Source organism: Trachemys scripta, chromosome 6 (genome assembly GCF_013100865.1).
Source record: "Trachemys scripta elegans isolate TJP31775 chromosome 6, CAS_Tse_1.0, whole genome shotgun sequence".
Classification (NCBI taxonomy): Eukaryota; Metazoa; Chordata; order Testudines; family Emydidae; genus Trachemys; species Trachemys scripta.
Window position 1 is genome coordinate 89,984,696 of NC_048303.1, and position 66,488 is coordinate 90,051,183.

Genomic DNA, 66,488 nt, shown 5'->3' on the forward strand with positions numbered 1-66,488 from the left:
AGAACAGAAACTCTCTCAGCGATACATCAGAGCCATTCTGGAATAGCAGAATGCATCTGGAAACCCAGAGGCACCATATACTGGCCAAACATGAGCAAGGATATCCAAGATCTGTTGAGAAGATATGACACGTGGGAAAATGCAGGCCAAACAACTAAAAGAGACCATGAAAATTCACAGCATCCCTAACAGCAAAGTAGGAATGGACCTTTTCACCACAAATCATATGAGCTACTTCATTGTTGTAGATTACTATTCAAACTTCTGAGAACAAGATGAACACTGCCAAAGTGACCCTTACAGACAAAGCAATGAAGCATTTCAGTAGGCCTGGTGTCCCAAACGGTAAGTTAGGACATTGGATCCTAGTTCACTTGCACTGAGTTTCGACAATTTACCCAGGAACAGGAATTCAGTCACATCCTGTCATCACTACCCCACAGCCAGTCGAATGGCAAAGTTGAAGTGGCAGTTAAAATTTCTAAGACCCAATAAAGAAAGCTTCAAAAAGCAAAGAAAATGTATAGCAAGCCATTCTTGAATGGAGAAACAAATACTTCCACAGAAGGCCTTCATATCAGTCAAGTAAGATGCTTGATGTTAAGACACATGCCTATTACCCTGGTGACTATAGCCCCAGCATTACTACAACCAGAACTGAGAGTAGGAGTAACCAAAAAAAGGAAAAAAGACATGCAAAGGCCAAAGCCTACTATAAAGAAGATATAGACCTCCCAAGACTGTAAATTGGGAGACCCTGTTAAGGTCATATTGTTTCCTCAGAACAAATCCTGGACTTGGAAGCAAGCTATATGTAGTGAACAGATAAATACCCTCCTTCATATAACATGGTGGTGAATGGGCATGTATTTCACCAAAACTGCAAATACAGTCACCCACTACAAACATATGACGTAAACATGGACATGTAGGACAGTGAAATACACAGTCCTTTGAGTCTTGATCAGCAGTACCTGGAAGGAACACAGGCATGTAAGCAGTCGATAGACGTCGGAATAGACTCTCAAAACACCATACCATCAGAAAAACCAAATATAAGGCAGTGTCCTGACATCACAAGAAAGACCCACACTCATACCAACATCAAACAGCCTGCAAAGTATAAGACATTGTACAACACTAAGGCACAAAAGAACAACATTCCCAAACTCAGAGGAAAATACCTTCATTCCTAAGCAAGTTAAGAGTTACTCAAAAAAAAAAAAAGACTTGGTGTTGTATTAAGTTTTATATAAGGGGGTATAATAGAATGTTAAAGACACCGGCGGGTTATGGGATTTGTGTTTAATTTGTCTATCCCCAATAAATGTGACAAAAGGAATGGTATGACAGATAGCTTCCCAACAGGAACTGTTATAGTGTGATGATATGTTTATGTACAGGGTTATGTCTAGGAACTTAGAAAACTCTATGTTCAGGAAGTACTTCATGAGAAAGGACAGTATATGTGGAGAAAGGAAGGAAATCTGAATGTTGCACTGTTGGCTCTCTCTCTCCTTTTATGGTTGAACACTGAACATACTGTTACCACTGGGGACTCTAGAGCCCCAGAGGTTTCTCCGGGTATTATGCTGGAGAACATACTCTAAATTTAAACTCAAGCAAATTTAAACTTTAATCTCATATTGAAAAATATACTTGGACCCAACAGAGACTTTAGGGCTTACCTGCGAGCGGCTAATTAAAGTTCTACTCAGCACAGTTCATAAAACAATTCCCAGTTTGGTCTTAACAAACTTCCTTAGCTGTGGTTTTTGCTAGCTATCTTCTACCTCTGCAAGAATGAAACACAGCTTTTGGAGTCCTCCTGCTTGTCAGCATTAGCTGAAAGGAAAAGCTTTTGTTAACCAATTTGAGTTGTTTAAGTGTGATGAAATAGTTTTGATTAGTGTTTTATGTTACTTTCCAGAGTTTAGTTTTCCTTTTAGATGTAACATGAGCCCACAGGTTAGATTTAGTAAAGTAGGTTTGTCCAGAGGCAATAGATATTTTGGTGAAGTAAAAGCTATCTGTCTTCACATGTATTATGCTCCTTGTTTGTCTTTTTCATAATGTGAAATGCATTTTATCCACTGTGCTTCTAGCAACGTCAGTAGTCATGACTTGCCACTGACCCTTTTAAGACAACTACCTGCTCCTAATGTGAGCTTTGTAATTTCCTACGAAGAAATACACCTGAGCTACCATTTAGGCTTTATTCTAAAGAGATTTACAATACCACACAGACAGCAAGTACAAATTTTCACATATTTGAAATGGTGAAAGAAACACTTTGTGAATTGTGCACATGCAGGGCAATATAATGCTGATTCTACCTGTAGCATGAAACAAGTGATGGATGAAACAGAAGAAACTAAACAAGCAATTGGAATTTTGCATTAAGTATTTTAATAGCTAAACCACCTCTAGGCTAGTGAGTTTTGTCACCTTAAGCTACATTAATTCTGGGAATTACTATTACCCCCAATATAAGCTGGTGTTCAGCATATCCACTGGGCACGTCAGGTATTAGGAAGTACCTGCAGACAATGGTGTGAGTAGGGTGTTTGAATCAAGATACATCTCTAGATACAACATAGATATCTATTCTCCTCCTGATTTTCCACCATACATCTATATATATATATATAGACAGAGAGAGAGAGAGAGATGTCTCAAATATTTATTTCCTGCCCATCCTATTTCTTCTGTCCTCCCCCTGCCAAAAAAAGAGTGGTTGTGCTTGTTTTTTACATTAGCAATATCAAGGCCTCAGTTCCTTCTCCCTGCTGAAGGTCCTTCTTCAAGGTTTTTAATGGACCTGAATTGTGATTGAAAGCTCCAAATTGAGCTGCTACTCTTCCTCCCTGCATCTGACAGGGGAGAGGGTGCTGATCCTTAAGCAGTACTCACCATATTGTTCCAGAATAAATAGGATCCTTAAAAATCAACATCCCCTTCCTCCTTAGTGGGGAGAGCTGCATGTTAGGTTATACCTTTGAGTGGCATCACTGTTCAGGGCCTCCAAAGAGAGGAAGAGCAGATATTCTTGACATTTCAACTATAAAAGCCACGCCACCTGTCCCCACTCCTGTTTTAAAAGAAAATAACTTTGAGTCTTTTCTTTCTCAGCAAAAAGGAGAGGTAAAGGGCAAAACCACCACCACCACCACCATCACAACAAAAGGGTTTGATTCACAATTCAGTTTTAAACACAAAATCTCAGTCCTACAAAAAACCCGGGTGTTTTTCAGCCACTTTAATATTCATGGCTGAAAAATCAAACTGAAACTGATTTTGCCAGCATCAGTGGGGCAATATGTACATAAGGATGAACTGTACTTGAACAGTTTCTTCAACACATCAGGCACAAACATGCTTTCCTTTAGTCTCAAGTACAACTGTGCTTTTTAATTCAACAAAAATGTTTACTGTGGAAAGTTCTACGCTCTCTCTAAACTCTGAGTTTTCTCCAATCTCTTCTCTAGGAGCCCAGGGTATTGATGGAATGCAGAATACGTCTGCAGCTACTTTGTCTTTTTTTGTTAGATTTTCTGTCAAGCCTCTACTGCCATTGATCAGTTGATTTAGTGCCTTTCTGCACCAGTAGTTCTGTCTTTCATGTATTGAAATTGATTATTTTCCCTCTTGAAATGTAAAATTCCAGTCTGTTCCCTTGCCTTGTCTCCTGGGATTGTGCAGTGACAACAATTTTAAAGCGATGAAGGTAGCTAGTATCTCTTTAGGTACTAGATCTTGCTGAATTTTGAGCATTAACATGAGCAGACTTTATTATGAACCAGCTATTTACAATGCCCTCTGTATTAATAGTCCATAATAATGCCAAGATACTCTAACAATACTGCTTCTTTGTTGCTAAACAGTAAATAAAGCATTTAATTGGCACCATTATTTTACAGTTTCCTTACATAGTACCCCTACACACAAAAAGAGCTCCTTCTGCCCATATTTTAATGCCACAGCCAAGTGCACACTTATCTGTTCCTTTCTAGGGAAGTCAGCTATTTCTTATTACTTATTGCTCACTTTTTACAAAGAAAATGAAGCTTATTTTAAGCCAGGGTATAAGGAAGATCCAGTACAGAGTGATGAGATGAAGGGAGGGCTTGTGTTATGGCACTGGACTGAGACTCAGGAGATGTAATTCCTTTTTCCTCTGCCACAAACTTTCTATATAATCTTGGGAAAGTCACCTAACCTTTGTGTCTCAAATCCTGCTCTGTGAAATGGGAATAAAATATCTTTTCTCTGTCTCCTCCACTTAGATGTGAGCTCTTCAGGGCAGGGACTGTCTCTTACTATATGTTGGCACAGTGCCTCGCACATGGGGGCCTCTAGGAGCTACCCTAATAAAAATAAAGTGATCTCTGTGATCTTTTTGGAAGGCTCAGCAAACCAAAAGGAAGAGGAGAAAGTTACTCACAGTGCTTTGTTAGTATCATTTTTAATCTGGAGTTTTTCTTTTTTCAAGATCTTTTCATCTGAATGAGGAAAACAACAAGGGAGTGTGAGCAGGGCCAGTGTACATTAAAAAGCCCTGGGTCATTCTTGATATCCATGTTCCTACTGCTATCTAAGATAAGTCTCACTTACTGGAATGGAGACACAAGTCCTAACCTTGGGTGATACTAGGTGCTCCTGTCATATATTCACTACCCAGGAGCTGGTAATCTGAGTGTTGCTGGCACTTGCCTCCCCCTCCCGACTCCAGTCCCCCGTCTTAGGGTATCAGACTCTGGCTAGAGACCAGCCTGCAGTGAGTGAATTGACCACAGTGCTAGAACCTTCCCCCAAGATCCCCAAAGCACAGCAAATTTGTCCTGGGCTGCTCCCCAGTCCATTGGTATCCTGGCGATAAGGGTCAAGTTACCACCTTCAGCCAGCCTCCCAATTGCCACTGGGCTTCCCTTCCCCTGACAACTTGCTTCCCAACTCCTCCACACTTAATCCTTCTTCCCCCTTCTGTCCGTCTCAGCTGCACATAACACATCTCTCCCAGGTTTTGCCTCCCTCTAATGTTTTGGGTTTTTGGGAGGGGACGTTTGTGGGGGAGGAAGGGTTACTGATGCAGAAATTCATATGAATTCCATTCACTTTCAAATGGTGCAACTTCATCTTTAGCCATAGTAATGTCTTAAAATGAACAACAATATAGTGTGCAAAGGGGCAGTTTTAGTTAGTTAGCTTAATGATGTGAGCTGGAAGAGTGAGTCTCAGAGGGTCACTCTGCCTAAATCTAGCTGTCCAACAAGCATCCATGATGCCCCCTAACACGTTTAGTAGCAATTGATTCCCTACCTGTTTCTGGTGCTCCTTATGCTTTTATTTCTTGAATGTGTGAGAATTTACTGCTGGTGAAAGCTGCCAGATGGACAATTAAGTCCTCTCTTTCTCCACAGAAGTGGTATGTTGCCGGCAGCAGTGTGAGTTTCCTCAAATTACCCTGACAAATGGCCTCAACTCTGACTAGACAGCGTAGTTCTTTCAGAAGGGCAAACTCTGTATTCATTTACGGATTGCCATCCAGCCCCCTTTATCTCACTTGTAGGCCTTTTCTGAAGCCTCTCCCGTAGTGATGCTTAGTTTGAATGATATCTGCCAGTTAGAGTGGTGACCAGGAAGTACTTTTTATGAAAATAACATTTGTGTACTATAAACAGAGGATGTAAAAAAAAGCTACATCCAACTGCATACACACTTCCTCATGTACTATTGAAAATTAAATACTTGAGAAATACTGGGAACACCCACGCAATTAACTCTGTTTCTGTAAACTCAATGGACACGATACGAGGGACTGTGAGTAGAGCTGGGTGAGTATTTTGTGTTGAAATCTTGACCCACTTAAACCAGCTATATTCAGATCAGTCAACTTAACTCAAATTTTGTGGGTTAAGGTTTTATGGCAAACATGTCATGAGGGAGAAGGGCTAAGCTCCCATACTAGATATTATTCAAGTTATTCCCTCATTAGCAATCAGCACATGTGCTCTGTTTATACACACCAGTGCATCCCTGTAGCAGTGCAGCCAACAGACCAAACTTCTGTTCAGCACAGCAACAATGATACTTGCTGCATGAGGGAGAGCATAATCTGAGGCCTACTCAACCCTGGTGATCAGAGGAGGGAAGCTGAGGGGCTACAGGATACTAGCTTTGGCACTCCACCTAGTGGGCAGGACGTAGGAAGGTGGAATTTTTAGACAGTCATAAAGATGAGGTTTTGGCAAATCAGTCTTTTTGCTGGTTGGGTTTGAAAGTTGGGGAGAAGGAAGGACAGCAACCACACAGTCAAAGGAGGAAGAGAGAGGGAGGAAATGAGGGAGGAGAGAGAGGTAGTGGATTAAAAATGGAAAGAAAGCAAGAAGGTGAACAAATGAGAGAGGAGAGAGCTAAATGGAATCAAAAGGAGAGAGGAGAATTAAAGGAGAGAGAGAAAGGGTGGAGAGAGGAGAGGTTGAGGTTAAAGTTAGAGGGTGTGGGGGAAGGTATCGCTTCCTTCCCAGCTAAATAGAGATGGGAGAGTTCCCCCTGCTCTCCCTCGCCAGCAACCACAGACCCCCTTCCCCCTGCCCCCGTCTCGTCACTGGCTGGTGCAGTGAGGACTCCTCAGGCAGACAAAATATTACCGACTTCAACCATTCAAAAATCATGAAAATGTCCCCAAAAATATTGAGCCTGCGTTAAAATTGAGATTTTTTTAAACATATTAAATGGTAGGTTCTCTTTATTTGCCCTCTGAGTTTTCAGCCTTTAAAGTGCCCTCACTTCACATTGTCAAGGTTTTCCCCGCAACCGTGAGGGCTAAGAACATAAGTGCAATTTGAAATGAAAGCTGAGCTTGTCATGCAAGATCATGATTTCAACAGCTGGGGCTTTGAGAATAGCACTAAAAATCAAGCCCCCTTTTCCCTAGCCAGAATTCAGAGGAAGCAAAAAGGGGCCTGTCGGCTCCCTCTACCCTTCAGGCTCTCTCCACAGTGGAGTGCATGGGCAGTGTGGGGATGAGAAAGTAGTGGAGAGCCCAAGGGTTATCCCTCTTCACTGCTTCAAACTCTTCTCTCACTTTCTCACCTCTCTCTCTCATACACATCCGCGCCTGCTTGTGGACATGAATTTTCAAATAACATTTATTCCTTTTTCCCTCTTCTTTGCCCCATACCACGTCTGACCACCATGTCACTTCAGCACATGGCCTCAACACCCACAACTACACAAACCACCAGAGCTAGTGAGCTCTGCTTCCTACTTTGATCTATTTTAACCACTAGAGCTGAGCCAGCAACCTCACAGAGACCTACCCTATACTTTTATATCAACCCAGTATGTTAGAGCTGCTGAGCCAGTAACCTCAGCAAGGCCTATGCTTTGGCATCATCCCAGTAAGCCAAAGGCCCCAAGCCAGAGACCTCATAGAAATCCAGGCCTTCAAATAAACACAGTTAACTAGAAGTATTGAGCTAATAATCTCTAAAAGGCCTGTTCCTTGATAGCAGACAAGCAAACTAGGGGTTCTGAGCCAGTGACATCACAGTGGCCCGTCTCTTGATATCACCCCAGTAAGCTAGATGTGCTTGTCAGAAATAAATATATGTACACACCCATACCCTATGTTGTATAGTGGACCAAATATCTTTCTGTAGTGGCCTCTGCAGTGTGGAACTTGCTCCATCCCATTTCATCCATTTCATTTCATCCCTCCCCACTTTTAAAAAACTCCTTAAGGCTATTATTTTTCTCAAGCTGTTTTCAAAGTGACCAATTTTGATCCTATATATATATATATATATATATATATTCCTTTCCTTTTCTCTTTTAAATTGTCTTCCTTCTCCCCCATCTCATTTATTGTATATTTTTATATTTTAAGAGCGTGGTATTTTATAATAATGTATTTATTCTGTTGTACGGAATGCTAAGCACAATGGTGGGATAAGGATAAAAAATAATTAATTACTGATTATTATGTATTCCCTTATTCTATTATACAATCAATACAAAACTAAATAGAGTATCCCAAAATTAAGACTCAGAGGACCTCAATGTTATTATAACATGTTTCCACTGAATAAAGCTGCAAAATACTGAAATGTCTAAAAAAAAAATGATGTAAGTATGAATTTTATAACCAGGGGAAAAAATGACACTAGTTGTAACTTAAGTTTAGACATAAGTGAACTAGCTGGCAACACATTTTGATTTATTTTGCACAGTGAGAATATGATCACTGCATATTTACAGCAGTGAGTGAAGATAAGTACATTCTGTAAAGTGCTACTGAAATGTATTTCCTTCACTTCCTTGACAGCAAAAGGAAGTAATGAATGCCTTAAATCACTGAAAATATTTATAATATGAGAGATAAATGGAGGTCACATTCATCTACTGCAGCATGTAGAGTGGCCAATACTTTAAAAGGTTCACCTAGAGTTTGTGGGAAATCATCACTGTAGAGTATTTCTCCTAAGCAGTTCAGGATGCCCCACCCTATTAGGTTCTACAATGGTTTGCTTAGTAAGGATGACAATTTGATATTACACCTTTGATGGGGATGATTTAGGGGAAAACATTATGCTGAGTTGGTGAGGGGTACTTGTTGCTCAGGATCGTAGGATATTTCCTGGCTGGAATTCAGAAGGTCCAACTAGAAGTGTGTAAAAAGCAGTTTTGTGTGTTTCCCATGGCTCTGATTGAAACAACAACAACAAAAATCTGTAAAAGGAAGCTTGTGAGTTTACCTTTCAGTTAAAGACACTAAAGGTATGTCTACACATCCCATGGAAGTGAACTCCCAGATCAGATCAACAGACTTGGGATAGAGTGGCTCATGCTAGAGCTCTAAAACTAGCTGCATAAGCAGTGCTTTGAAGTTGTGGCTTGGGCAGAAGCTCGGGTTCTCAAGCCTGGGGGTAAAGGGGTGGACTTCAGAGCCCAAGCCACAACCTCAAAGTACTGTTGACACAGCTATTTTTAGAGCATTAGTACAAGCCCCGCCAACCCAAATCTGTCAACCCGGGCTGGAAAGCTTGCCACTGTGGGTTGTGTACCCGCTGACATACCCACAGGTATTTTAATACATTCTGGTATATATTTTCCCTCACTTCTGCTTATAATCATCCCTTGGAAGCTTTAAATTAGTAGCATTGTTAATTAATACTGCAGGATGGAAAATTATTCCCCCGTCCCCATGAAAAATTTCAATGAGAATGACACTTTTTTTTTTTCATTTTTGTCAACAGTGTTTTAATCCAAAAACTAAAAGGAAAGAAAAAAATGCTTTGGGGTTCTCACCGAAAACAGAAATATTTTCAAGATTTAGTCAGAAAGACTTTTTCCATTGAGAAATGTTTTAATGGACATTTTTTCAACCAGCTCTTTTCATGAATATTGGGCTGCTGGAATTGATTGGTTGTTTTCATTTATTTATTCAGAAAAAAAGCACTGACTCTTTTTTTAAAGAATACACATGGATTTTTCAGTTATAAATCAGGAAAACTAGATCACATTTGAGCCTACCAAATATTTCTTTAGCTCTAGAACTGCAGTTATACCATCATGTTATCCAAAAATTTATTGGAAGAGAAGTCTCAGACTGAGAAATAGTATGAGTCACTTTGAAACTCAAAACTTTAAGTAAAAAAAAAAGGTCAGAGGACAAAATTACCTCTTAATATGGCTTCACTATTTCAACACCATACATTTTGCACTCTAAGAACTGGTTCCTAGCACTCCTCTGAGCAACTGGGGAGTGACCATAGTGAGCCAAATTAAGCAGTGTAGCCCAAATCCACTGCCTCACAAGGGCTCTCTAGTTTCTTGGCTCCCATATTTCTCCAAACTGGAGGAGAGTATGAAAAAATATTGATTCTCCTAAAAAATAAAATTCTTTCCATGGAGTAGTTCTGTGATTTATTCTTTTCAAATACAATCAAGAGTAGAATTATGCTGAGCTGAGATTTTAGTGGTGTTTGCTTTGAGGAGTACAGGTGAAATTGGTCATACTTATTCTCAGATGCTGCTCCATGTGGTTTTTCACCCAAGGCAGTAAATTTCAATTATTGCTAAGCAAGCCTAAGTCAATACCCTAAATGTTAGTTACAGTATCAGTAACTTTGGCACATGAAAAACTATGGTAGCTTTTTGTAATCAGAAAAATGGGTCATGACAAGCAGAGGAATATGATGTGGTTTCAGAATAACTAAGTGCAATGCATCTTTCAAATGAGACAAAATATATCCTTGCATTACATTTTACTTTAATAATCCTGCAGGGTTTTCATTTTTGGAATTTTTTAAAAAAGAATCACAGGCCTCCAGCATCATTACGATTTTAGGCTAATGGACAAAATATTAGCTTACCCAATGCAAACATGGCCTTGGAAAATTTTTGATCATATAAATGTCTGGGAAAGTAAAGGAGGGGTTTTGTTTAATTTCTACCATCCAAAATATTTATCCTTGGAAAATGAAGATCATATTCTCCCCTTTGACCAGCTTACAATGAGCATGTTTAAAAAAGATGAACTCAAACTGGAACGGGTGCAGAGAAGGGTGACTAGGATGATCAGAGGAATGGAAAACCTGTCGTATGAAAGGAGACTAGAGGAGCTTGGGTTGTTTAGTCGGACAAAGCGAAGGCTGAGGGGGGATATGATTGCTATCTTTAAATATATCAGAGGGATAAATACAAGGGAGGGAGAGGAACTATTCCAGCTTAGTACTAATGTGGACACGAGAACGAATGGATATAAACTGGCCGTGGGGAAGTTCAGGCTTGAAATTAGACGAAGGTTTCTGACCATCAGAGGGGTGAAATATTGGAACGGGCTTCCGAGGGAAACGGTGGGGGCGACGGACCTGTCTAGTTTTAAGATTAAGTTAGATAAGTTTATGGAGGGAATGGTTTAATGGTAAAACATAGTAACCAAGGAAAACCAAGCAATGGTACGTAAATAGTATAATGGCCAACAGGGGTCAGACTAGAGACTCTTGCCTACATGCTCGGGGTCTTACTGATCGCCATATTTGGGGTCGGGAAGGAATTTTCCTCCAGGGTAAATTGGCTGAGCCTCTGGAGGTTTTTCGCCTTCCTCCGCAGCATGGGGCAGGGATCACTAGCAGGAGGGTCTCTGCCGATTGAAGTCACTAAAACACAGGATTGGGGACTTCAACGGCAGAGTCCAGGGAAGGGTTTTGTGGCCTGCAGCATGCAGGGGGTCAGACCAGATGATCATAATGGTCCCTTCTGACCTTAAAGTCTATGAGTCTATGAGTCTATAAAGCGTACACAACACATTGAACTGTTTCGAGTGGAGGCCTTCAACTTTGAGATGCCACAAGTTCAGGGAGCTTTTCTGTGCATTTTCATAGTCTGTTTGACTGAATCAGAAATGACATTAAGGACTTCAGGGACAGGGTAACTCCACTGTGCAATGATGTCATGCTCCTTGTTGCGCTTCAGAACTATGCAGTCACTCAGTGACTTGAGTAGCAAGAAGCCACCTTTGCAAGCTTCTGCTTCTCTAGAACTATACTGCATGCCAAACAGCCAGTTCTGGAGAGCTGGCCTATTGTTTCTGTTCGCTTCCCTTACTGGGATGACGGATCAAGCACCTCCAGCCCAAATATGCCTGTAGAGTGAAAATTCAGTTTCTCCAAATACTCATATATGCAGCTTGCTTTACACAAATGTTGGTGCCAGCAGTTCTACACTGCATCTGGGAGACAGATGCGCACTCTGCTAGCTCTGTTTTAGCCAGGGTGCTAACTAGCAACATGGCCATCACAGCCTAGGCAGCAGCTCAGGCTAGCCACCTGCATTTGAACTCAATGGACCCCCTGGGTACATAGCAGGTGGCTAGCCCAAGCTGCTGCCTATGCAGCAACAGTACTAGCTCAAGCAGAGTTAGTTAGTATCTGTCTACCAGTGCTGTGAAGCATCCTCCCAGCTGCTGTGTAGACACACCCTAAAATTCAATAACAGGAATGTTCTTGGGAAACACAAAGGGCCAAGCATGGTGAAAGCCAATTCATTTAAACTTCAGCAGATCATTGTGGAAGGGTTATTTATTTACTTACCTACCTATTTTTTAGTAATTCCCAGCTACAATGAAAAGAAACACAGAATTCCAAAATGTAACACCTGATTGCACATAGTTACCAATTTGATTGTGCAATACCTGCTTATGTATGCACAATGCCTATTTCACAGGTTCATCTTAGTAGCTGATGTTTGAAAAGTTAGCAATTTGTCCCTAATGGGGAAAAGAAACAAAATAAAGAGAATTGGCAGTGCTAACCATCTTGCTTGCCACTTACCCAGAAAATACTGTTGTGTTGCTACACTATCCCAGCCAAGGTTATCAGCTCAAAGGATCTAGGGTGGATGATGTATAGGCATGTCAACATACAACGGACTAGTAAGTACAGAAAGAGCAAAAACAAGGGCACAGCTTAAGGATAGGCTGCCAGCATGACTGAGTACTAGTATTCATGGCTGAGAAGTACCAAGGCTTCTGGATCATATCTTCAGCTGATATAACCTGACATCTCTTCAACTGAGCTAAGTGGATTTACACAAGCTGAGGACCTAGCCTTTTGAGTGGGACTGAATGTCAGAGTGAAGAATGCACAGCCCCCCAACTGTCTTGTCATGAAAGTAAGATTACTTTGTATTAAAGGATATAGTACTAATAGTGGAAAGGCATTCATTGCCTTTTACCAAAATTGCCTATTTGTTTTTCCCACTAATGTCCTCAAAGGCAAGTTGGACAAGTGCAAATCTCATACTGTCAAGTAGCAGCTGCATCCATATACACTGTACCATCACGTTCTGAGTACATTTTGACCTGAATGGAAAAATGTTAGACACAATCACCAATCAGTTGATTGTGTATGAAAATAAACATGTAGTTTCTGCAGCGAGGAATTTGCTAACTCTTCTTGTTTGCATTCCTATTTCAACAAAGCATGTAACCCACCCATCCCCTTCCCAATACAACCGTCCTTTCTTGTGTTTCTGGAAACTGAACACCAGTGCTAATGATGTAAACTCATTTGCTGACAAGGTTCTGCTTCGGTGCAAATCTGAAGGAAAAAATCTCAATATAAAGGTGAATAGCTTTTTATGGCATCATATCCAAAGCCAAGGCCACGAAATCTTATTGATGTTGATGGAATGTTTTAATCAATCATCAGCAGAAAAGTTTTGCTCAACATGGGCTTTAATCATCATCTTCTTTTTTCCCACAGAGACTGTGTGGTGCGACACATTTGTTTATTAACCTGCAAATAATTTAGGAAAACTGTTTAAATAGCATCGCTGTCTCCTTCTGGCCATTTTTAGGGGAAAAGACAACATATTAATTAACCTCAACCTATGGATTTTTTTAATACCATAATCTCCGCCATTAGGATATAGAGCCTGAATGGGACAATTGTTTGAGGAAAAAACACACACACACAAAGTAGATATATGAAATCTTTCCCCACTCTCATAATGCATCACCTTAGGTCATCAAGCTATCACATGGAACCAGGGATAGGTTTTTCTTCCAAATCAGAAATATTTTGTTCTAAAGCACATCAAGTATGGTCCCGACACATCAAAAGTTTAAAATATTGGGAAAAGTTCAGTAGATTGTGGATAGTTTGTGGTTTATTGTCATAACAGCAAAGATCTGAGAATGTTTTGATTCTGCGCCTTATTGCTCTGTTTTGCTAAGATGTACGATACACACACATCAGAAGCACATGAGCAATACAAATCTTTGAACAACAAAAAACAAGTGCCACTGTCATTTATTACTAAACAAATTCTCCATATAATTATCTTTTCAAAAAAGGGTCAATTTCACCACACCAGGCTTCCTTAAACACGGAGTCTGCTTCCATCACTGTTGCTCTGTGCTGAACACATGGCCCACTCTTCCAGCTCCTCTGTTAGGGGTGTAAGTGATGACAGGGCTCTCTGCTAGCATGGAAAGAGCCCAAGAGAGCTGAGTCAGCCCCAGGGAGTCTGGTTCAACTGAGTTCTCTGTTGAGGAAAAAGATCTTTGGGGCAGAAAAAAAATGTAGCCAAGTACTAAGCACAGAAATTCAGGAGACCTCAAGTAAAGATGAGCTATGAGAAAATAGCTTAAAGGTGACTGAAGTATTATCTATCTATCTAGGGTTTTCTATTGCTGCCCAACTCCAGAGTATCTGAGCACCTTACTGGACTTTTGGAATCACTGGCAATTCTCCATTTTTGGAATAAAAACTCTTTTGGGGGTCAGGTTTTTTGGTTTGATTTTTTTAGATTTTCTTAAATTTACACCACCAACACCCGCCGCCTTTGTTTTCATTGTGAGGGTTGGTTGGGGGTGGGGGTGTGATGGGTTGGATCACAGAAAACCCCTTGGGAACTGCCAACTGATGTGCTGATACTACCCCTAAGCCCATTTTCCCTGCCACCTTGGAACTCCAGAACTTTGCCTTGTTTGAGCCAGACATGCTTGCCTGCTGCAAACACAGACCCAGGTCTGAACCACGTCCCCTAAAAGCTTCAGGCTTAACTGAAAACTGTCTCCAACACCCAGGTACCCAACTCCCAATGGGGTCCAAACCCCAAATAAATCTGTTTTACCCTGTATAAAGATGATACAGGATAAATTCATAAATTGTTTGCCCTCTATAACACTGATAGAGAGATATGCACAGCTCTTCCCCCCCCCCAAGTTATTAATACATACTCTGGGTTAATTAATAAGTAAAAAGTGATTTTATTAAATACAAAAAGTAAGATTTAAGTGGTTCCAAGTAATAACAGACAGAACAAAGTGAATTACCAAGCAAAATAAAATAAAACACGCAAGTCTAAGTCTAGTACAGTAAGAAAACTGAATACAGATAAAATCTCACCCTTAGATTTTTCAATAAGCTTCTATCACAGACTGGACACCTTCCTAGTCTGGGCACAATCCTTTCCCCTGGTACAGCCATTGTTTCAGCTTAGGTGGTAGCTATGGGATTTCTCATGATTGCAGCCCCCTTTGTTCTGTTCCTCCTTATATATCTTTTGCACAAGACAGGAATCCTTTGTCCCTCTCTGGGTTCCCACCCCTCCTTCTAAAGGAAAAGCACCAGGTTAAAGATGGATTCCAGTTCAGGTGACATGATCACATGTCACTGTAAGACTCCAAGCCCTCATTCCTCCCCGCCTGACTCTCAGGAAGACCTGCAAGCAAACAGAGCCATCCACAGTCAGTTGTCCTGGTTGATGGCAGCCATCAAGATTCCAAACCACCATTAATGGCTCATACTTTGCATAACTACAATAGGACCTCAGAGTTATATTTCATATTTCTAGTTTCAGATGCAAGAGTGGTACATTTATACAAATAGTCTGACCACACTCAGTAGATTATAAGCTTTGTAATGATATCCTACAAGAGACCTTTTGCATGAAGCATATTCCAGTTACATTATATTCACATTCATTAGCATATTTTCATAAAATCATATAGAGTGCAACATCACAGGGGGTTGGATAGAAGAGGTCTCAAGTTCTGAATGAATTTCTGACACAGCTACTGCAACCCACAAACATCTCTGGTAAATGGTCCAGAGAGAGCTGTCTCCTGATTGGAGCTGCTCTACATCTCAGTACTCAGGCAGAATCTGCCTTCAAGAAATTAAATGAAAGCCTATTTTTGGAGCGGATGGGAGAATTCAAAATTGAATCGGGTGGAGGGACTCACATTTTATGTATTACAGTATTACACACTCACAGTTTCTCCTCCCCTCCCTCCCTCCCTCCCACACTTGTTCCCATCTCTTCCCAATCAGTTTCACCTCATCTTCTTCCTCTCCCCAATCCAGTTCAGCCCCATCCTCCTCTCCCACTTTTTCTTCCCTAGGTCACCCACTCTACAAATTTTCACTCTTCTCACCTTCTGTTTCCCATATATCCAGGCTCTTCTCTTCTCCCAATCTCCAGGCTCCCTTCTCTGGGACTTCCAGGAACCAAGCTCTCTTTCCCACCCTTCAATGCCTCGTGCTGTCTTTTTGTGCACTAATAAATTATCTGTTTATACATATCTGGCAGGGAGATCAGGATAGCCCTTGAAAGGGAGAAACATAAAAGGCTGCAAGAAGTCATCAGGATTGCTGTAGAGCTGAAGTTAGCCAGAGAGGCTACAGAAAATGTGGGCCCAGCCTCATGGGCACAGGTGCATGAGACCAGGCTGGGGATAAGGAAGAATATTGAATTTAGACCTCTGAGAACTGATAGAGATCATAAGAGTGATGAATTGTGATATTAACCAGTTTACAGCAGAGGAGAACCAAAGTAGTAAGCCCTGCAACCTGCCAAGGACAGATGGAGGTAAAAGGAGATACACATACCTACTCCAACTGTTAGCGTCCAGAACTTCTACCAGAAGAATTTCTCTTCCAGCATCTGGCCTCTTTACATGCACATGGGACAAACGATAGTGCATGGGGCTGTAGATTGCACATTCTGAGAGAAAGCTATAGATCCTGTGAGCACCAGTCCAGCAAAGCGTGTTAAAACTAAGACCCCCAGGAGACATGCAGGTGGAGCTCATTACTTAAGGGAGGCCTAAAAAGTGCTGGTCACATTTAATACAAGCCTTCTTCATTATGCCAGTGAAGCTTATGACTTCTGTGACACCTCAAATATGCTCCTGTTCATGCCAGATACAGATTGGTAGTTCAGGCAACCACTTCTGCCTGTTTTTTAATACTTTATGGGAATGTCTGCATCCAATTGCATGAGAAGATCCTGCAGTACTTGACAAGCAAGTGTATCCAGAATTCTTTGGATCTGATGGTTTTCTAGTATTATGAACAAAAGGAGAAATAATTCCATTGTGCTGGAAACTAGCTGCCCACAAAGAACACCATTTTCATTCTCAGTTGTCAATGCCACAGCAGCACCATTAGCTGTTGTAGAATGATAATAATGTAGTCATAGTAGCTGTCTTGAATACTATGTTTAGTTTCCCTTTTTGCTTTAGTTTGAAATTCTGGTTCCTTGTTCTTTCCCAAGTAACGTCAAGGACAATTAGAATAATTAAATGATTAATTGCATATATCATTGCACCTGTGAGGGTTTTTTTCTGCAATACAAATGGAATTGCTATAGTTTGCATTAGCAAACCTCAAATAAAAATGATATCAATTGACTTGATCATCCTGACGTTTAATACGGGGAATGTGGAGTAAGTGGCTTCACACAGTTTCTCATTTCCCCTTGTATAGCTGGTGCATTAGAAAACTGAAACATTAGGAGATCCACATGGAAGTTATACACTCAATAGGCACAACAGGATTTTATACACTCAACAGGCACACAGTATACAGAAACTGCAGTTCTCATGAGCACCACTGACCTGTATGTGGTGGGTGGGTGGTTCACCTGTCAGTATAAAGCACGTGGGTGAGCTAAGTAGCAGTCTGCAAAATATACTGGAAATGTAGATGCAGCAAGGTGGGCAGGACAAGGCAAATCTCTGGCTAATAGATATGGAGTGGGCTGGGGATACAAGAGCAAATAAAGCTCGTATTAGAATGTTAACTACAAATTTCCTGAGTTCCTTGCACTATAAAAGTGAGCCAGGCCACCGGGTTGAGAGGTAGGCTGAGACCAGGTGACTGATAGTTGTGGAGCAGCCAAGTCTTGCTGAGAGATGGATGAGAGGTTGTTGTCTGAAGGGCAAAGAAGGTTGTATGGGAAGGCAGTAGATGAACAGGCAAGGCACAGGGACAGGGATACTCTAGGTTTATTTAGGCCTGCCTTGAGCGCAGGGGACTGGACTAGATGACCTACTGAGGTCCCTTCCAGCCTTACACTTCTACAACAGGCTGGTCAATGTATGAAGCAGGCAGACCCAGGGACAGGCCTGGGAGGATGGGGTCTGGGCAGGTCAGAAGACTGGCTTGGGTTAGCAGGAGTTTGGTCATGGGGCAAGAAGTCCAGATGGCAACAGGCCTGAGAGACTAGTTGCTCAGTCAAATTGTATGGCAGGAACAGGAAGTTTTATACTAGGAATTAACCAATCATCAGTCTGCTGCTAGTCAGCTGATCCTGCTGAGTCAACAGGTATAGCCCCTGTTTGCAGTGGCAGTTAGCTTAACTGACTTTGCAACTTGGTGTTGCAGCAGGTAAGGCTTTTGCTCAGCAACCCTGCAGGCCTGGGTTCAAGGTCCACAGCACGCGATGTGTAGGAAGTTTAAACAATGTTAATAGACGGTGATAGGTTTTTTAAAGGGCAATATATTTTCCACCTTATCTGTCTTAAGAGATTTTGGTCTTGGGTATCATTAAATGTTGACTTAGCCCAGGAAAAGCAATAGAGAAGCCTGAAACACATGCAGCTAAGGCACTGGCGAGACAGATGCAAGATTTCCTGCACCATCTGAGAAAAGTGAGGACAAGCAATGAAGTCTTCCATGTGCAAGACATTGGAACGGTTTGTATTTCACGGTGTCCCGCTGATCCAGTGAATTTGTTTCTAGTTTTCATCTTGAACAAACCCTCCGCCAGTGGGCTCTTCTGCAATATCCACTGGAGTGGATATCGCCTTCACTCAAACAATCTTTTCATCCCTTTTGAAACAAGGAATGAGAAACATTTCATAACAAGTCAAAGCTCCCATTGAAATGGCAGACATGCTGCTGGAAACAGTTTCAAGATTCCCTACTGCACAGGGTTTTAGCTGGGTGGCCTCTTGGGTTGCTGTTAATTTGAAGGCCAGTGCAGCACAAACAGTTGTAAAAAGGGGATGGAAATTCTAGAATGGCTACCAAGGCTAGTTACCTAAAAGACCCTTGCCACAGCTAAGTGTGCTTTCACTGCCATTGTTTGCACTATCCACAGAAACTAAACAGTCATTCAAATGCTGTTGACTATACGCATTACTTTGTAAGCGTTCAGTATGTTGGCAACATTTATCTATTGTGAAGGTGAACTTATACTTACTCAGCAGAGATCAAAAGAATAAAGTGTGCTTGAATAAACACGTTTAACAAGCCATGGCAGTGAGAGTTTACTGCTGGAAAAGAAGAATAAGAATGATACATTTTTCATCTCAAGCTAATCCACTGCTGTAATGAATGGCCTGTTAATCACCTTCAGGGATTGACAAGGCAAGGAAAGCCAGCCTTGCACCAATGAGCATCACTAAGGTCAACAGGAATTGACCACAGAGGGTTTTAAATACTGCTGCAGAGAGCCGTTCACCAGCTAATTAAACTTATGATGAGCCAAATGAATGTCTGATATATCTGATATGTCCTCTATTACAGCACTGCATTTGCAAGGGAAGGTTCTCAGTGTTCTAAGAGGTCTTTTTGATCACTAAGGATGATTCTAGCATGTTACTGCTTGCTCTGTTCTATTCCATAGGCTTTAGATGCCTGATCCACATTAATTAATCTCTGCTCTCTTTGCACTTCCCCTTTGTGCCTTTTGCTTTTGTTTGATTGCATACAACACTTCCTGCTTTTTTTGGATACATTCTGTGGTAATTCAACATCCTTTTTTCTTTTTTTTTTACACCCCACCCAGGCTTTATTTCCTTCTGAAATACCAACCCAGTTATTATAGTTCATGTTCACTTATGTAACTGACCCTGCTTGGGTCATCAGCAGCCTTTGAATCAAGGACCCTCTTGAACTAAAAGCAAGTGTCACTATGCCTTGAGTGGAAGGTGTAAGTCCTCTAGCAGGACCCAACTCAACCTCTGATGTGGACCAACTAGTAGAGGGGGATAAAGACCCACACTCACCCATTGTGGGTTATAGTTAGGTATTACTTCACGTCTATGGCCCTGTCCACACCATGGCTTCTACTGTGCTAGCAGCAACGGTGTATAGCTATTCTTGACCACAGTTTTCCAATATGATTATACCTGCCATAGTTTAACATGGTTTTGACTCCTAGCACAAACATGGGTTGGTTTGTTTGTTTATTTGTTTGTTTTGGTACTAGCCCCCATAGTACAGACTATCCCATGCAGCTGGTAGCATCTGAAAGTGGATAGGCACAAGTAACATGTAAAATTATTTTCAGAGAAGATTTACATCAATGAGTAAAGGTCATATTGTATTTGACTCAGAACTTGACATCAGACTACCCTGATGAGACTCCACCTGTAGGTAGTCTATAACACAGAAACCTACCTGAATAGACATGTTATAACAATCTCTCTCTTTTTTAGCCCCTTTTCCCTGATATTTCCCCCCTGAACATTTTCTCTTGTTTGCCTCTGGAGCTAGCCATACGTTAGCTATATCATTGCCTCCATCCAACTCAATATGTATATTAGAGACTTCTTCCTTCCTAACCATGTGACTCTGAATGTGCCATTTCTGGAAAAACAGCTTTTGTAATCATGATCTTTAGCTGACTTTCTGATTGTTCAAATCTAGGGTCACCCGGTAGCTAGCTGTTATTTGTTTGCACAGTGTGGGGAAGGCACAAGGAGCCTTCCCTCTCCTTGCTTGTTTCGTGTAAATTGCAGTCCCTGTGCTATAGGGAGTGTTGGGACTGCTTACTCCCCTATGCCATGGGGGTTCGTGACAGGGTAAAGTCAGGGGCTCTCATTCTGTACTGGCCTGCAGTGTGGGACTGGCCCAGCAGGGGAGTAAGTTGCACCCAATAAAGTGGTGTACTAGCATATATATTCCTTCTGCACACCCGCAGCTCTGGGAGACATCCAGACAAGTCAGTGATAAAGCAAATAGAAGGGAGCTGAGGCACGTTATCGTCTAACAAATTAGGAACCAATGACAGCTGTGTGAACATGCAGAATTTCAAATGAACTTTTCCATTTTTTGCACCATTGTACCTCCCCCAAAACAATGTTTTTGTTCTACCTGAATTGCAGTTACCACACTGGAGCACTCGGAAAGATGCAAATTTCCACACATTTTGGTTTTAAAATGTAGTGGATCTCAATAGCATTTTCTAAAAAAAAAAAAAAAAAAAAAGGCCTGATTCTGCCACCGTTACTTACATTGAGTAAAACACTGGTTTCATTGGGGCTACTCACAGACTAAGGAAATATTCACTGTGCAGAAGAGTAATAAAATCAGACACAAAGAGTTCTGCATTTCATGGGGAATAGTTTTCCCATGTCTAGAAATCAACCATTTCTGTACACACTTGCAGAGAGTAGTTACAAGCTGTTACACCCAGTACCTAAGAACACTCAGTTTGAAACAGAGCCTCAGATTTCATCTTCTATAAACTAAAAGTAAAATATGTATCATAATGCCAGGTGATGGATTAACATATTCCAACACGGATTTAAATTGTCATGCCATGCCAATACACCGTCAGTCACAACAGATTAGTCTGGCATTGTAAAGATTCTTGTCCAACAAAAGTAGGTAGAAGTTAAAAGTATGCTGTCTAGTTTTATATCAACACACTGTAGGGTAATATGAAGCAAATATGGAGAAAATTGTATAAAGGGTATAACTGTTGACAAGCAAGTTTAGCTAGAACAAAGAGAGCCTTTTAAGATGTCAGTTCATTCAGATAAGACATGTCTTTTATCACTTAAGCAGAAAGAAAAGATTCAAATTATAGCTTCCAATAAAAATATGACATTAACTCATGAGGAAGAGAAATTTCACCTTTTCACCAGCTTAATCCACACACGTTTTAAGGATATTTGATACTTTTATTCATGTGTTTCATATCCTATTCCTTCCCAGACTTTGTTACCTTTATGGGCACAGCTACTTAGTTACCAGAGTTGGCATGATGAAGCTCGCAATTCTAACTAGCTTAAAAACAAATAGCTGGTGTATGTTGCAAACTCCACAAAGGAAAATGTTAAAAGAATCCCTCAGTGAGTTTGCAACTCGGAATGTTCCTGTTTATTCAGCTGACAACCTTGGATTGCTGTGTTTGCCTCATTTCGCCTCCCACTCTCACAAGAGAGGAAATCTGATTGTTAATCAGCCCAATCCGCCCATTACACTGGTGAATCTTGACTTGCAGGTATCCAGTGGTGGAAGGTCCACCTGGAAGACACACAATGATGCAAGCAACTGTAATCCCGCTCCACCAGGGGGCAGGAGCCAGCCAATGCAGCCCCAATACTGTACTGGCTCAGGAGGGTGCCAGGGCAAGCTGGCTAGGAGCAGCATTATTCTCTGAGAGCCCAGGCTGGAACTCAAAGCTGCTTCCCTTGGCAAAACCCCTTGGCATAGTCCCACTATGCCCTCCCTCAGGTATGAATGTCTCCTCCAGGGCAACTGACCCCACGAATGCTGGGTGTTGCTGTTTGCACCCTCTGCACCCCCTGCTGTGAATCTGGGCCTTAGCTTGTACACAAAGTAAATTGACTTTCTTTAAAAAAATAATAGAAGTGACTTGAATGAATCAAAGCAAGGAAAATAGACTGAGAGCTAAGATTGCATGATGGCGTTCAGAGCACAGGATGGGGAGCATTCTAATCCCGACTCTGATTACCGCTGTGGCTTTTGGGCAAAACACCTGAACTCCTGGTCTCAGTTTGCCCATCTGTACAATGGGGATAATAATTCATTAGAAATGAATGAACAATTTGTAATAAATATTAAATCCAAGGCAAAGCAGCAGCTGGTGACTCAGTGCATGGTTGATCGCTGCTGGCATGGGCTGGGCTGCTGCACTTGGGAGGAAGATCAAGGATTCAGGAACAAAAAAAATACATGAGCCTATAAAGAGGGCAGAAAGGAAACACAGCAATCTCCGGAGCCCGTCCAAGTTTTGGTGGATCTGAGCCCAGTTGAGCCTTAATCCACACATGGCAATGATTGATGTTTCATTACAAGTGCTCAGCTCTTGGGGAAAAAAACCTTGTGTTAAGTCTGAGGAGGGATTACAGACAAAAGCATGTATAGTCAAATGTGCTGTTATTAGGGCTGATCCTGCCCAGTGCAGGGGTGGAGCTGTGCACACAAAGCTCATGTTAAAAAGTGATGAGCAGGAGAGTGACCACAGGGGAAGCCAATTCTGTATTAATGAATGTGCTGCTGCACACCAAGATCCCCCTATCCAATAGCAGGATTAAGGCCTAAATGGGGAGCATGTAGCTAAGTGCTGCATTTCCACAGTGTACATCCCATTCAACCCATGTCTCCTTGGGCATGTCCATTCTCTAACCAAACCCTGTCTAGCCTGTGCTGTTGTTATGAATAAAGCAGTGGGCCAACAAAGCCTTGAGACTTACTTCTGCTCTGTGCTGAGAACTGTTTAATACTAATCTCACTTGTGCCTACATGTAAACTCTGATCAAGCTTGTGCTGGGGTGCAGCAACCAAGTGCTCCCATCTGTGTACTGCACAAAGATTGGCAGGATCAAGGCCACAGTGCATGACCTTGCTTGTAGCCTCCAGTCACACTAGAGCCAGGGTGCAATGACTTAGTTCTCCCTGTTGTATCCAGTGTCAGGACTTGCAGGATCCAGGATGTGATTAATCCATAATTTGACAGTTCTTTTGACACCTATGGCTGCTCTACTGGGACATACACTTCCAGAAGGAGGCAGCTTCTCCCACAAGTATTAGTTCCTAACAGGAGGTGGGAACCCTTCGTAAGTCACTGATCTGAATTCCTCCAGAATATTATTACTGTTCAACAGCTGTTCAGCCCACCTCATAACCAGCAGTCTCAGCCTCTCGGTCAAGGAAAGTGAAGTAACCTGTCACCCTCAAGGTCAGAACTAAAGCACGTTGACTGGAGCTGGAGTGGAGAGGTTTGAACTGCCACTGTCTGTAGTGTGCTTGCTCTGTGTGCGGAGGATTTCAGTCTCCCAGGCTGTCATTCTAGCATTATATTTACCTTTCACTAACACCACCTTCAATTCACTACATTAAAAAATGTGCATACTGAATAGTTCAACCCTGAAAACAGGGTTGTTGCCATAGTCTCATGTCTGTATTTTGCACAGCTGTCTGCATTCTTCTCACTCCCCTCCCCACCTAACCCACCTGTGTAAACACCACAGAACATTTTTCTTTGTGAAACACAGGTAGGTTCTTGTGGTTTGCTTTGTGCATAAAGAGGAAGAAATACTGTACTACAACCCTAGAAGTAGAAGAGATCTCTCAAGTCCTGGCAGGGCAGCAGTCAATGTACAAAATAGGATGTGCCAACATCATTTTCTTAATCTCCTTCTCAGGAATAGTATCAGTTTTGAACATCGTTGAACTATCCTAATAAGGTACAACTCAGGTTTCCAGCAAAATTAATTTTAGAAAACATCTTTAAGTGATTTGTGGCTGAAAGTTGGAGATTTTGTACATCAAAATGGAGATGATATGCAACCAATGTCATCCTTCGTGTTATTTACCAAGGACCAGATTCTATAATCCTAACACATGTTGAATGGCACATACCCAGACAATTACTCCCATTGATTTCAATAGGATGACTCATGTAAGAAAGTACTACTCAGCATGAGCAAGGGCCGGCAAATCTGGTTCTTAATTTTCTTTTTCAGTTTGGTGATAAGATAGAAAGTTATTGTCCTGAAATTGGAAACAGAATGCAACATCAAAGTTCTTGCAGATGAGATTTTATGGGCATTATCTAAAAGAGGGGATGTAAAATGTCCATAATAATGGGCACAGAATCAGTGTTTCCAATATAGCCTCTCAAGCACACCAAGTGGTGAAATGAATTTGGGATTTAGAAGGCTTATGTGTTATGAACAGGTCTAGCTAAGAGGAAGAGCATGTTTTTTATGGAAGCCAAGATCTCAAGAGCAACAGCAAAAAAATGTGAGCGGGGGGGGGGACTCAGAGCTGGAATGAGACAAGGAAGAGGTAACTTCCATGCCATGGTCTCAGGACATTTTCTCCCTAACAGTTCATCACACAGGAGAATTCATCACCATTTCATCTGGGTCCTGATTCTCAGCTCCCACTGGATTCACACCATGAAACTCCATTGACTTCAGTGGTGTTAATCCTGATTTACGCCAAAGCCCAATAAAACCTTGACTATTATTTACACACCAGCTCTAGCCAGTACACATTTTATTTTCCTTTGCATGCTCTATGAACTGAGTTTGTGACCCACGCATGCTCTGACTCTGTAATGGGAAAGACAAGCTAACAACTCAATAGAGGCCTCATATTGAGCTGTTGCTTCCCTGCTATAGTCCCCACGCCCCAAATCCTTCAAGTTCATCATAGCACTGCAGTAGGAAGATGTCATCTACATGTTGTCACTTGCTCCCTATCATCCTCCATAGGCCATATACAGGAAGTACAAGCACAGCAAGAAAATCCATCTTGTTTCCTGTGTTGCTGTGGCTCTGAACTTGGCTTTTAAAACAAGCGTGTTCTTAATTGGAGTGAATTTTAGTGCCAGCTTTAAAACCCTAGAAACTGAAGCTTTATTTATCCACAGAACGGGTACAGCACAGGACAGAGGGGGAAATATATCATTACCTGCACAATGTATATTAATACAATTTTGAGATAGAGAAGTAGTATTTATGGAGCTGGGGCAAAAATCTGTCTGGGGATTGGTCCTGCTTTGAGCAAGCAGGGGGGTTGGACTAGATGAGCTTCTGAGGTCCCTTCCAACTCTGATATTCTATGATCTAGTAAACTTGTTTAGAGGCCTTGTCTAGCCTGGGGAAATGCACCATGTTAAAAAGTGCTTGCTAATACATTCTAATGTTAACCATTAGTTTGCCTTTGGCATGCACAAGGGCAGTCTGTGTGGAGAAGGGTCAGCAGCCCGCATGGCCCATTCCCATTCCTATCTCAGATCCTACAGAAAATCCTCTGCAGAGTCAGGGATTCGGGTCTGGGCCTGCTCCAGCATGATCCTTCCTGCCCTGTCACAGATCCCTGATTCCACAATGGACTGTCTGCAGGGTCTGAGACAGGGACAGAAATGTATTTAAACAGAACAAAAGAGGCTCGTATGTAGGATCTTCTCCACAGTACTAATAGTGGGGTCATGACTAATTTAAGGTTCTCATAATATATGGAGAGATGTGGTGACCTGAGCACCTTGGATACATGACTTAAAGGTGACCTGGAATGGTGAACCATTGGCATTGTACTGATCTTTGCTTTTTTCTGACACAAAGAAGGCCTGACTACTTTTGTCTTTTAAAGAGGCCGGGAAATCCAGGTTTTGCATCCTTTAGAAGATTCTCTGAACAACTGGAGAACTAGTTGGATCACGGTATCACAGATAATAAAGAAGGTGAAAACCTGATAAATTGAGACTAGTTAAAACTCTTTAAAGTTTGTGTGGTTTACATACTCTTGGGAGAAAAGATGTTTTTGTTAAAGAATGAATATATTCACCCCTTCAATAAACGGTTGGGGAAGCTCTCTATCTGCATCTTGAAATTATCCAATAAAGATCTCCAATAAAACCAAGGCAGCACAGACTTGACAATCCGAATATTTCCAATGTAAAAATGCAAGCAGAAATTTAATTTAAAAAACCCTTTCAGGCCTTCTTAATAAACCAGAAGCGGCAAAAAAGAGGGTTTCATTTTCTTAATTGTACAGATCTTTAAAAAGACATCATCTAGATGATTGGCCAAACTTTCCAGCTGTTTAGGATCATGGATGCCAGCCAAATCCTTAATGCTTTCAAAATCTAAACCCCACCATGTGTACCTATCTGCTCCTCCCTTAGGATGAGGCAGTATACTGAAACTGACCATTTTACTATAAGAGTCCAGGCCCAGGGCCATTGTAAATTTCAATACATTAGTTGTTTACTAGAACAGAGAGGACAAGCCCAGCGCTGAGCTGAGCTGTGTGTGTTCACAGTAGTAAACCGAGCCTGATTTGCTATTGCAGCATTGTATTGCAACCAGCATACATTTTGTTTTTCAACTGAATAGGGTTTGCAGCTTCAGTTTTTGATTAATTAAAAATAATAATAATTTGTCATCAGGATATGCATCATATTTAACCTTCACCCGACCAACATTGGAAGAGTCTCCAAATACTTAAGCGACCAAATAAAGCAGGAGCACCTGCTGTATACAGAGGAAATTGTACTTGTCTTTTACAAAACAATGAAGATTATTTAAATAAATGAACTTTATGTATCTTGGTACAAATGGCTATGTAACTGAGACTTATGGTCTGTATTTACCATTAGTCTTGCCTAGTACTGTGTACTTCTAAAATATAAATATGCCCTGATTTTATAGACCCAAATATGCCATCGAAATAAAAGTGGATAAGGGAAATGAAGTGTCCTTTGTTATTCTATACCTGGGACATCTTCTCAACTCTGGTTTGTACATACCATGGGGCAGATCATCAGCTAGAAGGTTCTACTGAAATTTCACTTGTCCAATTATTGCTGAGTGCATCTGCAAGACATGCAACCATTAAAACTTGGGCTATTTGTAATGTAGCTGCTTTGCAATAATATTTGCTCTGTTTAATGATCCTCATCCTCCCTAACTTCCCCCTGAGGTCATGGTACTGATCTTAGAATTACGTGTGTCAACAATCACATCCAAATGCATTTGTATTTGTTGTGTCAGAATGTTTTCTTATGCAGAAGAAACATCGATAATTATGTATGTAGCTCAACAAACTGGCATTCGTATAGTTATGTAAGATAGAGCATGCAAATGCAGGAGATTTTGCTTTATTCTTATCAACATTATAGATATAGTTGGATATAGCAATATTTCAGTCTCTCTCTCTCAACTATGCATTTATCCATATGTTTACACATACATATAAACTGAGAAATTAAGAATCTGAAATCCTCAAGTTTAATGAGAATAAGATCCTGTTGAAATCACAGGCGTCACCTAGTGGGCACTGGGTGAAATATGGAACAACATCCACATTGCTGAACATCTGACAAGATGTAAGCAAGAGATCTTGACACAGATGCAAACAATTCCACTTTGCAATAGACTGAGGAGAGCAGAGAGTACAAGCCAGTCTCACAGCTGCACTGCAGCTCAAGCACATTCCACAAAGACATGCTGGAAGTTTTAGCCAAACTGGTGTTACATTTTTTCTAATTTAATCTGCGCAGATCAGACCAAGGCAGTTTTATCCAGTGCTTGCTCTAAAACCAAGAATATTTTAGCTTTAGTAAAAAGTGCCATGTTTAAAAATGTACTGTATAGCTTCGTTTTGTTAATTTCGGTCTTAAAGCCCAAAGCTTGAATTAGTCCTATTGTATGGATATTATTATGGCCCAGATCCTACAAGCCCTTAGTGTGCAGAACTCCCATTGCCCTGCAAGTGAGATCTGTGTAGGGATGTAAAATGTTAAATGGTTAACCGGTAAGTATTAGTCTTACCGGTTAACCCACCTTAACCGTTAATTCTCAAGCTGGCCGGCCGGCCCAGCGCCAGCCGGCCTGTCATCCCCAGAGGTCCTACACCCGCCAGCTGGCCAGCCCACCGACCCCACAGGTGGCCAGAGCCACACCGGCCGGAACAGCCCCAGCCGGATCAGCCACAGCCCCGCCAGCCCTTTAATTGGTTAACCGTTTAAACGAAATATTTAATCATTTAAACCGTTAACTTTTTAAATGGTATTTACATCCCTAGTAGGGAGGGCTTGCTGGATCAGACCCCAACGAAGGGTAGTATGCCCTGAAATAAGTTCACAGAGAACCAAAGCAACAGAAATATCCCATACAGTACTTGTGCTCACCTACTTTCAACACAAACGGGCCACACTTTGCTCTCAGCTACCCCAGTGCAATGCTGGTGAAGTCCATGGAGTTGCACAGACGCAACTCAAAGTAGAATTTTACTTCAGCTGTTGTGTCCAGTGCATCCCCTTGTCCATTTTCTTCAGGTTTTACTTCATTTTTATTTTGTTTTCTGACTATATTCACCTGTTGTCTCTTGTCCTGTACTTCGAGTGGAAGCTCTTTGGGGCTTTTTGTTCTGGGCTGGTGCGAAGCCTAGAACAAGAGGGTCCTGGTCTATGACTGTGGCTTGTAGGCACTACTGTAATAGAATAATAATAATGATAATTTTCTTTCTGATGGCTCTTCATTATTGACTCCCTAAAAAGTAAAGAATACAGTAGCAAGTGGGCAAAATATCTCCCAGACCTGGGAATTAGTTTTTGAGGGCTGTTGCTTGTGTTTTCTGTTTACCTCCAATTTTCAGTCACAGCTGGGTGAAAGCCAGACTTGTAGCATTTCTGATTTTTTTTTAACTATGGGTGAGTCTCATTCAACAAGCTCCAGCTCAACTCCATTCAACTCTCTGCTTCTTCCTCTAATTTGTTTCTCATCTCCATGTCTCCTGTGGTTAATCTTCCTCCATGAGCAGTCTTCAGGCTATCAAAGTGAGCATAGGAGCTCATGACCTAAATCTCAGTCTCTTGCAGACTGCCAGTAGGGATTTGTTCTCTGCTTCTTGTCAGGCAAACATTTGTGGGGACCTATTGTGCGAGGCAAAGTACACTCACATTGGGAGAGATGGTCCCCTGCCATAAAGAGCACAGCTTAAGGCTGCAATTGAGCTAAGCAGTTAAGCACATGCTTATGTCCCATTAAAGTAAATGGAACTTTAGTAGGAGCTTCCAGTTAAGTACATGCTTATATGCTTTGCTGAACCAGGGCCTAAATCGACAAATCAGAGAAAGGGTTGGGGAAAGAAAATATTATCATCCCACTTTACAGGTGAAAAAGAGGCTCAGAATGATTAAGGGCCTGACCCAAAACCCACTAAAGTCAATGGAAAGCCCAGGAAGTCTTTGGTAGAGTCAGGAATGGGACGCTGATCTCCTGAGTGCTGGCCTAGATCTTTACCTACAAGACCATCCTTCTTCTCAGAGGAACTAGCTTCTTATAGCAAATTTATGTACTGCTATTTTAGACAGCATTCCCTTTGGATTATATCAAACTCATGGGAATGGCTAAGCCAGTCATTCACAAATACTAAACATGTACTGTGTTGCTTACAATTGGCCCAGTCCAGTTCTCATGGAAGTAAATGGCTACGGTCCCATTGACTTCAACGGGAGCCGGATTTGGCTCAATAAACCTAGCAAATTGAGTTTCTTAACGTATAGATTCTTGAAAAATGGTCTTAAATACACTTCCAATAGTAAATTTTCCTGTTTCTAAGACTAAGAAGAACTTCAGCATCTCTCTAACTCATTGGGTCGTGCTTGTCCCAGGCTGCAGAGCTCACTGACATGCTATTGACAGTGTAAATATTCCCCAGCATCCATTGTCTCTAAACCTATGGTACAATTTTAAAATACACTTTTACCTCAAAAGCCCAATCCTGCTGCCACTGATTTCAGTGGCAAAATTACCATTGACTTGAATGGAACACAAACAGGCCCAAGTGACCAATACTCAGTTGTCTACTCTGACTGGGATGATGCTATTCTATCTCCATTTAATTAGAACAGATTCGCTATTCAGTATCAGTTATTATTAGCCTATGAATAGCAAATGAATACAGAAAAGACAATGCTGTGAATAAAATCATTGGGGAAACTACAAATAATGAAGCTATGTCTCCTTTTGAAAAATAGTTTTTCAGTGTTCATTTTCATGCAAAAAAAAGGATAAATTAGTTTGCAATCTTCTAGATCACTGAATAATGTACTTCCAAGGTTGTTTAATCAGGGCACATTCACCATTTTGGTAGTGCTTTTCAAAGCAGTGACATGGTTTTTATAGGATGGATGAGAATAGCAGCATAACTCTTTACATAAATGGTAAACTTTAATCATAAGGCCTCAGGAGCTACACCTTCAATTCTCACTGCTAATTCAACATTACTGTATTGTGAATTATTGTTAATTAGAGTTCTACCTATAGGCCCAGCAAATCCCCCCGAGAGCAGCAGTACATGACACAGATTACATTTCTGTTGTGTGATTAAGGCTAGATTCTAATCTCAGATGCATAGTAATTATCCCTGAATATGACTGCATCATCTACTGAGATCAGCTATGTTGAGTGCAGCATTGCAAAACTTAGATTGTAAATTCATTGGTGTAGGGAGCATCTTTTTGTTCTGTGTTTGTACAGTGCTTGGCACAACGGTGCCACGGTCCATGACTTGGACTTGTAGGTGCTATGCAAACAAGTTTAATAATCTAACAACTTTTGGCTCAAAAAAACTCTCTCTCCACGGGGTGAATTTAAGATAGCTGTACTGGCTTTGCTAACAAAGGGAACCTACTGTCTTTACAGCTACATAGATCTGATATTCACTCTAGCTACAAACCATGGTCACCATATCATTAATACGAACATTTGCAGTAGCATGAAAAAAGAGAGTTGTGTTGTTTGTGATGCACATTGATGCCAGCCACATGACTGGGATTAAAATCTTACTCTCCTATTTTGATTATGAACAAAAGTTATATGATCTCACAATCATTTTAGTGCTATTACATGAGAGAGACTTGTTTGATTAACCTGAGCCATATTACCGATATTACCAAATTGTAGGCATGTGTGGCACTCCCTTGCTGTCTATCTTCGAGGAAGGCCACACCTCTTCGCTATCACGCCCCTGGAACAACAGTCTAAGACAAGGGGGAAGTTAGCAGTCTCAGGGCTCGAGCCCTCCAGCAGGGTAGAGCAGTTCATGGTCCAAGGGCCCAAGCCCTCAGGCAGGATGGGGCACCAAACGGTCTAGGGGGCTCAGGCAGGAGAGGCACCCAACACAGTCTAGGGAGCTCGCTCAGCAGACAGTAGAGTCCCACAAGCCTCCAGGCTAAAGGTGGGAAGGCAGGAGTGTGTGTGTGTGTGGGGAGGGGGGGAATTAGGGTTGCCAACTTTCTACTTGCACACCCTAGCCCCACCCCCTTCCCCGAGGCCCCTGCTCACTATATTGCCCCTCACTTGGTGGCTCACTCTTCCCCACCCTCACTCACTTTCACTGGGCTGGGCCGGGCCGGGGGCTTGGAGTGCAGGAGGGGGTGAAGGATCTAACTGGGGGTGTGGGGTCCAGGGTGGGGCCAGAAATGCAGGGTTCAGGAGTGGGCTCCAGGCTGGGGCAGGGAATTGGGTACAGGAAGGGGTGTGGGCTCCAACTGAGGTGCGGGCTCTGGGGTGGGGCCAGGGATGAGGGGGTTTGGGATGCAGGAGGGGCTCCATGCTGGGGGGTGGGGCCAAGGGCTTCTGAGTGTGGGAGGGGACTGAGGGTTGAGGCAGGGGGTTGGGAGGGTGTATGTGCTTTGGACTGGGGTTGCAGGCTCTGGGGTGGAGCTGGAGATGAGAGGTTTGGGGTGCAGGAGGGGGCTCCAGGTTGTGGGGACTCAGGACTGGGGCAGGGGGTTGGGGCTCGGGCACAGGCTTACCTCAGGCAGCTCCTGGTCAGCAGTACAACAGGGCTAAGGCAGGCTTCTCCCTGCCTGTCCTGGCTCCATGCTGCGCCCCAGAAGTGGCCAGCAGGTCTTGCTCCTAGATGGGCGGCGGGGGGACCAGGAGGCTCTGCTTGCTGCTCTCGCCAGCAGGCACCGCCCCCACAGCTCTCATTGGCCGTTGTTTCCAGACAATGGGAGTGCAGAGCCAGTGCTCAGGGTGGGGGCAGCACGTCGAGCCCCCTGGTTCCCCTGCCTAGGGGCCACACCTCCTGGCTGCTTCCGGGCGCAGCACAGAGCCAGGACAGGTAGAGACTAGCCTGCCTTAGCTCCGCAGCACCACCAATCAGCCTTTTAATGGTCCAGTCGGTGGTGCTGACCAGAGCCGCCAGGGTCCCTTTTCGACTGGGCATTCTGGTCAAAAACCAGACCTGGCAACCCTGACCAGGGGGCAGGATGGTAGGGGTACACTTAACTCCACCGCATCCCAGTCCAGGGCTCTAACAGTGTCAGAGTGGTCTGTCACTGGGGATCCAGCCGCAACACACTGAACCAGACTCAGGCAGCAACCCAGCTGGACCATAGTCAGCTGACTCTGGGCCACTTCCTACCCTCTCCTCAGGGTGTACCTGGATCTCAAGGCTGTCCTTCATCTTCCCTGTGGACACTGCAAGTGGTAATCCCAGCTGCTTCTCAGCATCAGGCATGTCTGGTAGCTCAGGCAGTTCAGACAAGTCCTCAGGACAGCAGAAGTCCTCAGCAGGGTGGAAGCATCTGCCTTCCTCAGTGGCTTCAGCCGAACTGAGCTACAGGGCCTGCCTTTTATACTTCTGTTCCTGTCCTGCTCCTCTGCTTCTGGCATGGTGGGTGTGGCTTTCCTTGTTCCACCCACCAGGGGGTGTCTGGCCCTCCTCACTGTCAATCTCTGAAGGAGACCACACTTCTTTGCTACACAAATGGAAAAAAATGCACAATAATGTAGGGTGGGTGTCACATGGCAAACTGACCTTTTAATGAGCTTTAAGGCTCAGCCATACCTCTGCTAGGCGTAGCTTGCCTCCCCAGGTAAAGGGAATTAAGGTTATGGGTGCCTAGGGTTATGGGACTAAACCAGGCCTGCTGGGAGATAAGAGCAGGCTCAACAAAGGAGGGCAGAGATGAGAGTTTGAGTGCTATCAAGAGTTGATGGTATTCAGGGAGACTACATCTAGGAGTAAGTGCACCATTAAGAATGGGAGGGCTAGTGAAGAGACTAAGCTGGAAATGTATAGGACAAGTCACGGGAAGGAGTAGGCAGGGCAATACTGGATTATGAATAGCCAGCCCAGTTGTTTAGGGTTTCCAGGGTAGATGGGATTTCCCCAATACTCCCACCCTGTGTGAGAGTGCAGCAATTCCTTCAAGCAAGGGCTTGAAGGCACAGACTAGAGCCCAGGACGTGGGCTAAAGACAAGGTGAAAGAGAACAGACTTTCAGAGGGAGGGTTTCCCCCACTGTAAGAATCTGGGGCAGAAGATGTGACGTTAGGTTCATGTTGGACTTTGAGTTATATCCCCAGAAGGAGTGGACCTCTGAACTCAGCTGGAGTACTAAGTCACTGCACTGATCTGACTGAGCTGGGAACTGGTGAAGGACTGATATTAAGTGGAAACAGGGGCAGGGACTGATGCTGGGTTTGGAGAGATGTTGCTACAGCGAGATTATGGTCTGTGGGGGCATGGGAGAGTACAGAAAGAGCTGCCACCTGGTCAACCATGCTTACCAGGCAGATACATTTACAGTCCTTGAACTCCCTTCATGTATTCCCTGATACTCAAGACACCCCAAAGTGGGCAGCAAGGAGACAACTGTGGTCCTGCTTCTCCCTGCCCATCACTGACCAGCCCAGTTGGCCGGGTGCACAGGAGAAGCCCACCATACCTTTGGAAGGGTGTACAGCAAGCATGCAGGACTGGAGCCTAAATTTCTAGCCCATGTGGTTGTAAAGGCATCCTTCCAAATGTGAAGCAAGACAGGGCTGTCACAGTGAGTTAGGAGAGAGATGGATGAAGGGTCAAATTTGGAGAGGTACTGAGTACCTGCAAAGTACAGTGGGAATCACGGGTGCTCTGAGAATCCGACACCAAGTGAATTTTGAACTGCCTGATTCATGTTGGCTGCTGTTAACTTTAGAATCAAATGATTATGGCTTATATGTCAGCACTATTACCTATTTCACTGCTCATCACTTTAGGAGAAAGACTCACCAAACACTACACTTAGTCAGTCAGTTCACATTCAAAAGCATGAGAGATGATGGTCTGCATAACTTTTCAGTCCAACTGGTGTATTTATACATGTGATTTACATTCATGTGACGATTAAATTATTAACTTCCGTCATTTCCTGCATCAGTGAACTCCACAGGTTGACTACAATAAATGAGAGGAAGTGTGTCTAGTGCTTAGTGCACAGGATGATGGCAAAGTTCTTGATTCTAGTCCCACCTTGGCCAATAACTTGCTGTGTGATGTTGGGCAAATTATTTATTCACTCCGTGTTTCAGTTCACCCCTTTCTGAGTTGGATTCTGTATAGTGTTAAAGAGACAGGATGCAGAGTTCCCACCTGAATTCCAACTGCAAGGAGTTAACTCCCTGTTAGATCTACCACAGGTGTAAACAATGAAGTAACAAAGCAAGACTGGATACTGAAGGCCCAGCCAGATACTCAGTACAGCTAGGAAACCACAGAGGAGCAGCTTTCTGGGAATCAGAAGGAAAAAGAGATTGTTTGTGAGGAGGGATTGGAGTTTATTTTGGTAGGGAGGGTGAGGGAAGTTAGTTATTTTTAGCCTGAGTTGTGCCTTTTTTGTTTGTGCAAAATCCTTTCATTGTAGCCTGTGTACTGTCCCAAATCTCAAGAATAAACTGTAGAGTACAAAATGTGCTTGGTGCGAAACTTAGTCTGTGCCTGGGCCAGATGGCCCACTCCACCAGCTTACAAGTAGTTCCTCTGCCTAACTCACAGGGGTACTGGGACACTTAGCATCCTCCATTCTTTACAAATATTATCTAAATGCTAAGCAATAATGTAGGCTGCATGCAAAGCAACACTGCTTTAACGGTAACCTATGTTACACTTACCGTTATTATTGTAGGCATTTATTTTATACCCATCATCATGCTCTCTGGGCATCTTATAAGGCCTTTGTTGAGACATTCAAGGTCTCAAAAAAAGAAACCAAACGCCATGCTCCCCTGCTGCTTGCAGATTTGCCATTTGGCTAGGAAATCCAGGGATCATAAAAGTACTTGGGCCATAAAAGTCATTCAAGGTTAGCTCATTCCTCGCGTCCTTCCAAATGACAGCTGACAATACGGTGCTACTTAGGTGTGGATGTTTGGTATGTAGATTTACGTAGGACCTCCCATTCCCCCGCCCCCATCTCATATCATTTAAAACCTCAGGTCAGACAGGGATGACACAACCCAAAAGTGTAATGACCATGGTTTCCACTACAAAGGGATACAGTTTCCCATAAACCTGTTCTTACATCAGTTTAATGATGCAGCATCAACTTTTTTAAAAAAATTAATCACTTTTTATGAAAAGTGTATTTTTAATCACTTTTAATGAAAATATTTGTAAACAACTTTTTTCCCAACCCCATCTTCACCACCTTTCAAGATTAACTCGTTTCTTAATGACATAACCTAATAAACAAAAGGTAAAATAAGCTGGATGTGAAGCATTGTGTGGGATGCATGGAGGCAGACATCTGAATGTACTTAGTGCAAAGGAAACTTTTTTTGAAACTTTCATTTCTTGCTTCTTTTATCCTTAAGCTCAGCAATAAACTAGCACTCCATGGTTAAAAAGTCAGGGGAACAGATGTATGTACTAGTACTTCAGAATCTATATTTCAAATGAAGCATGTAAATTATAAAGAATCCCTTCCCAAGAACTCTTGAGAGCATCTATCAAGCTTTTGTTGCAATGATCCTGTGACAGATATTTTTATTCCAGTCACTTGATTACACTGAAGTAAACACTCATAAAAGTTCAATCAGGGTTCACCAATGAACACAATTTTTTAATGCAGAACACTGAATATCTTGATGTGAACTATTCACGTTTTGCACCATGTTTTAATTGGCTTGGGCTGGCTACCATACCAGCTTCATGCTGGGGGCCTGCTTTGTCCCCTTGTTGCTTCTGCAAACAACTTGATGTCCAAACTGCATGACCAAACATTGTGCAGTAAATGTTAAGGATTCTGGTGGTGGTGTCCACATTCTAAAATGACTTTGCCTGGCTCCTTTCTTACCCTGGACTTGTCCTTCACTCTCTTGTATATACATCTCATTTGCAGAGAAAGTATGTCTAGTGATTAGAGTATTTGGAGATTTGTTTTTACTACATTTGATTAAAGCTATGTTACCACAGAGAGAGAAAATATGGGTTGGTGGTTGGAGATGATAGTCAAAGCTTCTGTGTTTGATTTCTGCTTTTGCTTCTAGTTTACTGTGTGACCTTGGGCAAATCTCTTCTCCTGCAGGTGAGTAGTTACCTGCATGAGTAGTCCTGTTAAAGTCAATTATAATCATCACATAACATTGAGATCCATGACGACACCCAACAAAACTGGTGAGCTCTCCCTCCAGCTGTGATCTGTTCTAGTCCACCTGACTTCAAGAAGTTACTCACGCAAGTAACTGCTCACAAGTGATGTTAACAGGCTTACCTTGTGACCCTTAACCTCACCATGCCTCACTTTACCCTCCTGTGAAATGGGTATAATAATAGTTACCAGCACTATATGAGGATATTGTGATGATCAGTGCATCATTGAAAAGTGCTTTGAGATCCACAAATTAAAATTGCTAAGTGCAAAATATCAATATTATTAAATCCTCATGGCTGTAAAATGGAGTGTGGCTGGAACAGGGGCTGAATTTAGAAATTTATAAATTGGAACTCTACTTCCTTCCCGCCTTCTCACAATATTTATTAAAGTGGTGACTAGTTTAACAGGAAATAATGTTTACCATATTTCCCTCCCAGTCTGAGTCCTGAATGGCAGTTTTCATGGCAGTGAAAACTGAAACACACAACAGTTAAACAGCTGACCTGTGCTGTGCAATAATTACACGTGGGTAATAATTACATTTTTTTAATCAAGTATTGGCCAATAAATTATTCAGCTTTTATTTTCAAAGCAATATATAAGACCAAAATATTGTGATGATAATTGTTCCACCATTAGTCTGTGTGTTATTTTGGGGAAGTTCTATGGCCTGTGTTATACAGGAGTTCAGGCTAGATGATCACAATGGTCCTTTCTGTCCTTGGAATCTACGCATCTAGGAAACTTGCTTTTAGGACTAAACCTTGTTCTCAGTGCACTGTTGTTATTATTATTTAATATTGTTTGAATCATCGTAGCACAGTGGTGGGTAACCTGCAGCCCGTGGGCCACATGCGGCCCATCAGGGTAAGCTGCTCCCAGTGGTCGCAGTTTGCCGTTCCCAGACAATGGGAGCTGTGGGAAGCAGCGCCGGCCGCAGGGACATGCTGGCCGCCACTTCCCGCAGCTCCCATTGTCTGGGAACAGCGAACCGTGGCCACTGGGAGCTGCGGGGGAGAGGGGGCATGCCTGCGGACGTTCAACGTCCACAAAATGTCTCACGGCCTACAATCGGCTTATCCTGATGGGCTGCATGCGGCCTGCGGGCCACAGGTTGCCCACGGCTGATGTGTAAGGATGAAAACCCTCAGTACTGGGTTTTCACCTGTTGCCTTCCACTCTTTTCTGAAACTGTACTGAACCACATATGTAGGCTTGAAGGATTAGATTTTCGTCAGCAAATGTCAGTAAATGCTGATTTCACTGTACACACACGAACCAACGAAAAAATATTTCCATGGCTGATCATTGAAATTTACAAGAGGCATAGTAAGAAAAATGCTGCTTGAGAACTTAGTGTTTGACTTAAGGATATTTACTCTGTATATTTTAACATGTGATATTGTGTTTTAACAGTTATAAAGCTTTAACCTTTTTGAATCTCAACACCTATTGTCATTAAATAATTGTTGTCTGACCCCTCCCCCATAATTTCCCACAACTGTGAACATTTAAAATGATTTAAAAAAATTAAAAAATGAATTCTGCCAAGACGTCTCATAAACCATTTCTTTGCTGGCCCAGCATGAGATTCACACAGTCTAGCCTAGATTTTGAAAGAGCAACAAGCGCTCACCAGATACTGCTGGAATTGTATTGCTTTCCAAGGTTCAGTCCCCTGTCTTGGGGTACCCTGCTCTTCAAAAAGAAAAGAGAACTCTCCATGGGGTCCCATTGTCTTAGCTGGGATTAGCTGAATTGCCATACTGGATGATTTGCATCACCCATCTCCACTGTTCTAGATTCCTTTAGGTTGGCTGAGGGGGAGAGAGACCATCACCAATATCTATTTGCCTGTTTCTTGAGATCAGGCAGCCCATATTCAATTCTATATCTATTCAGTCCTTAGTATGTGTGCTGAGAAAACAGACTGCCGAGCAGTGTTGGAAGTGGTGGTAGTAATTTAGACCATCAACACACTTCATATAGGCTTCCAAAAAGTAGACTAGCAAATTACCCAGATAAAGGATTTGTAGTGTCAATCTGTTCTAAAGATGGCTTATGAGGATCCTTGCAGCTTTGGCTCAAGTCATTTGATTTTCATTTGCTTACACGGTAAGACCATCACCTGGGATATACTAATAATCATTTCCAGCATTCCTTTTGGTCCAAGCTTCACTACAACTATTTAGTGCATATTAGCTGACTAAATACTTAATAATCTTTAAGGGTGCTACTGATGTAAAACAGAACTTTTCCAATGTCCCTGTTGCTAGAGTCCAATGCTCCACATACACCTCAGTTTTGTGCCTGACCAGTGCAGTATTCTGACCCTTCAATATATTTGCTTAACACAAGTATCGATTTCCTGAATTTAAATAATGATAAGTAGGACAAATATTAGAGAACAACTGAAAGGGAGATTTAATTATGTCACATGCATAATAATAAAGTATCAACCCATGATAACCAGGAATAAATTTAAAATGATTTTATATTTAAAGATATAAGCTAAATGTGTAAAGCCCTGAGCAAAAGTCACATACAGCAATTTGGCAGTCAACTCCCTCCATTTGTTCATGTGAAATGGTTGATATCACTGAACATAAGAACGGCCATACTGAGTCAGACCAAAAGTCCATCTAGTCCAGTTTCCTGTCTTCCGACAGTGGCCAATGGCAGGTGCCCCAGAGGGAATGAACAGAAAATCAGCAAGTGATCTATCCCCTGTCACCCATTCCCAGCTTCTGGCAAACAGTGCAGGAGTTGCATGTTCAGTTGCCTAGTTTTTGCACATAAGTGCAGGAGTTGCCACATATGCATTTTATATGACTCACCTATTATGCCCAGCTTTTGAATATCTGGCCTTTAGGACTGAACTCTTATCTCAGATCCAGTATCTAAAAGTGGAATGCAGTAGAAAGGCTTGCATCAGCTTTTGCACAAAACTGTTGTTCCATCATGGTACTGCTCTCTTCCAACAAGTGGGCTAATTAAGACATGCATCTTTGCTTGATAACAATGAAAACAGAGCTCATTTTGACCACAAGTAGAAGGTTAAAGCCTACACCTACGTTATTCATATGCTCCTTTCTGAAACTAGCGTGGCATAAGCCTATTGGTGATTGTAATATATTCCATACGCTTGCTGGTATAATCAGCACACAAGAGACTCTTTGGATGGATAGTCACTAGGGAGAAGTCAGATATAGTATGATCTTTACCCTTTGCTGTAAATTGGCTCTGAGCATGTCTTTATGTGTCAGTTTTCCCTACCCACTTTCAGATGTTACCAGCTTCCACTGCTATGGTGCTGTTTCTGAATACATGTGATTTTCATTTTACACAACTTTCAGCTAATTCACAAATCCAAATGCAAAATCCAGCACTCAGGAACATCACATGGATTTATGATACTCTCTAGTGGGACTTTGTGTTCATAAACTAATGAATGGATTATGCTCATCCATATGTGGCTGTTCCCCATCTGTGAGAAATATATTATTATTATTTATTTAGTAGCCTCCTCCTGCCCACCATCACCACATAAACTTGCTAGGTTGGGTGCTTTACAGAAAACCCGTAAAAGACAGAACCGGATTTAGGATGTTTGCAGTCGCAGATGCTGATATACATGCTTAACTTTAAGCACATGAATAGTTCCAGTGAAGTCAATTTTACCACTCCCATGGGAAAAGGTAAGCATAACTGTAAGTGGTTGCAGGATAGGGGCCTAAATGATGGACTTGACAGGCAGGTAAGGATAACATACACCAGAAAAGTGAGGGGCTTGGGAGAATATACAATATCTAATGCATGGTTGCATAGTTGAGACGTACATATAGTGGTGGTGAAGGGGACTGTTTTTTATTTGCAGTGATAGGAGCGTGAGCCGCTGCAGCCAGGGGTGGGGGGCCGCAATGCCCGCAAATCACACATAAGCTGAATAGGGAAATAGCAACAGGGAACCTGCTTATTAGCACATATTAATTCCTGTTTCCTTTCTGTCTTCTTAGCATATGTGCAGCATGCCTCAGGTGGCACATGACCAGGATTCAACACCAAATTTGGTCCACTGGTTGGATCATTAGTTTCCCCGGGCTGGGTACTGACAGGGAGCGCGACATGAACGCTGATCCATGCCCCCCTTTCCTTTATGTAAACCTTAATGTTACTCAATATATATCATACACTACAGATGACCATGAGCTAGAGGTAACCTCCTAATCATATACCCTTTTCTTTTGAATGCAGACCTTACCACAATTACACACACCTTAGTTACCGTGAGGTGAAATATTTGGCAATATATTCTACATGGAGTTACTGTCATGTGATAATGGTAAGGAATTACCAAAAGCGAGTCACTTTCTTCTAACACTTAACAAGAAACTTTACTAGAGTAAAGAAAAGAACAGCATCCCTAAAACCACTTTGTCTCTCGGCTTCACCATAGCACTTTTGCCTAGAACCTTCTCCAGCCAACTCACATGTCCTTGAAGCGACCCCCACAATTTATTCTTAGAATGCACCTAGTGCAGAATTCAGCAGCCTGATTGCTAAGTAATTTTGTACACAGGGAGCCCTGAAACGCCATAGGCTGAGCTGGCTGCCAGTTGATTCCTGGATGTAGTTTAAGATGTTGTTTGAACCTAAAAGCTCTAAATTGTTTTGGTCCTGGCTCTCGCCTGATATGACACTGGAACAGTTGAGCTCACCAAGATGCTCAAGCTAAGAGCCCCATCCTGGGATAAACTGATTTGCCTCCCAGTTGACTGCTACCTGCCAGTGTAGGTAAGTAGTGATTGTTTCCACCTTTCTGGTCCACGTTTGGCCAAGTACAATGGGGGATAGAGAGGGCATTTCAGATAGCAGCTCTCAGCTAGATGGTTAGGAGGAGTCACTGTAGAACTAAGCCCTCTATCCCTGAGACTCTTGTACCCCTCTGAAGAAGATAGGTGATTTGGAGACCCATGGATGCCCCTGCCTTGTCTCTAAGAGATCCATACTTCACCAGGTTCTGGCACTAACTGACCAGTTTGTGGGTGTATATTTCTGTGCCTACCTTAATGAGGGCTCTGCCCGTATAAGAATTTACTTCTGTGTGAGTTTCAGCCTTAATGGGCTTTTTAAATGATCAGAGAAGACTTAGTGTTTTAAACTAACAATATAGAGAATGAATTCCTGCTTTTCTATTGGTTACTGTATAAGCCTTTAATTGGTAGGAAGATGCTAATATGGTTAGCACAACACTGTATCAAAAGGTAATAACAAAATGTTTTTTAAGTACATCAGAAGCAGGAAGCCTGCTAAACAACCAGTGGGGCCCCTGGACAATCGAGATAAAAAAGGAGCACTTAAAGATGAAGCACTTTGTAGGTGACAAATCTGAGGAATTGTTACAGATTGAAATGTCATTAGAGGAGGTTTTGGAATTAATTGATAAACTAAACAGTAACAAGTCACCAGGACCAGATGGCATTCACCCAAGAGTTCTGAAAGAACTCAAATGTGAAATTGCGGAACTATTAACTATGGTGTATAACCTGTCCTTTAAATCAGCTTCTGTACTCAATGACTGGAAGATAGCTAATGTAACGCCAATATTTAAAAAGGGCTCTAGAGGTGATCCTGGCAATTACAGACCGGTAAGTCTAATGTCAGTACCGGGCAAATTAGTTGAAACAATAGTAAAGAATAAAATTATCAGACACATAGAAGAACATAAATTGTTGGGCAAAAGTCATCATTACCTGTTAGCTTCACTCCCTGTGGGGCACCTGGCATTGGCCACTGTCAGCAGACTGGATACTGGGCTGGATGGACCTTTGGTCTGACCCAGTATGGCCATTCTTATGTTCTTATCTGTGGCAACATACAGTTAACTTGTAACTTTTCATTACATAGATCTGCATCCTCTCACCTGGAGGCAGAGGCAAAACCCAAGCAAACAGCCTTTGCACAGGGAATTCAGTAGGGGTCAAGGGACAGAATCACGTCCACAGGCTGAGATCATACAGTAGCTCCACAGCCACTACTGCAGCCAGTTGGTTGTAATACCTGCAGCTGCTGTGCCCTCTCTCTTCAGTATGCAGGCGGGTTGAGTCAGCAGATCTAAGTAGTTACAGACATGTTGGACAGTCCCTTACCACTCCTGCAGCACTCACCTACTCAAAACCTTACACATGGGGATGTGGATTGAGCCCCATCCATGCACCATATTTCTGTATCCTTTCTGACACCCCCATACAGTAGAACCATACCAGTGTTGCTCCTGAAGAGGGTTGGAGGGTAGAGTTTCCATAAAAGGGACACATTTTCTCCATTTATAATAGCAATTACTATCTCCAGGAGGGACATTTCCTACCAGTGAATGACTAGCTGAGTTTTGGGGCCCCCAGTTACACTATTCTGTCCATTGATTACTACTTGCCAAAACATGCTCTCACTATTGGCCATTCTTGCTTAAGTCGTGTTTGTCCTAGTATCAGTACAATCAAATGGAAAGTGGCCAACAATTACCTGATTTGAAAGGAGATATTTATGTTCACGGTATGCTGTTCAGCTGACAAAAATTCAGTGGGAAAAGAAGCTGATGATACAAGTGAGACTCTCAGCCAGCAGAAAGCAAGTATTCCCAGTAGTTATCTATCATATCATATCATATCAAGGTCAGATGAATGGAAAGCATTCAGTGTAAGAACTGAAGTGTTTTGTTAAAACAAGCTGACAAATCAAAATGGGAAGGTAGACTGTACTGTGGTTAGAATAAAGAAATGGAATGATTGTCGAACTCGCTAATTAGTTCAGAGCTAACAGCAACTAAGTACTAATGAACGTTAGGTATGCTGAGCCAGTAACGTCACAGACATGGGTGCTTTCACAGCAGCCCAACAAGTTAGGTCTACTAAGCCACTAAACTCACCCAGGTCTGAGTCTTAGAGTCCAGCTATGTCGATATAACATGTTTGCTCAGCGCTGTGAATAAGCCATCCCCACGCGACATAAGCTACACGAACCTAAGCGCTGGTGTGGACTATGTCGTTGGGAGAGCTTCATAGCTACCATTCCTCGTTGGCTGTGTTTTAATTAAGTTGACAAGACAGCTCTCACCCGTCAGCTTAGAGCGGCTGCACTAGCAGTGCTCTAGCAGAGCAGCTGTAAGCTCTCTAGTGTAGCCATAGCCTTAGTATCATCATCCCAGAAAGGTGGAGGTCCTGAGCCAGAGACCTCGAAGAGGTGCCTTAGCATAAGCCTTACAGGAAAGAAGTAGTGAGTCACTAGCCTCACTGAGGCCTGTGCCTGGACATCAGCCCAGCCTGCTAAAGCTGTTGAGCTACTGACTTCACAAGGGCCTGAGTCTCAGTATCAGATGAGTAAGTTATGGCTGGTTAGCCAGTAACTGTACAAATGTCTGTGCCAGCCCAGGAAGATCGATGTGCTGAGCCAGAGACCTCATAGAAATCTGGCATTTCTTTATGGTAAGCTAGAAATGCTGATCCTGCAAACTCAGAGGTCTGCACCTTGACATAAGCGCAGTAACCCAAAGGTGCTGAGCCAGTATCACAGATGCCTATGCCTTGACACCAGACCAGCAAGCTAGCAGTGTTGAGCCAGGAATACATGCAGAGCTCTTTGGGGTACTATAGCTTCTTAGTCTCTCTAGGTCCTCCATCTGTTATTACAAATGAGTCCACTCTTCTTGCAAGCTATGAGTGCAGAGTCCGGCACCAGTAGCAGGTATTTTTGTGCTTTCTGGCAACAGGATCTGCAAGGATCTTCTTGCTACTTTTACAGGGGCAGTGCATGACTGTACTTTGTTCTTTTCCATGACAAACAACATTTTTATGTTTAATAGCAAACACAAATGTAGGTTATTAACCCCTGGCCCCAGATCTTAAACTGAGCTCCCCTGCAACTATGTTCCACAGCTGCACAAAAAGAATTCAGGTTAGAAGGGAGTAAACCAGAAGCCCACTCAGAAGAAGCTGAGTAAAGTACAAATAATGTATGTTTGAAACTGTAGAAAAAGCAGTGGATTCCTACAGGACTGGGTCTGGGTTCAGGTGTTCACATACATAGGATTGTGACTGCTGACACTTAAGAAAACAGTACAACAATTATATCCAAGATAGTGGTGTGTATTATTTTAACAGCTGACATATCACAAGGTTGAATAGAAGAATGGATGCAGGATGAGAGCAAGTAATGCCATTAGTCAATGCAATAGACATTTTCATCTGGGGGCCAGGGTTCAAATTCCAATTTTGGTCACAACTGAAAGCAACAGTGATGATCCTGACCTGCTCTCCATCAGTTCACAATGCCAGACCATCACACAAGTGGACACCATTGGCAGCCTCTGCTCAAGAGAGGTTCAGAGCTCAAAGAGCAGGAATGGTGTTGGCCAAACAGAGCTGTGTGTGGAAGTTTACATGGCACCTGTATGCATTACACACACGTCTCAAACTATTAATCCTTTCTTTCCATGACCAATAAATAAACTCTCAAATATTTTAAAGAAAGGAAAACAGAGCTGGGAGTGATGAACTTTTAAGCTGCATGAAACATTTTCAGTTTCATGAAAACCTAGGGGTTACAAAAAAAAAAAGAAAGAAAACGTGAGTGCCAGGCAAGCTAATTAATAAAGCCTAAAGAACTAAATGAGAAGGACAATGATCAGACAGTGGGCCAAATCCTGACTCTAGTGGGACTACTTGTGCAGCCGAGCAAACATGATTTAGCCAGTTTTGTCTCAAGGGTCACATTTCTGGTTAGAAGTAATAAAAATGCCATTCCCCTCCCAATTATTGTGCTCTGAAAAAAATTATCTGGAATATAGATTTTAGAATTTGGAATTCTCCCAGAATTTGGACACGGAATTACCTTACTCAATTGGCTCTTTAAAGGGTCACGAGGTCTTATATTTTTTTCTAAAGATAAATTAAGGTGCTTAATTTCCTGGAAAAAAGATTACCAATATTAAGCTGAACAAAATTAGATACATGCATTATTAAGCAACAAGACATTTATTCAGGACAAATTCCCAGAGTCCAGAACTGGTCTACTAGTTGGGCTTCTGGTTTTCCCACATCTGTCATCACAGTTCATGCCAGCAGCTTGAGAAATAAAGCAAACAGAATTTTACCCTGTTTCCCCGAAAATAAGACAGTGTCTTATATTAATTTTTGCTCCCAAAGATGCGCTAGGTCTTATTTTCAGGGGATGTCTTATTTTTCAGAAATGAAAAATGCCTTATTATCGGTGGATGCCTTATTATCGGGGAGGTCTTATTATCGGGGGGATGCCTTATATTACAACGAGAGGCAAAACTGTAAGTAGGCCTTATTTTCGGAGGATGTCTTATTTTCGGGGAAACAGGGTAGTAACAAAGGAAATATGTTAAATATATAATAAATTAAAAGTCTTCATTAGCATTTTATGCTCTGTAACCTCCACCACCAAAGAATGAAGCCATGGTAATAAAACCATGAAACATGAAAGTGAGGAGCCTTATAAATAGGCAAAACTGTCAGATAGGTATGATTCAGCATGGATGTGGATTCACCGATAGCTAGGGACTAGATCTGGGTAAATAAGGCCTGATCCAGTTCTCATTTAAGATAGTGGTACTCTTTCCATTGACCTAAATGATAGTTGGATCAGGGACAGTCTCAGAAAAAGCAATTACGACTATTTTGCTTTCATTGTGGTCACACCCGTTTTTATTTAACATTCACACAAGAAAAGTATTATTTCTTTGAATGTTCATGGAAAGTGAATTTTGAACCAGTGGCCAAGATTTGTTAAATCACAAAACATTTGTTTTTATTACTCAATTAAATTAGTGTCAGGCAAAGGCAGGCTTTGCTGTTACTATTGATTTTACATAGAAAGAGCTCAGATATTCCAGTGATGGACAACAGTATAAAACCCAAAGATAGCTACACAGAAGTTGTTTATGAAGGTTAGATCATCCAACCAGGGAACAGAAAGAATCTGATGTGACTTTGGTGACACTACTCATGCAACTCAAATATCAAATACACCTCTACCTCGATATAACACGAATTTGGATATAACTTGGTAAAGCAGCGCTCCGGGGGGGCGGGGCTGCGCACTGCCGGTGGATCAAAGCAAGTTCGATATAACGCGGTTTCACCTATAACACGGTAAGATTTTTTGGCTCCCGAGGACAGCGTTATATCGAAGTAGAGGTGTACCTGAAGAAATACTCACAGTAGTCAGTTCATTGACAATCCATGGGCTGAGATTTGTTCAGGAAAAAATAATCACCAAACACTTCTGAATAGTGAACAAATTCACAAAAATCACTCGTTACTCAGAATTTGTAACCTAATCTGTCCACTGCAATTTTTTCACCCAACTACTAAAGACGTTTAGATGATAAAACAAACTAGTACCACCTAGGGCTATGTAAACACATTGATAGTGTGTATAGAAAGCAGGAAAACAAAAGCTAATTCTGTTTATATGATGGTAAAATAGAAAAAAAAATAGCAAAATAAGAAAAAATTAGAAAAAAGTTTAAGTTAAATCTAAGTTAATAGGTAAAGTTTTCCACAACTTGAAGGAGGCTTCCGGATGAGGTGAACTCTACCTACTAGCCCAATTTTCTTTTCATTGCCTACAAAAGGACTCAAAGACATAATATCTCCTCTTAATTTTATACCTTAATTTTCATTTTGTAGCTATTATTCTATAAAACTTTTTTACCCCAAAGTTCATTTCATTGAAGGTGGCACAAATATCTAGTCCCGCTTGTGATTGTCAGAAGTGAAAAGTTTTAGGAAATTAAATATTCCAAGTCAGTGAAGAGCCTGAGGGGAATTTTAATGCCCATTTGACACAAAGAGCAGACCTTTATCTGAGAACACTTAAAAGAGTCACTGAATTTTCCTATTCTTCCATCTTCCTTCCCATTGTCCCTATCTCCACACTTCAAAACTGATATACTATTGCCCTGCTTGAATGATGCCAGTCTAAATAGAAAGGCCCAGAATAACCTACTCTCTCATTCCAGGAGGTTTATCCTATCAGGACTGCACTGACAGTTGGGGCCTGATCCAAAGCCCATTGAAATCAATGGAAAGATGCCTTTGATGCATATTAGCAGGTAAACTTGCACTGCTGTCACCTGGTCTGTGAGCTAGTATGGGTACAAAGCAGAGATGAGTTACTCCAGCATAGCAAATAATTACCCTATCTATAATAGCAAACAATAGCATACACATGTTCTGCAAGTGGGTGGACACCCATTCGATGGAGGGAGGGAGACATAAGGCAGAAGTGATAATGTCCTCTTGGTGTGGTAAAGACGTATGTTCATGAGTCATCTCATTTTATTGTAACATTTGAAGTGCTGTATAAAGCCTACACTTTACAGTCTGCACATGCACCGTTTTCATTTTTAAAATTTAAATATTTATTTTCATGAGAGAAAACATGCATATTTATGTACACAGGTTTTTTTAAATCTCCATTTACATAACCAAAGTCCTTTGTACGAATCTTTGGAGAGAAAAGGCAGGTGGCAGCAACTTTGCAGATGGCAAACATTTAAACTTGATATTGAAGATGCAGTTACTGCAAGACATTAGTGACTGCAGAAGAGGGTCGTTTAAGGATTGATTCAACAGAGAATGATAGAGGCTCATTTGCTGAGAGTTTTGTTGCAGCTTGTTTGGCCCCAAAAAAGTCTTTTGAGTATCTATCTATTGTAAATTTGTACTTTTGGTTCTCTTTGATGGAGCACTCTCTGTACTTCTTAGATGCCTCTTCAAAGCTCTCTTTTACAAATGATGTTTTTAACTCAGGCCCTGGTTTGTCATGAAATGTTTGCTGTAAAAATGAGTGGAACGGATTATACTTGAGTGCTTGAGGGTGCTTGGTATTTTCTTTGCTGATCTTGCTTAAGATGTGTTCTTGAGAAGCCAGAGAATCCTTCTCAGAAATCTGTGGAAAAGTCCTTTTAGGAGGAGAGAAAGCAGACCTCTCACGGGCCTCCTGAGGGACACACTGAATTTCTCGAGCATGAGAAAGCACAAGTGAATTTTCAGTTTTTGGTGACATCATGTCCTGCTCTGAATTTACACAATCCTGGCCTTGTGAAGTCTTCGAGTCCCAGGCTGTCCCAGGTTTGAGAGCTTGGACTGCCGTAGCATTCAGTAGGCATTGCTGATAGAGAAAAGCATCACTAATGGGGCTACGCTTTGGCCATACCAATAATCTGGAGGACAAGGGATATTGCCTGTAGGTAGTGGCTACACTGACATTTGAAGAAATCAGTTCCATATTCCCAGATCCTGAATACTGCATGGTTAAGTCAAGACAGGTTGGTAAGAAGTTGCAAAACTCCTTGCTAGGATCTTCAACCTGGGTAGGGTTAAAGGCAGTTTTATAGGAATTGTATTCAGTTCCTTGCACCATATGGTTAGGCAGGAAAAGGGCAGCAGCTTGAGTGGCTTCCATCATCTCCCTTTCTTTATACTCTCTCTCTAACATAATGTTCTCCAGCTCTTTATCAGCAAAGGCCCGTCTTTTTCTCATCCTGTCACTTACAGGGGGTGGCAAAGGTGAATTCCCTCCCAGGTAAGGATCTGCTGGCATGGGGCGATAACCTAAAACAACAAGATATGGGTATGAATAAATTAAAGTAACTAAAACAGCATCACCTATCTGTAATGTTTGTAAAAGGTGCTAATGTGGAGCTCAATCCTGCAAGGACCTAAGCACTTCCTGCAAAATCCTGAATGCCTTCAACTCCCAAGGAAGTCACCTTGCTGGAAGTGCTCAGCACGTTGCACAGCCAAGCCCGTGTAGTATATAGATGCTTCCAGCACATATAGGGCCAAATCCAGCTCATTTTACTCAGTTAAGTAGTTCTGGTGAAGACAACAAGATTACTTACATAAAGGGCCCAATCCAACTCCTACTGAAGTCAACAGCAGTCAGATTGGGCTCAAAGTGAGCCGAGATTTACTCCTCTGTGTTACCTGTTATGCTGGAATTTCATTCCTCCATTTAAAATTATTTTTTAAAAGTGACAATTTAAAATATTTAGATTATTTTACTTAAAATTAAAGAAAAAATACAAATTACTTAAAATTGCAACATTTTCAATTAGGAGACCACACTAATTAGTTTCACTTAATATAATGTACTGGGCCCAATTCTGTTTGCTGTACCCAGACAAGTAATCCCATTCAAGTTAATGGAACTACTTATATGAGTAAGGAGAACAAGATTTAGCCACTTTCATTCCCATTCATCTCACACTGGTTTCCCCATTGCCAAAGAAGATATCTATACCTATAGCTGATGCCATTTCTATTTTCTAAAGATGAATCATTATCTGTAACACATTGTTACAGATGGTAGAAAAATCCAAGGAGAGCTAGGAGAAAAGAAAAAGAAAGTTAAGATAGAATAGGGAAAAGAATGTGGAAGAGATTCTTTTTTAAAGAATGAATTGCAGAAGAAAGTAACCTGGAAAGAGTTTTCTTATCTGGCCAAAATCACTTTAGTATCTGGACAAACTTTCTTTCTAACTTAATGCAGGCAAAGAGAAAATATCACTTAATAAAACTGGACTACATCATTTTCATGTCTTTTTTCTAATTTCTAATTACTTGGAAAGTAACCAAAATGGCCATATAAACAATTTTGGGTATAGGTTATAGGGTATTGAAAAAAGCAAGAATTAGCCCTTTAAAACATTTATTTATTTAATAAAAATGTACCTTAAAATGGCATTGTACTATAAATAATAATTCTGGCAGCACAAAATAATGTATATCAAATTTGTTTGAAGAGTCCATTATGTTTTATATATTACAAAAGGTCAAGTTCATTACATTCATTTACAAATAAAATGAAACAAGAATAAAATCTTCTGCACTGTCAATTGTTGCCAGGTAGTTATTTACCTACATTCATTTTTACACTAAAAATGATCCTAAATTTCAATTTGCTGTTTCTAGAATCCTTGAGTGCAATTTTGTTTCATAACAAGCAGAATGATCATATTTCCTCCATCTCCAGCCCAACCAAAAAAACAAATAAACAAACATACAAGAAAATGTACTATGAGATCTCATTTGAAAGGGAAGGGAACTATTTTATATTCTAAAACAATTCTTTGCTAGAGTCCAAAATTTTAAAATATGTTCTTGATGTGCAGAGATTTGAGGCAACAGTACATCGTGCTTACTGGTGTATATGCACTCCATGTGTATTGCAGAGAAAGAAATATGTCTTCAATATAATCATGTTCCTTTTAAATAATATTAGTAAATAATTAGTAGAGTTAGTGTTTATTTTTCTAATCTGTTGCATATTTAGCCTTTTTTTCTTAATTCTGTAATGAGAAACTTTTCTAAAACAGAGAGAATTCCTTAAGCTTTTAATTTGAACAGATAGTGTAAATCCTGAGATCTTCTGTAGTAGGGAGCAATTAAATACTTTTGTTTTACTTTAGATTTTTTTAGCATTATGCAAGACACTTTGTTTTCTGAGTGTTGTTGGGTTTTTTTTTTTTTTCCAAAATAGCACATGGAAATCTGAGTAGGTGTTTCAGCAGCTCCTACAGTTATGATGTCTGTTGCTCATAAAGGTCAGAATGCAGGAGTGTTTTTACCTTCTAAAATGCTTTTGGCCAGCAAGCTGGGCGTCCTGACAGGCCTCTGGTAGACTGTTTTGCGCTCAAAATTAGCCTGTTTCCCTGATAGCCCCTTCTTATCCTAGCAAGAGAAAAGAGAAGAAAACGGTCAATAAACAGAAGGACAATGGTCTTTTCCTTCCTTAAGGAAATTTTATTTTCTGCTCTACTCGTTTTAAAAGAACGGATTCAAAAGAATCAAAATGTCACTCTCCGGGTTGTAAAAGGAGGAAACGGATTTTATTGTTATAAAGAATCTGCCTTAAGTGCAGATAAACAAAACAGAAAGTGACGCAAAACGGCCGGAGTGATCGAATGTCAGTAGGAAGGAAAAGCAAGGGTGATATTTATCGGAAGCATCTAACCTATTTCTATGATCAGAGCCCAGGAGTTTTACTAGACATAACTGAGCACCGGCTCCGTGTGCACTCAAAGAAGAATGTTGGATCCTAGTGAAAATCGGAACGGCTCATAGGTCTGCATCACTATCCTTTAGTGACGCTTTCAGATGAGCCGATCGCTTAATACCAACAAACACGCCTCGTTTTAAATAAAAAAGGATTATTGAAAACCAACCGTTGCAAAACCCTGAGGAAATATTCTGGAGGGAAAGGAAGGTGTAGATCAGAGAGCGTGCTAAAGATAGGGAATGGCAATTCTGGAATATTTTTGCACATATGTGGATAGATTTTATAGGAGGCCTTGGTTAGCAACGATTCCATAAACGTAACGAATCTATTGAGAAAGCGCATTTACTTCCCGCTTCCCCTCGGCAACGCGGTGAAGTTGCTGAATTACACTGCCCCTTAAAACTACCCCATATATTACAAAACGCGTCACTTGAACTTGCATCTGACACAGTGGTGACAGAATGTGCTAGATCAAATTTTAATAATCATTCATCGGCACCAGCCCTTAAAATAACTATTCATAATAACATACAAAGCATTCCTTCGGTGACGTTGCGAACTACAGAACAGGGGTTTTATTTTTATTTTTTGACAGTTTTGCTAGTTTCCCCCCCTGCCACGTTTCAGTACTCAGCCTCTAGCAAAGAATATTGCAAACGAGTTTCTGAAAATCTCGACGCGCGATGGCTAGTCACATCTCCATGAATGATTCAAATCCCAGAGTTACTCTCGGTGCTTCGTTACAAAAGTACAGGGCTGGGGCAAATAACACGCTGTCTCTTTCCAAAGCTAGGGAGCCCGTTACTATACTTTGTGGAAAGCTGTCACTTCCCAGGAGAGGAGGCTGCTAGGATCTCTGCCATCCTGCGTGAACACCTATCCACAGGAGTACCGTCTCCAATCTAGGGTTGTTGGGGTTTTTTTTTTTCTGTTATAAGTGATTAATTTCTTCCTTTTGAAACGAGCGAGCCCTTCTCCCGGGGCGGACAGCCTCCACCGCCTGGGATCTCTCATCCCATTCACTTCTTTACCCAGGTTCACTAAGAACCACATCTGTAAATCTCACATCACTTAACTGCTTGGGGAAATGACCAACTACCTCCCCATATGGGCTCTGGGGGAAAAAAATCTCCCTGGTCCTTTTCAGCTGAGTCAAGAGGATGCCTGCGGCCCAATCAGGATAAAACAAATGCCACCATCTACCTTCTGGTGTTGACTAGACAGTTGCACAGATGGCAGAACAAATCGGTATTAATCACTGGAAATGGCTGCGTTTTTGGGAGGCCTCTCCACATTTCCTGCTCCCCGGGAGCGCTGCTAGGAGAGGGATCGCGGCCCTCACACAGGCGGAGTCACCTGTCCGCGTAGGGGTAATGGGCGCTGCCCCCCTCGTCCCCTCCTCACCTCAGTGGCCTGCTGCCTCCGGAGCGCCACCTGGGCGGCCATGACCCGCTGCCTCTCCACCACCAGCAGGCAGTTCGCGCACTGGCAGTCCCGCCAGCGGCAGAAGCGCTTGTGGCCCTTCAGGCAGGACACCACGCCGTGGTTGCGGCAGCGGGCGCACTTCGGGGTCCGGCTCAGCTTCCTCTGCTCCCCTCCGCTGCCCCGCTCCACCTGCTGCTGCTTGGGCTGGCTAGGGCCCCGCGGGGCCGCCCCTTCCTCTTCCCCGTCCTCCTCCTCCTCGTCGTCGTCCTCCTCGTCCTCCTGCTCCCCTGGGCCGCCGCCCTGCAGCAGGCAGGCCCCCAGCTGCTCCTCGCCCTCGTCCAGCTCCAGGCTCTCCACGTCGATCTCCCAGTCGGCTCCGGAGGCTGCCTGCCCCTCGGCCATGGCACCGCCTGGATCTGCTGCTCCGCGCTGCAAAACACAAACCCCGCCACGCGCTGCCCTTAGCAGGCTCCGTGTCCGCCGCAAGCGGGGCTGGGTGGGCCAGGCGTGCACGGCCCGCTGAGTGCATTCTCCCCACGGACACAGGCCCTGCGCCGTGCAGGGGGTCCCTCCCTGCACCCTGACCCAGGGCTAGCCCCGCACACCACCTGACACACGCAGCTAGCCCTGGGACGGGGTCGTGCCGGGGTTTGTGCCGACATCCGGCCTTACTGCACACACCTCACATCGCTCTCCGAGTCACACGCACAGCCTTTTTGCACGCGCGTCTAATCGATCACACATCGCTACACACTTAGCTACCAAGTCCTTATCGACACACGACACACTAAAGTCAGATTTCTCCAGGCTACACGCACAGCTCAGCTCTACCTTGCCAGGGTTACACACACACACACCACCTCTTCGGGGTTATAGGGATGTCACTTCAGTCACTCTGCAAACGCGCACGTCTGGCGGCATTATTGTCTAGTGCGATCTGCATTACTTCTCGGCTTTCCCGTTAAGCTATCTATTGATTTGGGCCTAGACCCTTATGTTTGGCGAAGCTGTAGATTTAGAGCCCGAACCAGCATTCCTTGAACATCCAAAACTCCCGATAACCTCCCTGGGAATTTTGCTGACCCAACGAACGCAGGACTGGCGAGGAACAGCAGAAGAAAGGGATCCAGGGGCTAATTTCCAAGAATCCCCATTCCGGTGGGCCAAGCGCAGCACGGGCTGTAGGGCTGGCAGTACCCGGCGGGTTGCAAAGTCTGCAGAGTTTCCCTGGTTTCCTCTCTCTGGTGTATGAGGGGTAGACTAAATCTATAGGGAAACCTTACAGTGAAATGCCTTCTTAATCTCGAAAGCACACGCTCCGCCAGTGAGTGCAGACGCCCCAGCCCCCTCACAGAGTGCTAGAGAGTATCCCGGAGGGCTAGGGAGTGGGTTAGTTTAATCGAGGTAGAGGTTGCATTGTAGGTATGTTCCTTCGCCTCTGCCCAGCCCAGCCCGCACATCTCCAACCCCCGGGTTTTGCACTTACCCAAGTTCAGAGCCCAAGGCCAGCCGCAGAAGCAGGCTGCATTCAGCCCCGCGGGAGTGGCTGGGCGCAGACCGATCCCGGGGCAGCACCAGCCCAGGGGGACCGCAGCTCCTCAGCAGCCCCGACACATCGCGGCTCGATGCGGGGCACTGCAGGCTGGGACGGGCCAGGGAGGGACACGGCAGCGCCTGCCAGCGATGGGCGAGCTGCGGGGACCGAAGCAAGGGGCTGGCGGGCCTGAGATGCTGTGGTGGTTTATCAGGCTTGAGGGAGAGAGATAAGCAAGGGGGAGTTGGGGTGCATTTGCCTTCAGCACCCCAGGCCTTAACAGCACAGCGCCAGCACCCGCCTCTATGTTCCCCTCGGTGCAGTGCCCAGCCCGACTCGCCCCACTGTATTATCCGCTCCAGCTCTGGGGCGCCCGGACAGCTGATTGGTGGGTTGTTGGGCGGAGAGAGATCTGATTGGCAGTAGGGGCCGTCGATTCCCTCCCTCTAGTCTCCAATCTCCGCCCCTGGTTGTGTCCGCCTGACTGTGTGATAATAATGTGTCCAGCCCCTGCAAGCCGGGCGGTGTGTGAAAGCCACTGTTTATCCGTCAGACCTGCAAACACTAGGCGTACCCCCTGTATTGTAAACACACGGGTAAAGGGGAAATTTTCATGAGGTCCAAAGAGAGGAAAATCATAGCCAGCATAATGATTACAAATAATAAATAAAAGGCGCCGGGAAGTGAGATTGTCTCCTTATAGGCAGTGCGGTCATCAAGAGCAAAACCAATTTAAAATATCCAAAATAATATCACATTTTCCTTATGGGGTTAGGGTTGTCTAGCTGCATTAAATACGATGATTAAAAATCAGAAAATAAAACAGAATCGTGTTTTATTATGATGTGCAATTTAGAAATAAGGATTGTTATACTGTGCATTTATGTTGAACGTTTTCTTCCCTCACAACAATAATATTCCCCAACAAATATCATAGTCCTGAATAACTTTCTATTGTTGCTTCATTTCTGATGCTACATTTCAGGGGCAGGGGGCAGACAGCTTTGTTTCGTTCAAAACTTAATGATTAAATGATTACTTGCAAAGTTTCAGTTGTGCCAGAAATATTTTAAAGTGTCATTGCTTCGCAAGATAAAAGTGGGAGCCGAGGGAAGGTAAAAACATAAAAATATTGGTTATCCTGGATGTCAGGCTATCCTCAGAACTAGCAATTTCACCCAGAAGCTAACTTTAGCCACATTGTGACCAGGAAAACAATTGTATGGAATCAAACTTTCCAACAATGTGCTGATCGAAAAGAATGATACAGATGAAAATATTCGCAGAGCAACTGCTTATTTGTGACATAAATACTCTGATAAATATTCCCCTTTACATTGTGTGTCTATGTATAGGTTAATATGTTTGTTTATATAATATAAACATATACGCGTATCCTATCATCAGACTGATACCAACGGCGCGTATATAGTCAACATCTGCATTAGATATATCAGAAACTTGGCCTTAGTAAGTCGGGTTTTCAAACTCTAGTGAGTCAGGTCGATCCGGTTTTTTCTTAGATTTTTGTACCTCTTCTTATGATGTATGGAGGATTGTGAAATGTGTTTGGAGATTCGCACTGGACAGTTCACACTCAGCTGGGTAGCCGTTCCTCTGTCCGCCTGGCTCTAGCCTCATGCAGGGACAGAGAACATCTTCATCACCTTTAGCCCTCTTTAGGGGAACAACTGTCCATCTGCGCCTGGAGAAAAGCCGTTGTTTCTCCATACGCTCATGTCTTCCCATCTTGGAAAGGATGGAGGAGAAAATTCAAGGGGGAAGCATCAACAACAGATGAGGCGCGAACTTACAAGTGAAGCATTTGCTTTAAATACGCTTTTATTTTAGCAAGTAGGTGGCCCTTTAAATAGCGCGGGGTGATCTCATTAGCTTTTGGTTTGGTTTGAACTCTTACATTTTCTATACGTTGCCTTTTTTAAAAAAAAAATCACCTGTTTGTATTTCCTTTTTACAGTAGTGTTCAGGTTAGAAGCACATGCCCCGAACGATTATAAAGGGCGATCGTTGGTCATTTCACATATTTAGAAGCAATCCCACCATGAGTTTTGTATACGCTTCAGCGAGCAAAGCACAGAAATCTGTCAGCAGAAGCCAGTTTACTTGGGGGGCAGAGGGGGGTAAGGAGCTTGTTCTATAAACTCAAAATAAACAAATTAAAAGTGAGTGTTCCCTGAACGCGATTGACTTTAAATAATTGTTATCTACAGTGAAAACAGTTCTCGGCGGTAGAAGTCTGTGTACTGTAAACTCCTCACCCGGGGAAATCAGCCTCAGCTGCTGAAATCAGCATCGCCGTGGATATGTGTCAATCCCCTTTCTAGTTACACCTGAGCAGCAAATGGAGAGGGGCCCTCTCTGGCCACTGCTGCCTAGTTAAACCATTGGGCAGGAAGCCAGTTCTCCCGCAAGGGACCCGATCCTGCCCAGTGACAAAAATCCCTTTGACTACCAGGCCCACGTTTTCGTTTTAAATCCAAGGCAAATAACCTCTTACTCACGTTCCCGCTGCTCCCTTTTCTCATCAGGAGTTAAAACAAACCCGGACAGAGTGGATCGGTCCCAATAACAAGCCCCGCCAGTATCTACGGGGGGTCGTTTCTAAACCCTTATTCTCGGGGTGTAGCTCTGGTTTCCCGGGGTGTAGCTGGGGTGTCTGGTTATGGGACCGCGAAATAGAACGTGTTGAGCCGGGGCAAGCTCTTACTGGCCTGAATACTGCCGTTTTCTCGTGAGCCTTATACTGAAAGAACCATTTCATGTGCTCACCTGATTGCGACTCGAAAGAAATAAATGCCATTGACTTTCATCGGCCAGCCCCTGAGGTTTCTACCTCCGTTTAGGGAAAATCCCTGAGTGAAATTCTGGCCCCATTGAAGTCAATAACAAAAATCCCATTGACTTCGATGGGGCCAGGGTTTCCCTTTCCCCCCATGAGGTCTGAGCTCCTTCAGACTTGCTATTTCTCTCTATATACGACCTAAATTCTTCTCCGACCCGGCACCCTAACTCAGCGCTCTGGGCACCAAGATCTTTGTTCCATGTAGACCCTTCCTAAATAGAGCGTATGACCCCCCTAGGCAGTTAGCTTCTGACGCTATGGATGGGGCGGGAGGGATGGGGATTTGTTTGTTTAGTTGAAGTGATTCCTCCGAAATGAGTCTCTCTCACTTTTCCCAACTCACCAGTTATTTCTAACACCCCCACCCCCCATTTTCTTCCCTGCATGTATTAAGGTTTGGAGAAATGATGTGGCTGTCGATTGGAGTTTGGGAATGGGGTATGTCAATTCATTGACACTGATAGCCACTTCCGAGAGCTTTTCAAACATGAAGGGGCCGGATTCTCCTAGTGGGGCCCATCAAACATGTGTCAAAGCTGGTGTCAGTGGTGATTTTTGCTTCAGTAAGGACTGCGAGGTTTGGAAGGACTGATCGCCCGGTTTTTAAATTGGACTCGCTCTAATGCCTGGGGGCTAGCCTGATTCCCAAAACGTAGGCCCGGATTGTGTAGCCAGAACCCCTGCTCCCTTCTGTGCAATTCAATGAACCCTCCTCGGCGGTTTTGTCAATATTAGCTTTGCGGAACATTCCGAGCTCACCCAAGCTCTTTGGCTAGTTCAGGAGGTGTCAGGAGCTCTTCCACCGCCCCAGAACATCAAACGCACCGAGCTTCAAGAACATTTGTCCTCTTTGACCCGCAGCACCTTTGAGTGTTATGTAAAGAGGGAGACTGGGGGGGAAAGTGCATCTCCTGATGGCTGATATTATTCATCCCAAAAGAGACGCTGGCTACTGTTTGACTTATAAGCATGACTAAAAGGCAAATACCCAAGGAATTTCACTTTCCCCCTTGGGGTCCCTCTTAAAAGGGGCAGGCATGACACAGGACCTGTTAGGTTAGGAAACAGAAGTCCCTTTTGCTTGTAAACCGATACCAAATTACGAAGTAAAATTCTTTGTCACAATAGTAAATTACAAAACAGTTCGCCTAGTGTTTACTTTATCCGCGGGGAACTGTGAAACCCAGCCATGATTTTAAAGCATGTTTGTATAACTTTCTTCTTTTTAACTGTTGTTTGTGTTCAGTTTTTGCAGGACATATACACTTCCCTCCTTGCCCGCTCCCTTACATTACAAATGTAACCGTGATCCTTAGTTGTTGCTTTCTAATTTGATTTACTTATGGGAAACATGAAGTAGTGTAAATAAGTCCCTTGTTTACACATTCACAGCCTGAGCCTAAATGACCTCAAGTTTTGTTGAATCTCTCCCTTTTTTGCCTACATTATCTGTCTTTCTACCCCTGTTTAGGCTTCTCTGACGCTATTTGTGGATCAGATCCATCTTTCCAAATCTATTTTATGGACCTTATATGATCCTTATCACCATAATAACTGGGTGCCTCTCTCTCATTACCTTGTCCTTTTAAAAAGAGGAATTTGAAACGCGTATCCTTCTCATCCCAAGTATATGATCCTACAAGATCTCCAGTAAGGCGCAACCTCCTATTTCTTTGATGGCTGGCACAGCATAGATCACTCTGGTGGACAGAGGTACAACTATGTAGCCTTTCATTCAAGTGGCTTATTGTAAAGCAGATTGGAACCGCCTCAGCTCCGCCAAAGAACTCTTGTGCTAGCTTGAATAGCAAAAACAGAATTATAGATCTTTCATCTCGTTTTTCATCTTTTGGGTTAAATGCATCCCTACCACAACTCCATAGAGCACAGATGCATTTGGTCCTATGTATAACACTTTCTCTATTTAACATTAGTGTCCACAGTGATAATATATACCAGACCCTACATGCTTTATTCCAACTGATGTCCGTGAGAGTTTGCCTAATAAGGAATGCAAGGTCTGTCCCTTATTTTTTTCTACATGACGTCTAGCAAAGCAATAGAATCAAATGTTTTCTTAAAATATTATATTTAATTCACTTGAACATCCAATTGCCCAGTTAATCTGTCATGTAGCAGTATATTATGTTTTAGCTTAATAGCTTACTTGTTTAAAGCCCATAGATTCCCTGGGATTTGTAGTATGTTTAATCACATATATTGCACACTCAGTACCTGTAACATATAGGCAACAGCAAGAATGTTAAAAAAAATCTATGAAGTCCTATTACAAAAATGTAGGAGACACAATATTTTATTTTTATTATTATTTTCCAGGCACATCTAGTTGTCTGCTCTGACAAACTGAGTCAATTAATCAGTCAAATATTTATGTTGCCACCTATTAGGATTTGTACAACATATCTGATACATATTTCGGGTAGACACGCAGACGTCAGACTGGTTAACAGATTGTTTTACACAGGAATGTTGGTCACTCTGCGCAATTTCCTAGGAAAAAAACAAGTTGCAATAAAGCGATGAAGCAACGAAGGATTCTGAACGCTGAGTCATTGGTAGGTTCGTTCCCAAAGCCAGAAAGTTAGCCGAAGAAATCCCACTCTTTCAGTAAGACTGGCTTGCAATCATTGGGGATATAGAGGAGAAGTCTTTAGTGCAGCACCCCGACCCGCGACTCCCAAACTGATCCTCAACACGAGTACTGTCACAGCCCCGGGGCTTAATATTCCGGAGAAGTCATCAGTCCGGTTAGCCACACACACCTGCAGGCCAGGAGCCTATCAATCAGCAGTTTCCTGGAGTACTGGTCTGTCAGCTTTTGCCTCCTTCTCCACGCTAACACCCCCCTTTTCCCCCCCCCCCCCCCCCCCCACATTTTCTATGGTGAAAGGGAGGAAATGACAAGTCAGAATCTCCTCTGCTTATCTGTTGCACGGCTGTATGGCTAAAGGCATGGATGAAGTAAACCCCAAAACATCAGTAATTGATCGTAGGCTATTGGGGAATAGATGGAGACTTCCTTTCTAGAACGAGAGTTCTTTGTAACTGCAAGTCATGGCTTTTGTACAATACACAGTCGTCTTGTTCGAGGATGGGGTGGGTGAGCAGAAAGATGACCAGCAGGAAAGGTGACATCTGCTGGCGGTAGAGATCATGAGAAATAACGCTACTATTCACTGCTTTCCCCATCCTTTGGTCTTAATGTGCTTCTTTGCTCCTGTCTATGGGAAGCTGATACTTCAAGGAGTAACCGTTCTCTTGTCCTTATTTGTGTGTTTGACGATCTGTAGTTTAACATACCTGGCCAGTCCTTTCCTAACCTAGATAGAGCCAGCGCCAACGTAGCTGGGACTTGTGTATGTTTCTCCGAAACAAGGCTTGGTTGAAAACAAGATGCTTGGCACCTTAGTGCAGTTTTCGCTATTCTGCGTGGAATTTTAAGCAAACAAAGAATGGTTACTTTTCATGAAATCATAGTTTTAATACGACACGTTCTCAAGTTCCCAAACCTTTCCTCCCTGCTCCGACGAGAAGCCTCCTTATCTGAATGGGTTTAAAACAATGTGATCTAACTGATGCCCCTAAAATAAAAGAAATTCTCATGAAGCTTCCAATATTTTATTTCATTTGTAAACGGTGTCATTCTGCACCGATTCCTGCTGCACCCCTAATGTGTCTGTGGGAGTCTGCCCGGCCTGTAGGGGTTTCAAATAAAATCCAACCAACGCAGAGAATTGGGAGCTTTAACTCTTCTTGCTGGAGAAGAATCACTGTAATGCAACCTTATTCGGAGAGAAGCAAATGGGAAGCAGGGTTGTCCTAAATGCCCGCGTAGTAGATGGGGAAAGGAAGCCAAGCTACAGCAGACTAGCTAGAGGGACAGTGGAAGATGACTAGACTTTATATCGTTTCCATTTACAACCGTGGTCCTTGTCTGTAAAAGGGCTGCGTTTAGAGTCCTCCAAGGGGAAAAAAAGAGCTACAAGAGTGTTAAGGACTCCGGTGGGAAAACTCTTCTTAGAAATCTTTGCCTCTGTAGCGTTGTTGCCCAGGATTGTAGAGAGCAGAGCAGAGTTGCTTTGCATTGATCTAACATGTGGGGGAGATGGCAGGGCTGCAGGTGCAGGTGCTGCTGTCCCCTTCATCCTCCCCACCCCCAAGCCTCCTCTCTTCTTCCCCGGAAAATTTATTAGCAAGGTTAGGGCAGGCTAACTAAACGGCAACCCCGGGTGCAATTTCCACTGGAAGAATGCTTTGATCCTGCCCTCTCTTCTCACTGCCTAAATCAGATTACATTGCCAAACGCTGGAGATCCCGGCAGCTTGTTTTGTCAGAGATGCTACCAATTAATCTGAAACAAATTGCCCATATCTCCCTGCCCCACGGGCTCTCTCTATCTCTCTGTGAAGTCCTTTGGGGCTGGCACGTTGGCAAGGGCTTCGTCTGCGTGCATGCTTCCAAAGGGCGAGCCGGACCGCTGAATGCTTTTTGACGAGCAGACTGCGCTAACCATGCTCCAGGCATTAGCGCAGCCCATCAGGAATGCAAAGCAGAACCATGTCTCCTATCGGTTAGTTACTCTCGTTAGTAACGGGTGGGCCTTTTGTGCACAAGAGAAAAGTGTCCTAAGTACGGTGAAATCATTGTGGGATCAGAAACGTCACTTAGACGGCGCTTTTCAACTTCAGAGCCCTCTACCAGTATTAACGAATCACAGCAGTAAAGGAATGGAAAGATCAGTGTGGATATAGTCCCTAAAAGGGGCATAAACATCAGCTATTGACACGCTACTAGAGACTTGCTTTCAGTTTTGTTTGCTACAAATAGGATGATTTTCGACTTTGATGTTCTCCTGTATTATTTCTTTATTCATTTATACCATTTCCCTACAATTAAAGAACAGAACCCGGGTGGGGATCTGGATTATATCAAATGATTTCTCCCTGCTATATATATATATATATATATATATATAGCAGTTCCAATATTCGCTTATTAAAATCAATGAGTTTTGCGAGTGATTTCAGTATCAGTAAGAATATATTTCATTGTCTTATTCTGGGGCCTTATCCAGCTAGTAAAATGTGTGGCACTTTTTGTCTTTGATTAAAAATAACAGAAAATAAACAGAAGTTTCCCCCCATGAGCGCCATTTAGAGGGCAGTAAGACTGCTTTCACGTCGGTGGGCTTTTAAAGCAGGTCCTGTATACCCTCCTGAGAATTTGTGGCTTTTTCATTTTGTAAATAATTTAAAATTAAACTATTGATTTGTTTCATTTGTAAGCCACATGTTTGTATGGGCAGAGCCAGAGTAGCAGTTCTCGACTGTTCCTTTGCAGGAGTATACGCTAAACACAGACTAGTGACAATACACACCCAAGGAAATGCAAACCCGGATACTTTCATAGTTACTTAACACTCCCACATTGTACACTATATGGCCAAATTCTGTTGGCTGTGTGAGTGGTCCCGGTGGACTGTTTACATGAATAAGATGACCAGCATTGAGCCTCATACTCATTAGGACCCACATACCGGGCTAGTTTCTGCTCTTCACCTGTGCACATTTGAACTAAAGTCAATGGCTGTAAAAGGGGAGCAGTGTACCTGCAAAGTGGAGTGCCTCCTTATTCCCTGTCTATGTTGTAAGATGTGCTTTGATAAGAAGCCCACTGAAGTCAATGGAAAGACTCATCGATATCAGTGTGCAGCTCACTGTGAGCTCTGGATCAGGGGGGCCCTGAATTAGGCAGGGTGCACCCCCTACCCGCTTCTATGTACAGGAATTACTTCCTGATAGTACCCCTGGGGAGCAAGCCATTCCAAAAGGAGCCTGGAGGAGGACGGACCATGGACCCGAGCAGAGCTGACCTACCACGGCATAGAGTGCTGGCTTCCCTTCCATAAGGGTGTTCCTAGGATCCGTTGTTTGACTCCCCCCCGCCCCCGAACTCCTAATCAGGTCTGTACAGGAAGGAAGGACACATTCTAGCCCTGTCTTCATTGGTACTGCGGTAATATCAGCAACCACGATCGTACAAACCTGTTAATAATTAGAAATGTCAATGAAACAAACCGACTCCATTGAAACAGTGCTTGCTCTTCTGCAGCCTTGAAACTCATGGCCGCGGTACACAGGGAAGGAGTCAGATGAAAAGTGCTGGAACTTGGAATTTAAACAAAAAGCTCACAATTAGAGGGGCGAATGCCATCATGGACAGCTTTTCCGGGACTCGTAGTCGAGGCTGACCTTTCATTTGCCAGCATTTAATAAGTCAGTGCACTGTTGGCAGGTCTTTTGTTAAAAGGCACTAGAAAGATCAATTCTCAGCGTGAATATCAAGAATTCAATATACAAGCGGTGAGCGTAGCAAATTGTCAAGTCAGCAACTAATGTAGTTCACTACAATCTTCCCAACTGTCTTAAGTAGTTTGGCAAGTATTTACTCCAATAAATTTTAGTGACTTTTTAATATATGGCGTTAAAAAGTAACTCGGCCAAAAATATTTTTAGAGTCGCTGCAGAGTTTGCTCGAGATGTTGTCTCCAAACTTGTTTGCAGTCTGGCAGCTTTATGCAAATGTCAAACAGATGCAGAAAGAGCTGGGGATGGGTTGGTTACAATTTTGGAAACTAAATCTGATTTCCTATGACAGAAAATAAACTGAAAGGCAATTTATTTTCCTTACTAAATAGCAAAATTTACAGAATAGTTCCTCCCTCCCTCTCCCATGATACATTTTAATCAAATCAAAATACTAAAGACGCCAATAGAGCTGTTGCTAAATCAAGTATCGGTATAGCTGTGCTGTGTGCAGCACTATTCCATTAATGTAGACATAGCTAGCCAGATTCTGCTACTCTTATATGTTAAGTGAAATCAATAGGACTATTATAGAGTATGGTCCGAGTCAGCATGAGTAATGGCATCCCAATCTGGCACATGGTTAAAATAAGGTAGGCAGACTCAGGCCATATCTATACACAATAATTCAGCCCTCCCTAAAAGCCACTCTTACTCTTCAAATAGTCCTACTGAAGTCAATGAAACCACTGATGGACAAGGTGCTACTTAGCATGAATAAGGTTATCAGAATCTGGACCTAATGGTTCATTGGGATATATATAAATCAAACAGGTTGTTTGGGAGTTGTAGGAGATCAGTTCATCATGTTGGTTCATACCACATCAGTAATAATTTAAGAGTGATACATTATTTCCTTTAGAAAACATAGTTTGAGTATCTGAACCATGCAATTTTAACTGAAAACTTCTTAAGCATTTTGTAACCTGCCCTTCTAAGGATCTGCACATTAAAAAAAAAAAAAAATCAATCCCTGCTGTAACTCCATTGAGCTAAATGGAGTGATACCTGGGAAAAAGGTGGCCATAACACTTTCATAGCTGTCTGCATGGCACAGAGACACTGGAAGTTACTGACACTTAACTTCACTTTCCCCTTTCTGACCCCTGCTCAGTAAGGTGCTTATGCAAGTGCATGGCTTTAGGTATGAGAGAGACCACCTGGGTCAGGTAATATCTTCAGATATCTTCTGTTGGTGGACGATACAAGATTTTGGGCTTCACAGAACTGTTCTTCAGGTCTGGAAAAGATAACCAGAGTGTCACAAGGTGGGATAGATTGTTAAGCATAAAGGGTTAACACTTGTTGCAAGAAATCAATTAAAATGAAGTGGGCAATTAACACCTGTGCCCTCATAAGACAAAAGAGGATTAGTAGCAGTGGCGCAAGCAGAAATCATTTCTTGCTAGTACTGCCTACGTGACCCTCCATGTGACTCCTCCCCAGCCCGGGGCCCCCACGCTCTCCCCGTCCCCTCTGACACCCGCCTTACCTGTCTAAAATTTTACAACGTTTAACAGATGCCATTGTAAAATGATGCTTTGGGCCCCTGGTGCCACCAGTACTTCCAGGTGTCATTGAGGATCCAGCAGCACCCCAAATTGAAAACTTCTTAAATGAAAGAAGGATAGGAAGGACAATCACCCCACTTTCCCTTAACGCTTATGTCCAAACTAAGCTTCTGCCAGCTTACCTTTATCTAAGGATATGTCTTCACTACCAACGTTAAAGCGTTGCCACGGCAGCGCTTTAAGATGGCTGTGTAGTCGCGGCACCAGTGCTGGGAGAGAGTTCTCCCAGCACTGTAACCTCCCCCGCCCCCCGAGGGGAGTAGCGTCTACACTGCCACTTCACAGCGCTGAAACTTGCATCGCTCGGGGGTGTTTTTTCAGCGAGACAGTTTCAGTGCTGTAAAGTGGCAGTGTAGACAAGGCCAAGTATTGCTCTCCACCAGGCACTAGGAAAGTGAAGAAACTGCACCCAGCACTGGTGCCGCGACTACACAGCCATGTAAAAGCGTTGCCGCATGACTCACGAGAAAAGCTCAGCATGTGATTCCCTCTGCCGATTCCACGCACAACCACCAAATGAGAACATCCAGCAGACCGCTCACATTGTGTATCTATATATATAGCCATGACATTTTAAATTTGCTAATTGATTTTAAAGGGGAAAACTAATCTTTTAAACTATTGGCAGATGAAGAGCTTTTTAGTGCTGTGGACTTTTTTTTTTTTTTTTT

At 42.7% G+C, this 66,488-nt stretch overlaps 1 protein-coding gene across 1 annotated transcript; it reads right to left on the reverse strand.

The window, feature by feature from the left end:
• Positions 1 to 48,334: 48,334 nt before the first annotated feature.
• DMRT2 (doublesex and mab-3 related transcription factor 2) lies at positions 48,335 to 55,092 on the reverse strand. Its single transcript, XM_034773003.1, has 4 exons — positions 54,950 to 55,092; positions 53,443 to 53,892; positions 51,608 to 51,710; positions 48,335 to 49,589 (listed from the first exon to the last, which is right to left on the reverse strand). Exons 2-4 carry the CDS (start codon positions 53,863 to 53,865, stop codon positions 48,553 to 48,555), a joined length of 1,563 nt encoding a protein of 520 aa, XP_034628894.1. The 5' UTR covers positions 53,866 to 53,892; positions 54,950 to 55,092; the 3' UTR covers positions 48,335 to 48,552.
• Between the last annotated feature and the right edge of the window lie 11,396 nt (positions 55,093 to 66,488).

Excerpts from the sequence above, each read along its gene's own strand:
- DMRT2 (XM_034773003.1), bottom strand. The coding sequence starts at position 53,865 with ATGGCCGAGGGGCAGGCAGCCTCCGGAGCCGACTGGGAGATCGACGTG. Across the intron at positions 51,711-53,442 it reads GGAGGCAGCAGGCCACTGAG|GATAAGAAGGGGCTATCAGG; the intron begins GTGAGGAGGGGA and ends TTCTCTTGCTAG. Across the intron at positions 49,590-51,607 it reads GGCCAAAAGCATTTTAGAAG|GTTATCGCCCCATGCCAGCA; the intron begins GTAAAAACACTC and ends TTGTTGTTTTAG.